At 43.6% G+C, this 72,089-nt stretch overlaps 1 long non-coding RNA gene across 2 annotated transcripts; it reads left to right on the top strand.

Moving 5' to 3' along the window:
• Positions 1-17,828: 17,828 nt before the first annotated feature.
• On the top strand, positions 17,829-26,680 carry LOC121133650. Of its 2 annotated transcripts, none has more exons than XR_005870587.1 (3): positions 17,829-18,049; positions 18,419-18,556; positions 26,452-26,680. It is a non-coding gene; the product is annotated as an uncharacterized LOC121133650 (long non-coding RNA). The 2 variants fall into 2 exon arrangements; XR_005870586.1 differs by lacking the exon at positions 26,452-26,680 and adding an exon at positions 20,605-20,803.
• The last annotated feature ends 45,409 nt before the right edge of the window (positions 26,681-72,089 follow it).

The raw sequence follows: 72,089 nt of genomic DNA, 5'->3' as shown, positions 1-72,089 counted from the left end.
AATCTCTGGGATGAAGCCTACTTGATTATGGCTCTTTTTGATGTATTCTTGGGTTTGGTTTGCAAGAACTTTACTGAGAATTTTGCATCTGTGTTCATAAGGGAAATTGGTCTGCAATTCTCTTTGATGGGTTTTTATGTGGTTTAGGTTTCAGGGTAACTATGGTCTCATACAAAGAATGTTCCTTCTGTTTCTGTTTTGTGGAATAATTTGAGAAGTGTTAGCACTAATTCTTTGAAATCTGATAGAATCCTTTGCTAGAACCACCTAGGTATGTTTTGTTTGTTGGTTTGTTTTGTTGCTTCTGTTTCACTAGGAGTTATGGGCATGTTTAAATTGCTTTTAGATTTTCCAATTTGGTGGAGTACAGGTCAAAGTATATTCTTCTGATTATCTTGATTTCCTCGGTGCCTGTTTTTATGTCACCATTTTTCTTTCTAGTTTTGTTTATTTGTATCTGTTCTCTCTGCCTCTTAGTTAATTTGGTTAAGGGTTTGTCAATCATACTGATTTTCTCAAAAAAAAACCCTCTTGGTTTCATTGATATTTGTGGGTTTATTTTATTTGTTTATTTCTATTCTATTGTTTTCAGCCCTGAGTTTGATTATTTCTTGTGGTATACTCCTTTTGGGTGTGATTTAATCTTTCTCTTCTAGAGCTTTCAGGTGTGTTACTAATATGATCTCTAAATTTGTTTCTTAACAAGTTAAAATGTAAGATTCATTTTTTCAAAGGAGAGGGCATAGAAAGTGGTTATGTTCAAAGTACATGATAAAATTAAACAAAACAAGTATCTTTATGAAACCCATCATCATAAACAATGAATATATGCCAGTTAAAACTATTTTCTGCATTTAGTTTATTTTCTTCCTTTCTCGAAAAGAGATGCTCGTCTGACCCAGTCTGTTTGGTGTCCTATATGCTTCTTGTACCTTGATAAGCATCTCCTTCATTATGTTAGGAAATTTTCTCTTATGATTTTTTTAGAGCATTTTCTATGCCTGTGACCTGGATTTCTTCTCCTTTGCCTATTTCTACTGTTCATAGATTTGTTATTTTCATAATAACCGAGATTTCCTAGATGTTTTGCCTCTGATTTTTTTTTTAGATTTAACATTTCCTTTGCCTGAGGTATTCATTTCTTCCATCATGTCTTCAGCATCTGAGATTCCCTCTTCCATCTTTTGAACTGTGTTGGTGAGGCTTGCCTCTGAGGCTCCTGTTTGAGATCCTAAACTTATGGGTCACAAAGAAAACAGTGCTAAGAGGAAGGTGGTTTGCTACAGAGCTGTGGGGGGACATGAAACTGAGGTAATATATTTGGAGAACAGAAGAGAGAGTGAACATTTGAAGGATCCCAACCTTCTTCACTGGCCTACCTGTTTCTCTTACATCTGCAACTTTTAATGTGCACACGTATAACCACAAACTTCTCTTTCAGAATTGCTTTTATCGTATCCCATGGGTTTGGGTATGTTGGGTTTTCATTATCATTTTTCTTCCTGGAATGTTTAATTTCCTTTTTGATTTATTTAATGACCAATTCATAGTTCAATGGTGTGTTGATTAGTATCCTGGAGTTTGAAGATTTTCCTGAGTTCCCCTTCCTCTTGATTTCTAGTTTTATTTCATTGCTTTCAGGTAGAATGTAAAATTATTTAAATTTTCTTGTGTTTGTGAAGGTGTTCCCTGTGTCCTCCATTGTGCTCTATGTTACAATCTTTTGAAAAGAATGAGTATTTGGAATTTGGAGGCTATATTATGTGTATGTCTGCCAATTTCATTTTATCTATCATGCCATTTCACTATGATGTCGATTTTTGATGTTTATTTTGTCTCCTTACCTATTGGTAAGGTCAGGATATTGAAGCCACCCATACACCTATTGTGTATATGTTTAAAATTATTATATCCTTCTAATGTGTTGATTGTTGAACAAATCAATATGAGGCAATCATCTTTATTTCTTCTGACAAATTATTGTTCAAAGCACAATTTGCCATATATTAGTATACCCACATTTACTTGTATTCTAGTTCTATTTGCTTATAAAACAATTTTTCATTCTTTCACCCTAATTTGGTGTCTTCCCAAGCAAAGCTTATCTCTTGAGGGCAAGAACTATTTGGGTCCGGTTTCTAATACAATTCGATACACTGTGGCTTTTTGCCTGGAGAACTGAAGCATTTGACAAGGTCCAACATCTTACTATGAAAACCTTGATGAAACTAGGAATAATAGAAAAGAACATACCTCAAGATTGTAAAGGATAAACAACCCAGCAAGTCTATAGCCAGCTCTGTGCTTAGTGGAGGAAAAACGAAAGCATTTCCTTGAAATATGGGTCCAGAAAAGAGTACCCACGGTCCCCACTGCTTTTCAACACAGTGTTCAAAATCTTAGCTAGAATAACAAGATGAGAGAGAAGATAAAATGATACCATGAGCAGGTGAGAGTCGACTTTTTTCTATTTGCAGATGGCGTCATCATATACTTAAAAGACCCTCAGGATCTCACAAGGAAAGCTCCTATTTAATATATGGAAGGATATATGATCATCTATAATAATTAGGAGCTGTTCTCTTTTTTAATTTTTAAATTGAAATTAGAAACAAGGTTGCTTCACATGTCAATCCCAGGTCCCTCTCCCTTCCCCTCCCCTCCTCCCGCGCCCTCCCCCCAAACCCCCCCATTATCCCCTCATTTCCCAGGGAGGGTGAGGCCCTCCATGGGGGTCACCATAGTCTGTCATTTCATCCAGGGCAAGGCCTAGACCCACCCCCAAGAGTGCAGGGTGAGAGTGCATCTCTCACTGTGGGATGGGAGTCCAAAGTCCATTTGTATACTTAGGATAAATACTGATCTACTGCCCAAGGCCCAATAGATTGCCTAGGCCTCCTGACTGACACACACATTCAGGGAGTCTTGATCAGTCCCATGCTGGATTCCCAGCCATCAGTCTGGGATTCAAGAGTTAACCCTTGTCAGGTCAGCTGTTTCTGGGGGTTAAACCAGCCCAGTCTTAACCCCTTTGCTCATCAGTCCTCCCTCACTGTCATTGGGTAAGAAGTAGGAGCTTTTCTATGTACCAATAAGAACATGTTGAGGAAATAAATGAAAACTACTACATTCTTTATCACTTTGAAACAAACTTTGAAATAAATACTTCTAGGGCATTGAAAAACATGTGTAATGAAGAAAAATTTTAAATTGAGGAAAGAAATTGAAAAGTAACACTAAAATAAAAAGACACTGGTGTTCATGAGTTATCAGAGTAAATATTGTGGAAAATTTCTATATGCAGACTCAACCTACAAATGCAGCACACACCCTATAAAAATTCTAATGCCATTCTTCACAGAAACTGAAGATAAGTCCTGAAATTCATGGAGAAGCATGAGAGACCCTGGTGACAAAAGGTGGCAAAGCAATTCTGAGGACTGAGGACGCTGGTCGTATCAGTCCACCTGATCTCAACACATTTTACAGAGCCACGGCACAGTGCTGGCACGGAACCAGACACTGACAGAATGAAATGAAGGGCACAGACACCAACACACAAGGACAGATGTAAGGTACAAGAAACAGCTGCAGGGGGGCGTTAGAAAAAACATTGTTTTCAACAATTGTTCTGGAAAGACTGTAAATTAACCTGTGGAAGCATTGAAAGGTCCTTATTTCTCAGTTCAAAGTAAAACAAAGACCTTTCACGTAAGACCAGAAACCCTGATGTGGCTAGAGTGAAATGTGGGAAAGATGCTTCAAGATGCAGGCGAAAACAAGGACCTGTGAGGGGCCTGACGAGGACCCTCTTAGTTTAGAAAACAAAGTCAAGGATTTATCATTTATCCCATGGGGTTGTGTGAAACAAAAACGCCTCTGCACAGCAAAGGATCAGGCAGCTTAAGCGATGTTAGCTGTATGTCTATCTGACTAATAGCTAGAACCCATGAAGATCTTAGCAGACTAAAAAGGAAGCAGTCTCCTGTATCAGTTCGTTCAAGGGTACCTCCCACTTTCTCTTCTAACAGGTTCAGTGTGGCTGGATTTATGTTGAGATCTTTGATCCATTTTGACTTAAGTTTTGTGCATGGCGATAGACATGGATCTATCTGCAGTCTTCTACATGCCAGCATCCAGTTATGCCAGCACATTTGCTGAAGATGCTTTCTTTTTCCAGTGTATAATTTTAGCTTCTTTGTCAAAAATCAAGTGTCTGTCGGTGTGCGGGTCCACATCAGGGTTTTCATTAGATTCCATTGGTCCACCTGTCTATTTTTGTGCCAGTACCAAGCTGTTTTCAGGACTATAACTCTATAATAGAGCTTGAAGTCAGGGATGCCGATGCCTCCTGAAGTTCCTTTATTGTACAGGGTTGTTTTAGCTATCCTGGGTCTTTTGTTTTTGTATATAAAGTTGATTATTGTTCTTGCAAGGTCTGTGAAGAATTGTGCTGGGATTTTGATGGGGATTGCATTGAATATGTAGATTGCTTTTGGCAAGTTTGCCATTTTTACTACATTGATCACAGAATGGGAAAAGATATTCACCAACCCCACATCTGACAGAGGGCTGATTTCCAAAATATACAAAGAACTCAAGAAGCTAGTCACCAAAAACCAAATAACCCAATTAAAAAGTGGGGTTACAGAACTACATAGAGAATTCTCAATAGAGGAATCTAAAATGGACAATAGACACTTAAGAAAGTGCTCAACATCCTTAGCCATCAGGGAAATGCAAATCAAAACAACTCTGAGATTCCATCTTACTCCTGTCAGAATGGCTAAAATAAAAAAAACATCAGTGACAGTTTATGCTGGAGAGGATGTGGAGAAAGGAGAACACTCCTCTGTTGCTGATGGGAGTGCAAACTCCTTCAGCCACTTTAGAAATCAGTATGGTAGTTCCTCAGGAAAATGGGAATCAGTTTACCATAAGATCCAGCAATTCCACCCTTAGGCATATACGCAAAAGATACCAATTCATACAACAAGGATAGCAGCATTATTTGTAATAGCCAGAACCTGGAGGCAACCTAGATGCCCCTCAACTGAAGAATGACTGGAGAAAATGTGGTACATTTACACAATGGAGTACTACTCTACGGGAAAAAAAACCAATGGAATCTTGAAATTCGCAGACAAATGCATGAAACTAGAAGAAATCATCCTGAGTGAGGTAATCCAGTCACAAAAAGATGAATATGGTATGTACTCACTCATATGTGGATTTTAGATATAGAGCAAAGGATTACCAGCCCACAATCTACACTGACAGACCAGCCAGGAAACAAGGAGGAGGACCCTAAAAGAGACATACATGGTCCCCCAGAGAAGGGGAAAGGGACAAGATCTCCTGAGCTAATTGGGAGCATGGGTAGGTGAGAGGGAGCTAGGAGAAAGATAAGGGAGAAAAGGAGGACATGAGGGAGCAAGAAGATTGAGTCGTGGGAAGAATAGAGGAGAGCAAGAAAAGAGATACCATAATAGAGGGAGTCATTATAGGTTTAAAGAGAAATCTGGCACTAGGGAAATGTCCAGAGATCTACAAAGGATGACCCCAACTAACAATCTAAGCTACCTTAAAAGTCCCCAATAATGAGACTGATGACTACCTTATATGCCATCCTAGAGCCTTCATCCAGCAGCTGATGGAAGCAGAAGCAGACACTCACAGCTAAGCATTGAGCTGAACTCCTGGAATCCAGTTGCAAAGAGGGAGGAGTGATGAGCAAAGGGGTCAAGACCAGGCTAGAGAAATCCACAGAAACACCTGACCTGAACAAGGGGGAACTCATGGACCCCAGCTGGGAAACCAGCATAGGACTGATCCAGATCCCCTGAAAGTGGGTGTCAGTTTGGAGGTCTGAGCAATCTATGGGGCCTCTGGTAGTGGATCAGTATTTGTCCCTAGTGTATGAATGTCCTTTGGGGCCCACTCCACATACAGGGATATTCTCTCAGCCTAGACACACAGGGGGAGGGTCTAGACCCTGCTCCAAATGATGTGACAGACTTTGAAAATCCCCCATGGAAGGCCTCACCCTCCCTGGGGAGCAGAGCAGAGATGGGATGGGGGAGCTAGTAGGGGGCAGGGGAGGAGGGGAGGGAGAGGGAACTGGGATTGACATGTAAAACAAGCTTGTTTCTGATTTAAATTTTTAAAAAGAATAGAAAAAAAAGACTAAAAAGGTAATGATCCAAGCGATTTGGTCAGTAAATGGGCTAGTGAAATGAACAGGAGGCTCTTAGAAAGATGAGGTACAGATGTCAATGGGCAAATGCAAAGATGTTGAAAATTCTTCAAGGTTATTAAAACAATGGTGTTCTACCTCACTCCAGTCCTAAGAGCCTTGGCTAAGAAAACTAAAGGTGGCAAGGAAAAGAGGGAAAAAGAATTCCTTGCACCTTGCTGGTTGGAATGTAGACTGTTCTAGCCACAGTGGAAGACTATGTGGAGGTTTTTTGGGTTTTTGTTTTTTGTTTTTTTTTTTAAAGTGAAAATAGAGTCCACCACATGAGGCAGCTGTATCAACCCTGCTACATTCCTGATGGGCTGTAGATGAACATCCCTTAGAGGCATTAGCAACCTGTTTATTGCAGCCCTATTCACAATAGCCAAGTTGTGGAATGAGTCTAGGGAATCTGTCAACACATGAATAGATAAAGACCACATAGAATACATGCAGGATGGACTTTTTTCCATTTTTTTCCTTTTAACGTAAAAAGATTCTTTTCTCAAACAATATATCCTGATTATAGCTTCCCTTCCCTTTACTCTTTCTAATTTCCTCCTCACCTCACCTCCAGATCCACTCACTTTCTGCCTCTCATCAGAAAAAAAAACAGGCTTCTAAGAGATACAACCAAATATGATAAAACAAAGTATAATAAGATGAAGCAAAAGCTATCATATCACAGTTGGACACAGCAACCCAACAGGAGGAAAAGAATCCCAGGAATAGGCACAAGAGTCAGAGACCCACTTGTTCTCACAATCACATGTCCCACAAAAATACTAAGACAATAACTGTAATATATACAAAGAGTGCCTGGTGCAGGTTCTTGTAGGCCCCATGCTTGCTTCTTCAGTCTCTGTGAGTTCTTATTGATTCAGGGGACCTCGTTCTCCTGGTGTCCTCCATCTCCTCTGATTCCTGAAAACTTTCCCTGGGGTTTCCTGGGCTCCTATGGGAAGGATCTGATGGAGCCCTCCCACTTAGACTCTCTCTCCATGTAGTGTCTGGCTGTGGGTCTCTGCATGCGTTTATGTCTGCTGCCAAATAAGCTTGCCTGACGATGACCGCATAAGGCATTGATCTATGGGCATAGCAGAATAACATGATAGAATTCTATTCAGCCATGAAGTAAAACAAAATTACACTATCTGTAGGAAAATGGATGCCAGTGGGAGACCATCGTATTGAACTCAATAAGTGAGACCTAGAGAGACAAATGTCATGTGCTAGCTCAGTTTTCACCCCTAGATTTCATATAGATACATAAAATCATTTGAACATAAGACATGAAGGAAAGAAGTAAGACCATCTGGCAGGATAGATGAAAATAACGGCATCAGGGAGAACAGAGTGGGGAGAAAAATTGAGGGTGAGTGTGAATTCGGTAAAAGGACGTGACATGAAGTCCATTGCTATGTGTAATTAATAGACTACAGTTTCAAAAGAAAAGAACTAACCATATCTTTGAGTCATCTAAAAATTATGATGATGAGTACATATGTGTTTGTGTGCACATGAGCACAGGTGCATCCTGAGGCCAGAAGATGGTGTTGGATCTCCTGGAGTTAACAAAAGACATTAAAAAATTGAATTACAGCTTTGATTACTTATTTTACAAGACATTTATTCTTTACCAGTTGTGAGATGTTGCAAATTACTGTCAAATAACTGCATCAGAGAGAGAGAGACAATTACCACTAAAGGTCTTCTGAAAAGCTGTGTGGAAACCTACTGTCATAGAAGCTTCCTAAAATCTGTACATATTTAAATCAAATCATATAATGGGGTGACATTGTCCTAAACTAAACATCTTCTGCCACCAAGTAAAACCTTAAATGCCAGGAATGAGCTACATCTTGTTGAGTTGTTGGTCAAAGAAGACCCATAGAACCTCTTTCTCTAACATCCCAGCCTGGTGGGAAGGCCCTATTGGTGAAGACGTTGCTTTCTGATACCACCTTCTTCTATCATCAAATTTGGAGACATCAAACTAATGCCCAACCAGAAGCTTCACCCTAGCATTCACAGTGCTGGAAGGGATTTTGCATGATCCTAGAGAGGAGAAATTATCACTCTCACCATGCCACGAATACTTCAAGCTACAACAGTGACCTGCCTGTGAGATATATCCATTGAGCAGAGCGTTTCTTAGCCTTCATCAAAGATACTACTTTCATAATTAGCCAAGAGATTCACCACTGTCCAATGGGTAAAGAGTGAGAGACTTTGGAGCACTCAGTCCTAAACAGGATGCCATTGTCAACAACCACCCCCAAGGCTAAAGGATCTACAAAGAAGAGGAGATAACAAGATTCTAGCAGCTGGAGGTGGGGAATGACTCCAAAGAAACAGTGTCTTTCAGGCACAACAGGCTGGTAAACAGAAACCGGGACAGTATGCACAAATTCAAGTTCAACCAACACAAAACTTTCTGTGTGGAGAAGGGGAAGTGGACACAAAATCTCACACCTAACCCAATAGTTATTTACCATTGCTAGTTAGCTGGTACCTGCTAGTAAAAGGGAAATCAGTTTTTTCATTGGGTTGTCACACTCCGGAGTTCAGGAATGGTAGACCAACACAAAATGAACTCCTTTTTTTTTTTTTTGCTCCATTTTTTTATTTGTTTTGCTATTTTTTTGTCTTAGTGATTTATCTTTATCTTGGTTTTTGTCTTGTTTCTTTATTTTGGGGAGAGAGAAAGCAAAGAAAACATGAAGTTGGATAGGTAGGGAGATGGGGAAGATCTGGGAAGATATTAAAAAAAAATGTTAACAATTGTCCCAGGACAGATACCACCTTCGCCCCCTGAGAACTTGTTAGAAATGAGGATTCCTAGCCCCTACCCTAGATGTGTTGGCTCTATACTCCAAGGACTGAGCCCAATGTCCTATGATTTAATTAGCTCCCTAGGTAGTTCTCAGACCCAATAAAATTTTGGGGGGGGGATTACTGACCTTATGAAACACTATCATTTGAATTTCTAAAGACTTCATAGCTAACAGATGGTTATTTTTGTAATGTGTATCAATATATAATAAGAACCTTGTTATTCCCTATCAGCTGGCTGCAGACTCTTACAATATGTTAACTTAATTCCTTCAAATGATCTCTATACTCTCTGGCTCTCCAACATTTTATTTCTGCCGGGAAAGCATCAAACGTGTCCTCTTCTTCTTCGTGTATGTTTAATTACTCATTTAGGAAATGTTTCTTGACAGCCACCATGTGCCAATGACAAGGCTGCTTTAGTGGAAGCAGTGGGCACCTTGGTTCCAGTTATTGCTGTTCATGATGAATTCTCATCTCTCAAATATTGGTGCTCCTAAGTGGTAGTTCTCCTTTCTAGAAGTATGTATTGACCGTTTTCCTGTCAGTGGATATGGCCACCGTCTCTGGTGGCTTTTATGAGGTAGAACTCCACAGCGTTTCACAGTGATCACTGTATTCAGAGTGACCCACAGCTCTTCTTTCTGCTGTCATTTCTATGTGCCTTTTCCCTCTTAATCCTCAAACTGATCATCACTTAACTCATTTCATTTCTCTATAACGTTATTTCCCATCTCCAGTATTTATGTATTTATTTTGTGTGCGTACACATGGGGCTGGCTGTGTACGCCTATGTGTTCTTTTGTGTGTGTGTGTGTGTGTGTGTGTGTGTGTGTGTGTCTGTCCGTCCTTCCTCAGAAGCCATCCATATTGCTTATGGAATTTGGAAATCACTGGTCAGGCTAGGCTGGCTGATGAGTCTGTCTGTATCAGCCTCCTCAGTGCTGGGCTTACACTGCATGCCATGATTCCTGACTCTTTACATGGATGCATGGTATAGAATTAACATCCCCATGCAAGCATTTTACGGATTGGGCTAGCTCCAAAAGCCCACATTTCTGTCGCACCTGCTGTGCGGCCTGCATCCGAGAATGTAGTGAGGTGGTCGGGATAGATGACACAGAGACCGGTCGGTTGCTTTAAGAAAACTTTATGCTTCCCAAGTCAGCTTAGGAGGAGACCCCAGTCCGCTTAGGAGAGAGAAGTCTCAGGAGAAGTCTCTCTAAGAAAAAGGAGCTTCCCTTTTTAAGGACTTCTGCCATTCATCTACATACCATTCTTTCCTCCTGGCTGGTGGTTTAATCTCCGGCCCCAGAATCGGGGAGACGCCACAGGGAAACAGGAAGAGGCATCTAGCCGTAGGGGGTGTGAAAGGCCTGGTATTTCAGTGAGCAAGCCCTTATCTGAGCCCTATCAAGAGCTTTAAAGCACTGAATTGTTTTCAGTAAACATTACACAGATGCCTGCTCCCAGGCCGAAGGGGAAGTGGGTTGCTGCTCAAGGTCTGGTGTCCCCACAATTCACCCCTTTTTATTTTTAAATGAGGCACTCCTGTCTTAGGTCAAGTAGGGTCACCCTCCCTGGCCCGTCTTTGGGGGACCTTGAACCCCTGTCTTAGGTGGGAGTGGGTCTTCCCCACAGGTTGCCCGTCAAAAGAGCGCCCCAACCTTAAAATCATTTGTAATAAGGCTTTATGGCTATCGGGATTGCCATGGGCTAAGGCACTTTGAACTCAGCATGAAGCCAGAATGCCTACTGCGTATGGATTATGGACAGCCTCTTGTTCTGGTTGTACTTTCATCTAGCTTTTCGCCCACTGATGTGTTTTGGCAGACTGGCCCCATTTATTGGATACATTTGTCAGCCTCCCCTAAGAAGGTAGTGGCCCCCTACTATAATCTGATTTTACAATTGTTATGGAAGGCACACAAGTTTAGCATCCAAACCTTTGGAAAGAGTCCTGATAAAATTATTCTTCCTTATGATAAAGAGAAGATGGAATATCTACAGACCTTCCATGATGGGTGGACCCTGTTTATTACATCTACAGGTGCCAAGTTTGATAACCTTTATCCCAATAGCCCCTTGATGTCTTTTTTTAAACAACATCCTGTGATTTTTCCCAAAGTTTTAAAGGAGAGCCCCCTAGTTGGAGCTTGCTCAGTCTTTACAGATGGTTCCTCCAAAGGTTTCGCGGTGGTGGTTTCTTCTCAGGTGCAGAAGAGGGTACCCATAGGGAAAATGTCAGCACAAGCTGCAGAGTTGTTTGCCTGTTTGATGGCCTTCCAAATGTTTGAGGGGGAGCCCTTTAATTTATATACTGATAGTGTCTATGTTGCCAACATTGTCAGACCTTTAGAAACCTCTCCATATGTTCTTCCAACCTCTCAGATCCGTTCCTTCTTAGTTCAGCTCCAACATCTTATTTGGCAGCGCATCCACCCTGCTTATGTGGGATTTATTCGTGCACATACTAACCTTCCAGGACCCCTTGCCCAGGGCAATCAAATTGCTGACTCCTTGACCCGCCCTAGGGTCTTATTTACTCAGGAGCAGCTTGCCCACCAGCTCCATGAGCGGTATCATCTAAATGCCCGCTCCATTAAATTTCATACTGGGTGCCCCCTATCCATGGCTACACAGATTACCTCTCAGTGCCTTGACTGTGCCCCTTATCATAATTCTCCCAATGAGGGGGGTAAATCCCCGGGGCCTCAGGGCCAACCATCTTTGGCAAATGAATATAATTCACCTGCCACAGGCAGGGAAATTAAAATACATGCATGTTTCGGTGGATACATATTCTAAACTGATTTTTGCCTCTCTCCACTCAGGAGAGAAGATTAAAGATGTTATTTCCCATTGCCTGCAGGCCTTTGCCTACATGGGCGTTCCTGATGCCCTAAAAACGGACAATGGCCCTGCCTATGCCAGCAATCGCTTTGCTGCCTTTTGCCGGGAACATCACATTGTCCATTCTTTTGGTATTCCTCACAACCCCACCAGACAGGCCATTGTGGAGCGCACCCATGCCACTCTCAAACAGTATTTTAAAAAAATAAAAAAGGGGAAATATGTCACCTCCCCCCAATATTCAGTAAACATTACACAGATGCCTGCTCCCAGGCCAAAGGGGAAGTGGGTTTCTGCTCAAGGTCTGGTGTCCCCACACATTTCTAATATTTTTGTATTTACAGTATAATTAGTGATTCCATGTGAGTCCAATTAGACCATTTTTGTAGCACTGAAAACTTAGTTCTATGGGTTATTTCCAGTTACGTGCGTTTATGCATAGGTCTGCTCTTCCGTTGAACACAATACGAGTGGCTATGCTCAGGCTGTCTCCTATTTTCATTGTCAGAATCCCTCGGACTTTCCTCTAGATAACTTCTGTGCTAACGTAGTCTGCGCTGTCTAGCATGCATTATTACAGTATTTGGTCTTATGGGCGTATGATCCAATGTATAATCCATTTGGTTTTGCTCTAATAGTGCATCTGTGTAAAGAATAGAAAACTCAGATATTTGCTAGATCTTTCCTAAAAAGATACCCAGGGACAATGTGACACTCAGATTGTTTTTTCTTCCAGTCAAAATCAGTCCCTATGGGTACCATCACAGTAACTTGTCTGTTGAAATCTGTCTTAACATTAGAGGGATAAACACACTAACAACATCTGCGTCTCCAAATGTCTTGGTAACCAAGTGCTTTTCTCTTCCAAAAACTCTTTTGTCTGGCCCTCTAAACAAAGGGACAAAGACCAGGAAGCCCGGGGAGTTTCCACTACCAGGGATAATTTGACAGGGAGTGGGAAAAAAATCGTTCGGTGAGGAGCAGTGATGTGCGAGCCCTTGCTCTCCATCTCTGCTGGCCACAGAGTGAGACCCGGAACATTCCATTCGTTATTCTGTGCTGAGGGTTCTTCCACTGTCATTAACCAGAATGCCAGTGCAGACCACAGGGTTTACCTTCACTGTGAGGTTAGATGTGCCGGAATCAGGTCCCTGGCAAACACCCCGTAAATATTTGCTGAACCCAGATGGAAATGATGCTGCAAAGAGAAAAATCTCAGATCTGAGTTTAAATAACAAACGCTCTCAGCTTGTGTTTGCTGCATCCGCGAGTCTATTTTCATACTTATAAAACAGGGAAATATTACCCTGCATGTAGCTACATAGGACGTTATTGAAACAATCACCTAAAATCAAAAGGCCTGAGGGCTGGAGAGCTAACTCAGTCATCAAGAGCGTACTGTCCCAGAGGGCCCCGGGTTCGATCCCCAGTACCTACATGACTGCTAGCAGTCATCCCTGACTTCAGCTCCAGGGACCCTGGTGCCTCTTCTAGCCCGAGGGTACCGTTCTAGCACATGGTATAGACATACATGCAGATAAAATGCCCAGATACATAAAATAAAAATAAATTGGATCCTGGCAGTGGCGGCGCACACCTTTAATCCCAGAACTCAGGAGACAGAGGCAGGCAAATCTCGGTGAGTTTGAGGCCAGCTCGGTCTACACAGTGAATTCCAGGACAGCCAGGACTGTGACACAGAGAATCCCTGTCTCGGAAAAATAAATAAATAAATAAATAAATAAATAAATAAATAAATAAATAATGTGTCAAAACCTGAGTCTTCTGTGTAGATTTTATTCAAACGTGTCACAAAACGCTAATTATTTTTGATATGTGTTGTCATACATGTTCTAGTTGTTTGGATATTTAGAGCAAAAAAATAAAATAAAAGGCTCACATCGCTTCCTTCCCTGTAAGACTTTTCCTTTCTGCTCTAGGTTCAAGTGGAGTAGCTGCTCCCATGCCTTAGGGACTTAGATGAACCCTCACACAGAATCTCAGAGCAGATGAACCTCGCTCATTAGAATACTCACTGTCCCAGCGCTGGGGCACGTTTAGAGGTGAGAAAGATAAAAAGTATTTCTTGCTTAAGCCGAGGATTTCCCAGAAGGTAATGGGAAAGGACTCTAAATCAAGGTTAAAGAATGAATACATTACCTGTTTGATGTTTGCCTATTGGCGGGTCTTACACGTTAGGAAGAAAGCAATATGTTTGGGGAGGTTCGCATTTAAAATCAGTTATGAACAAAATCTGATGGCACGGGTGTTTGTATTAGATAAGCTCCCCCAAAGCCCAATTCTCAAAGTCAAAAGTTTTACATTTTCATTACTTTTCTACCAATATTTAAAAATAAGTAAACAATAAATAAAGCCAGGCTCGGCAGTGGCTGCCTGTTGACCTGGGCATCTTGGTCAATTGCCATAAACGCGGTGGGTGTCCTCTTCACACTAAACCAACAGAAAACACACTACTCAGGAGGAAAACTGCCTCTCCGGACCCACTTTCTACCCTCTTGCAGATCCCCAATACTGATTCCCAAAGCAATTTCACTAAACCTACTACATCTAGTATCGCCCCCTTCTGGCCAATCCTCCGCATAGCCTCTGCAAGTGCAGTAATTTTTAAAAACCTTAGGTCTTGGACAGTGGAAGAGATCTTAGACTACCATCTCTCTGCTGAGGCCGACTGTGACGCACAGGCCCTTGTATTACCTTTAAATGGGCTTTTACAATGAGTTGCGGTTTCAGACAAGTGTGTGCTTATGGAATCCCATTGTGTACTGTGACCCTTCTCAGTCCTCCCTTAATTAGGCTGAGGGCAAGGGCTTCATCCCAACCAATGGGTGCCCGAGTCAGTGCTTTTCGGAGACAATGGGTGCCCCCGAGGTAGGTTTAATGACCCTAGTGGCCACAAGTCCCCCTGACATAATGACATGAAAGCAAGCTGTTCCACACACATAGATCTGAGTGGAACATAAATAAGCCTGTTTCCTATTACATCATGAATATTGGAATTTCTTTGTAGTCAGGGCCCTCAAGTTAAGAGGTTTCACATCCAATGTCTGGTCGCTCTCTTCTCTTTAGGGGCTCCTGGATATCGGAAGCTGTGGTGGGGCATTAGAACGGAGACCCTGGGCTGTGACTGATTCCTGTGACAACTGCATACAAGGGGACTTGTTTCCTTTCCTCCCCATAGTTCTGTCCTTCTGCCTCGGCTTCTGTGCATTCGAGTTTGCGCCCTCTGGTCTATCAGTGATAACGCAGTCTCTTGAAAGGTTCATGACATATAAACCCGTCTTGATTTCTCCCCAAGGTCTTACACCTCACCACCAACTCCACCACTATTGCCCAGCCTGTGCTAGCTCAACAACGTCACAGAACCCCAGCTTCCATATATATACCTGTGGGCACTCCCATCTCTGCCTCTAGAACCCTTGCGGTCCCATATCCTATAGATGCTCAATTTTTCAGTATTGTCTACTGCTTTGCTGCCTTGGGAAATCTCCCAAGTCCTTCTTTTTTTCCTCAGTCAGGAAAAATCCCCCCATTGTGGTTACTCAACGCTTTGCCCTGTCTTATTCAGCTGACCCTCAGGCCATAGCCTACACAGGTGCATCCCCTAATGAGTTTGCTGCTGGATTATGGTTCTTTTTCCGACTTCAGAGTGATATGTGTGCATGACAAGGATCTGATGGCACAGAAATGCTCAAGTTGTAATGGCAGCAGCATCTATTCATGCAACTTGTGATTTTATTCTGATGTTGGCTCCCACTGGTCTAGGTCTGGGCTTAAAACTTTTTTTTCTTGGTTTCTTGTTTGCTTCCCTTCTCTCTGTATCTCCCTGCTTTTGACAGCACCATTGTTATGCTCTAAGTTCTGTCGGCTGCTGGAACTCTAAAAATAAGCTTAAAATCACTATTCCTTTGGATGGTGGTTATTACACGCATCTCTCCTCCGTGTCTTCCTCTCCACCTCCATGGCTTCACTGTGCAAGTGACATCTTATTGTTGCTAAAAATGTTCGTATCTGCATTATATTCCTCATCTTAATATAGTCATATGTGACCTATTCAATCTCAGTTTCTTGGTTACAATTGAAAAAAAAAGATACCCATCCCCCCCCTCAAACACTCTTATTTCTATCTCCTGATAGAAATGCCTTCCTTTCGGCCCTTTGATGTCTGGCTTCTCCTGTATCTGGAAGGCTCTCAGCCAACCCCTCTCCTTTCTCTCAAGCTTCCTTTCCTATTTCCTAAATCATCATGAAAGAAGGGTAGCAGAGAGCTGACTCAGGGACTGTCCCAGCAGTCTGTGTGTGAAAAGAAATATAGTCTTGCAAGCTAAGTAAATCAAGAGGCAGCATTTTTCTTTATGGACACAGATTAAACTTAATGAGCTGAATTAGTAAATCCAGAAATGGGCCTGTCTTGGAGCCAAGACTATCATTTTTGCAACAAAGAGATATTTTTAAAGCATCATTCTTTAGATTTTACAATCAAAACCTCCAAGCTTTCAGAAAAAAACTGCCTCTGCACAGGAAGCACACAAAAACAGAATCCCCCTGATTTTCTGAAATAGCATCAGATCAACACAGAAAGGTAAGAGTCTTGCGTTCCATTCAGATTTTAAAAATCTTATCATTTTTGACTGTACAACCTCAAGTAAATTAGTCTAATACTGCTAAGCTTCTCTAATAACCAGAGAAGTTTGTGTGAGATAATTTTCCAAGTGACTTCCAGCTCTAGTAGGCAATGTGTCACTCTCTAGCAATCACTCATTCATGCCCTCATGGATAAAGGGACTCTTTGGTGGCTTCTTAGTGAACACGTGTTGAGTATTTGGAAGGATGAGTATACGGATGGGGAGAAATCAGGTATATTTCACTAGGCCTTCTTATTAGAAAAAGAATTATCAGGGGCAGATAGGTGTGTATGGCAGTTGTCTAACAGGTCCCGGGGATAGATCAAGGATTATGGCTGCTGTATGTAATGACAGAGAAATAAAAAGATAGGGTACAACCCTGAAGGCAGTTGTAGAGGGTTGTATAGTCTTAATGAAAACTTAAGCAGACAAGGACATGGTCTTGTTGGGTTTTCTCCAGACATACCTACCAAGCAGAACATGTCTTAGAAATAGAATCTAAATGGAAGTAGCTGTGGTTTCTGTCACAAGACCTACACAAGATCAAGCCAGTCAACATTACAGCATGAACTCCAAAGCCCCTACCCTCTTAGCTGAAGAGCTATTGGCAGTTTATGGTTGCTGGGTGAAGGAGACTTAGTTTTCTTCAGTAGTATAGGTAGGCAGGTTGCCCATTCTCCAGTGGATGTCTTCCTACACTTATGCGCATAGAGGACACACAAAGTAGGCTCAGTGGGTTAGGAAGAAGGAGGAGAAAGAAGAGGGGAGAAGGGGGAAAGAGGAGAGGAAATTGCACGGGGGATGAGAGGTTATCCAGAGGTTACAGAGAGAAAGGAAGGAGTAGATATGACCTAGATACATTGTGTTCGTGTATGAAATTAGCACCTAATGATAATTTTTAAAAACGAAAGTAAAAAGTCCTATGCAAGCTGCCTTATTTTTCTTCCTTTTTTAAATTTAAGTTAGAAACAAGCTATCTTATTTTCATTGGATCCATGGTATACAGAGCCTGGTGTAGAAGAAGCTTTCAAAAATAGTTGTAGAATTCATAAGCAATTGACTGGATGGATCATTTCTAGATGGAGAAACTCAGATTGAGGAAGAGAAAAGATGTGTGATAAAGGGGTTAGAAGCAAGAGCTTGGAAAAGAGTCCCAGGTCTCAGGTTCAGCTCACACTGAGAACCCAGACAACTCTAAAGGTGATCCTGAGAAAACTCCTTGACATGCCTGAATCTCAGTTTCCTTTGTCATGCAGAGTCAATGACAATAACATCTGCCTCACAGAGCTGATATGATGCATAGAGAAGATTTTACACAAGGCCCTGCTAAAGTGATCAATAAAAACCCCACCATAACTCATTAGGATTAGAAGAATGTCACAGTGGGAAAGGAAGTATGACGAAGTCTCAATGCCCAGTTGTGGAGTCTGGGCTGTACACTGAGAGAAAACACGGCCATTTTCTAGGATGCAAGGGGTGTCAGGTGAGCTCCCTTAAAAAGCTGTCTTCAATGTTTTTTTAAGGATTAGGAAGAGTAGCAAAGCTCAGAGCATGAAAATTGGGAGGACAGAAAAGAGAGATCCTCCTGAGAGGCACTTAGGCAGAAATCTCGGGGTATTGAGAAAGAAGACTGTGTAGGGCTCTTACTACGTATTGTCAGATAAATGGAATGAACAAGCATCTGTGTGGTGGGTCACATTATGCATAATAGATGCAGCCTCTGTCCTGGTCAATGGGTTAAGAATGGGAATCTTTCAGCCAAAAGAAAACTGACGATATCTATTGAGAGACTCTTCACTTTTGAGAAGATAATGCTGCAGCGTTTGTTAATTTTGCATGGTCTGTCTTATAGATATCAGTGCCTGGAATTGTTGCGAGAGACATGTGGGAAGAAAGCTGACTGAGGAAAGATGGAGACAACTAAGAAGCTAAGAAAATGACAGAGCTTCAGGAGTTTTACACCCAGAGTCTGCTCCATTCTGGATGCCATGTGAGCCGATAGCATCAGCCTTTTAAAGCTCATTTGTGCTGAGGGTTTTATGTCTCCCCATTACCCAAAACATATTTGTGTAAGACTTTTTTTTAATTTTTAATTATGTGTATGTTGGTGGGGGACACGGGTGTATGCCAGGTGTGCAGGTTCCTGCCATTGCCAGAGGAGGGCACTGTACCCCTGGATTTGGCTTTACAGGAAGTTGTAAGTCACCCAGTGTGGTTGTTGGGAACTGAATCAGGTCCTCTAGAAGGACTCTTATCCAATGAGCCATATCATCAGTCTAAGATTGAAAGTTTTCTTTTCATTATTTATGTGTTGTATGTGCTTATGTTACATGTGTGTATGCTCTGTCAGTGTTGGAAGTGGGCATTGGATCCCCTAGAGCTACAATGTCCTCCAAAAGAGTAACAAGGGCTTAAACCCTGAACCATCTCTCCAATCCCCTAAATACCTTTACTGATGACATTGTTATTGATGAATGGATTAGGATGAGGGAATGGATGGATCTAATGTAGTTCTGCGGTGTTTTACTTTTGTAGTTGGGTGTGCGTGAAGCCCTTTGTTGAGATAAGCAACTGAGGAAAAGGTTAAGACTTAGGGAATGGGGACTACTTAGTGCTTAGTGCATCAAGGACAGCCTGGAACCCATTTATAGTCATCTGATGCACAGTGATCAATTTCTACGGTAGCCTATACACATCTTTACATATATGAGGTGGAGGTGGAAAACTTGCAGTGAGTGAATCCACCCAGGGAGAGATGGCCTAGTAAGCACACCAGGCCATGGGCCAACAGTATCGTTTTAGAAGATTTTTTGCAGTGTTAAATGCCAAGGAGATTCACCTAGCCCTAGGAAATGAGATCTAACTCACGTTTCCTTCCCTGAAGAATCTACTGTATGAACTATACATCCAAGTAGCCCCTGAAAAGGGTAATCAGACAAAGAAGCCAGTCAAGCTGAAGTCCCCCTCAACTGGGTTTAAAGAGTTGTGTTGGTTAATTTTTCTCGTGGCTCCCACAAAATACCTGACAAACAACTTAAGGGGCTATGAGTTTATCAGACTTACAGTTTGGGGGTCTGGGGTGGGGATACAGTCCACCATGGTGGAGAACCTAGGGTAACTGGAGACTGAACCAGCCAATCACATCGTATCCACAGCCAGGAAGCAGAGCGGTGAATGTGTTCAGCTGGTTTTCTTCATTTTTTTTAATGCAGTCCTGGACCTCAGCCAGAGAGAAATGTCACCCTCATTTAGAGTAGTTCTTCTCACCCCAATTAACCTCGTCTAGAAGATCCCTTGGGGGCCTGCCCAAAGATTTGTCTCCAAGGTGATTCAAGATCATGTCAAGTTGCCAATCTACGTAAACCAGCACAGATACAAATAAAGTGTGCCTATGACTAGCACAAAGACTATGTGCCTTTTTACCTTACAACCACCCTGTGAGGCAGATACTGTTATCATACCCAATTATCACAGGGGCCAAAGTAGACTTGCAGAGTTTAAACACCTATCCCAATCATACGGCTAACAAGTGACAACATCCACGTCTGCCCAACTTTAGAATCCTTTCTGTCTCCAGAGTGACACATAGGGTTTCCTTGGAAAATCATTTGTGTACATGCTTTACTTTCTTTGAATGTTGTCAGTGTGTCAGGTGCTATGACTCACTTTACAAATAAGGAGTTTCATAAGCAGCACAGCCTAGGGCATCAAAGGTGAAATTTGTTTAATATATTTCCTATGAGGAAAAGAGCACATCCATGAGTTCAATGTTAACTAGACCAGTGTTGGTTGACCCTATGTTTACGCTTGAATAATAGATGCCTGATCTTACCCACTACTTCTGAGTAGAGTGTAATTCTTACCCACTAAAGTTGGACTTGGCCACGTGTAAGATATATATATATATATATATATATATATATGAATACTAATGGACTTGAAAAACAAAGGCTTTAAATATCTTGAATTGCATTGCCTTTGCATGATTGACCTCTTGTCTCTTGCATTTCTGCCATTATTATTTTAATTTCTGCACAGGTGACCTGCTAATCCCAGGTGAAGAGGAAGGTAGATCAGAGATTTTCTGCCTGCCCTTTGACACAGAGATGGGTGGAAGCCACCTATAAAGACACAAGTGTGAGGATGAAAACATACTGTTTTATGAGACTATTCTAGAGAGCGTGTTATGGAGCAAGATCTGACTGACACAATTATTCTTAATAAAAATTTAATTGATGATTTTGATTTGTACACTAATTCAGCAACCACTTACATGGCAATTAATTGCTGGGCTTGTGATTAAACTTGTGAACATGACAACTTTGTCAAAGACTTCTCAGCATAGTGGAGACAGGGATTATTTTTAAGTAAAACTTTGTAGTTACATAGTGTTAGTACTCTGATGGAGTAAAAGGGGAGGACATGGGAACCACAGTGCTGTAGGGCTAAGGGAGATTCTAGTCAATACAGGATCTCTGCAAGAAATTCCATCTTATCTGGAGTAAGTGATGTTAGACAGCGTAGGAGGACGTGTGGGAGGGGGGTGAGTGGTGATGGAGGAACAAAGTAACAATGTGTTGTCCTAGGGCAGAGAGAGAGAGAATGAAGACTATGCGAGGTGATGGGTGCTTTCCAGTGAGAGGAGTGTTAACGAGAAAGGCTGAGAAGACGGGTGAGCCTAGTCACGTAAACACTTGCACACTTCCCTGATTAATTGGAACATCATTCTGAGAGAGCTAGAGGGCAGAACATTGTTTTAGTAAACTTTTTAAAAATTCATGTATTTTCCAATCCCAAACTCATAAATAGCTTGGTCTATGTAAATAACAGATTTTTCAAACATCTAGGGCAAAATAAAAAAAATTTTAAATACCCCTTCCAAAATCAACACACCCACTCTAACAATGCATGCCAGAGAATTTCTAATCAACCAGCTCCTAATGTTATGTTCCTGATGAGCACGCTCCAAGAGTCCTGTGGATAATTTGATGTTAGGGTGTGAGCACGTGCTTTTCTCGGCTCTATATTAGTTACTTGAGTTGTTGCTATGGGAAACGAAATCCTGCTCCAGAAATTGACAGTATTTACAGAAAGGTAGGCAATAGGAACAGAAAACAAATCTTTCATAACCTCATATTTCCCCTCGACTCCCTGCTCTGGAAGTCTTCCAAGACACTACCATCCTGTGAGCTTTTCTATGTGAAGAGTGTTACCCTATCGGCGTTGCCAATCTTCTTCAATTAATGCTTTCAATAGCGATGATTCATTAATTAAGGAGAATTGTCTTTTATTTTTCCTTAAGAGGAAACTAATGAGAGGGTAAGTATTGACAGGAAATGACTTTGTATTCATAGGATCCCAGATCCTGGCACATAGTAGGTTTTAAAATTTTTTTTCAAATATGGTTATTTTGCCTGCATGTATTCTTTGTACCATATATGTACCTTACCTGTGGAGAACAGAAGAGGCTGTCAGATTCCCTGAAGCTGCAGTTACAGATGGTGATGAGCCTGGATAATATTAATATAATATTAATTGCTTATAAAGATGATGATGATAATGTTGATGATCCTGGGATTAATATCTAGATCAAATTACCTTTTTCCTTCAAAGGCAGACAAGGAGGGGCCAAAGATAAGCTCTGTCTCTTCGTTCTTGAGAAACGACAAGGTCTTTTAAGGAGTTGATCTTAGATGATCAGAAGTTACTGATGGCATTCGTCCTGATGGCGGACTCCATTCAGTCCCCACAGGGCCTTCCAGACCTTCCCACTGAGCAGCCAGTGAGTCATACACCAGCTCACTTAGTGTTTGAGAGGTAACCAAAATATCCACCTATTGCACCTTGGTCTTACAAGCCAATGAGGAAGGTAGTGTTCAAACTCATCCTGGATAACAAGACTTCTGGAGGGATGCTCTCCAGCAAGCCTCATAGTAAATGCTTCCCTTCACTTCTGGTAAGGTCACAGGAAGGAAAGAGGAGTCACTGGTTCAGAGAAATCCCTGTCATGTCTAGTCTGTGAGTTTTCCTCAGGTGTGTGAGCTCTTTCACAATAAAGGAAATGAGGAAATGTCTCTAGTTTTATTTATAGTGTGACCTGTGTGCTTATTCATCCCGTTTAATTCAACTAAGAGACATTGCCTCAGCTACAGACAATGTCATCTGCCTTCCACTCATTGTGAGTGCCTTTGTGTGATGAAGGTAGGTCAATTCTGGACAACGATAGCCCCATGGGGTGTTTAATGACTCTCCCAACTGAGATCTAGAGTCCCTGAGAGCAGAATGGATGCTGAGAGAATCCCACCTGCATTTCCTCCTCCCTCTGTGCTCTTCCCTATTGTGGGATAACTCTTAGCATGGATAACAGCATTGGGCTAGTGACAAGGGGCAGGAAGAAGGGGGATGGAAAACAGTGAGTGCCTGCAGTGTGACCAACATGCTCCTAATTCACTCATGTGTGCTTCTCTAACAGATAAGATGTTACAGATGCACATTGTTATGGCCTGTTCTTCTTATTAAGAAATAACCACTGTCTATTAACTCCCTCAAGTTCACAGTTCCTCAAGCTGGGGGTAGGAGAAATCATACTGGGTTTTACTGACTCTCATAATGTAAAAAAATGGCCTGTGAGAGAAAGATGCCATTCAACAGAGCTTGGGTGGAGGGTTTATTTTTTTAAGTGGGGAAAGTGAATGGGAAAAGTGGGAAGGGGAGAGGGGAGACCAGCCTCTAGGGACAGGAGGGGCAGAAGAGAAGAGAGAAGTAGAGTGAGACAGAGAGACAGGCAGAGAAGCAGAGAGACAGAAAGCGAGAGAGAGAGAGAGAGAGAGAGAGAGAGAGAGAGAGAGAGAGAGGAAAATCAAGAGAGAGAGAGAGGTGGAGGGAGGTGGTTGGACCCTTTTAAAAGGGAACATAGTGAATGTGCACAGGTGGTGCTCTTAGTGGCTACAGCTGAGGACGTATCCTATCAGAACCCCAAGGGCAGTCCGGTACAGAAGCCTGAACACTAACAGTCATAGCTGGCTCACTGCAGAGCTGGTCCTATGGTCTAAAGAGAACCGCTCTCCCAAGCTCACAACTTTGGTGCTGGCTCATCCACACCTTCGCCAACAGGACTGGGTCTCTTGTGCTTCCCAAGCAAGGCGCAGGGCCCATTCTCCTGAGTGTTGCTGGTGAGGTGTAGGAACAACTCTTCCATTGTTATGACCTCAGGGCCAGCTCCCCCATCTTCCTGAGGCATTGGTGGGGACAGAGCGGGAATCTCTCCCCCACCCATGCCGTCATATGGCAGATAAGGGGTGGGGCCGGGTCTTCCATGCTCACGTTCTCCAGGTTGGCTCACCTGTGCCCTGGTCAACAGGGTCAGCCCTGCTGTACTGCCCAGACAGATACAGGGCCCGCTATCCTGAGTGTTGCAGCCGGCAAAGTGGTCAGCTTCCTCGCCAGCTGGTCATGGGAGGGACAAGGGGGAGGCCATGTTTCCCTTGTCCCCACCACCACACCTCAGGTGAAGGGGGCGGTTCAAGCTATGCCCCTCTCACTCCTCAGGGCTGGCTCATCTGTGACCCTGTCTATTCTACTATGCTGCCCAAGTAAGGCAGAAGGCCCATTCTCCTGAGTACTACTACTGGTGGGGGGTTGGGTCAAGTCCCCCACATGCTGAAGGTGTTGAGGGGTGAGGAGAAGAGGGCATCTTTTCCTCATCCATGTTATCACACATCAGGTGAGAGGGGCTTGACCTGCTCTCCCGCTCTCACACCCTCAGGGCCAGCTCACCCTTGCCCCTGTGAACAGGGTCAGCTCTATTGTACTGTAGAGGTGTGATGTAGATCCCTCTCGCCTGAGTGCTTCCGCTAGTGAGGGGTGGGTCCAACTCTGAACAGACATGGCCTCTCTGCCTACATCAGGGTCACAGGCCAAGTCATGTCCCTTGGCAGCAGTAGAGACTTGGACATCCGGCCCTAGGTGGCAATAGGACATCTGTGTCAGCCCATTCTTCACCTCCCTTACCTCTTCATATCTGCCTCTCTCCCATGCACATGACTCTATCTATCTATCTATCTATCTATCTATCTATCTATCTATCTATCTATCTTCTATCATTTTCTATCTATCTTCTATCAATCTATCTTCGATCAATCTATCTCTATTAATCTATTTATCTATCTATCTCTGTCTCCCATTTCACTATTGTGTAATCACTCCTAGTTGAGTCCTGCCCCTGACAGCCATATGGCATGGAGAGGTGTTTTTGCTATGTGGTGGCCTGGAACTAAAGCCCCTGGGCATCCCCTGGTTGAGTCCTGCCCCTGCCTGCTACATGGCGTGGCAGAGAGCTGTTCCTGTGTGGCGCCTCGGGGCTAGAGTACCCAGGAGGCTCTTAGTCCAGTGTTGTCCCTGCTAGCCACGTGGCATTGTGGGGAACTTGTTAATCACTTTACATACACAGTTATTATGGCCATGAAATCTACGTAAACGTTAACTCTATTGAAGCTTTGCTGTAACTGCTTTACCTATTTCTAACCATTAAAATAGGTCTATTGATCTACCATGGTGAAACAAGAGATCTCTCAATTTTTTTATTATACTTTGATGTGCATTGTCAATAGCAAAGGCTACTCGGGAGAAGGAAGAAGCCAAGGATGGGAGACTTGGAAGTGAGGACATTTACCTGACTTGGGATATTGTCAAGGAATGGGTGATACCAACAGTAGAGTTTCAGGGAATTTGTGTAGGAAGATAAACGTAATGGATCTGACCTGGCTACAGGAGATTCCAGGCAACTGGGGATCTGTATTCTGAGTAAGGATGGAAGCAAAATCATTTCACCTGGTAGGGAACAGAAGAAACAAGAGGACAAAGAGCAGTGGATGGCCAATGACCAAGTTGGAAACTCAGTCACAGTGTTCAAGCATCCCAGCTCTGCTGCAGGAACCTTGGGTTAAGAGAAATTCAATAGCTCAGCCTGAGGCGACTTGTCTGATTCTGTGGAACCCATCCATCATAGGGTGAGGATCACTTCTATGCTTAAACACCCTTTATTACATATTGACACAAGAAGCACTCAGGATAGCAACTGGCAAGGACAGATGTTAGCTAGCTATGAAGAGGGGAGAGAGGGGAGAGGACATGATGCCTAGATGACTCACCAGATCTGAGCATCAGCACCTGGAGCATTGTTCTGGGCTGTGCGGCCCACCTGTCTAGCAGCACCTTCACTTTGGCAATAAGTCCAGTGACGTCACACATGTTATAAACCAAGTAATCTGCTCATCTCCCTGGTTCAGAAAGGAGGCTATGATGCGGTGGCCAAGAAGCTTTCTTTCATCGAGGCATGATCCAGGCTTAAGAATAGGAGACCCCAGTGTTTCCTTTGAGCTTCTAAACTGACCCAGGAGACCTTGAGCCTGAAACAGCTTACACAGCACTCATCTTAGAAGGAACCCTTTCCTTTTTTCTGCCATTGAACTCATCAGTAATACAACATAGAAGGAAAACTGTGGGTAGCAAAGACTTGAATAGACAGCACAGTCCTACCACTCATTGTGTGTGTGTGTGTGTGTGTGACTCTGACAGTTGGTCTCTGCATGCCCTTATCTGCAAGGTATCACAATGACATCTGTATCCCATGCATGAAGATTACCAAAATGACACCACCCGTGTTCACTGAGCTCAGACAGGACCTGTAAATCGACAGGTGACTAGCCCACACCAAGGCAGTAAAGCTGAAGATACTGTCCTTACTGTCCACTGTAGCTCTCTCATGGAGTCAGCCGCAAGGCTTGGGTGAAGCTCAGCGGTTAAGGCAGTGGGAAAGGGAGCAGCAGGGCTGGAGCCATTACCTGTGTAAGATTCTGACCCTTCTTCATCTCTGTGTTCCCACAGCAACGGGCACCAATGCCTTCACCTATGGCCTCAGCAGGATCTGACCATACTCCACACTCTCCAGTGGAGAAGGAGCGTCCCTTGATCAACTCAGCTTTCTGAGCTTAGCATCTCCTTCCTCTTTGACTTGGGCCAATTGTCTCACCCTGTTAAGTGGTTGCCAGTATGCCTGTAAGTCTCTTATTGTTTACTAGAGTCAGTGGGAGAGCTTCTGCTAACCACGGACTCCTAGGTCCACCCCCCTGAGATTCCCAACCAGGAGGTCTAGAATGGGGCTTAGGAGTGAGCATCCCTACCTAGCTTCACAGACACTAATGTTCCTGGGCCATGGTCTAGGTTAAACAACACTGCCCAAGGCTAGTCTGCTGTAGGTGGTTTGGAGACCACTCTAGAAGGTGATCTCTGTAACTGTGTGCTGCTTAGTAGTGGCAATGACATTGGTATGCTTGCCTGTTCTACACACACACACACACACACACACACACACACACACACACACACACACACGATGTCACCACCACTCACACCAGCCCAATTGCTGACTCAAGCATGCTGGAAGAGCTTGCACAGTGAAAGAACTTTCTCTCATCTGAGCCCTTACCTTAGCATGTTTCCTCCAAAACCAGAGCCAAGCCCTGTGGCTGGTCTACTGTCTTCCTACTAGGATCCTTCCTGTGCTAACAAAGAACTATGAGGTTGAGATCTATAGAAGTTTATTCTCCTGCAGTTCTGACCACAAACATTTGGAAGTCAAGTGTCCACAGTGTTGTGTGCTCTCTGAAGGCTTTATGGGAGACTCCTTCCTGATCCCTTCTGGGCTTTCCATGGCTCTAGGGAATCTTCGCTGTCCCATAACTTGAGGTTAAGTCACTTCTGCCTCCATCTTCCCATAGCCTCTTTCTGTGGTGTCTGCATCCTCTTCTCTTCCCACAAGTGCATCAGCACATCTGTCCTTGGAGTAGGGTGCAGCTTCATCCGGTGTGTGCTCACCTTAGCTAAGACACCTGAAAAGACCCTATTTCCAGGTAAAGTCACAGCCCAGCATTTTAGTGGAACACAAACTTGGGTGGGGCGATGGAATATCATTCAAGGCCCTAGAGTCTTGGGAAGAAGAGCTGACCATTCCTTGTGATCAGCCAGGAGTCCTCTCATTATCACCCCCCCTCACCACCCCTGCTGCTCCGCTAAGTTTCTGACCTGGATCCTAAGGGTCTTGCTTTCTGTTTTACCTCTGTCCCTTCTACGCATCATCTTTTGACTCTTCGAATCCTTCCTTTGCCTCTACTGGAACGTCCCTGGAAGCAGGAGTCCAAAAATAGGAACATCAAGAGGATGACAGTGGGTCAAGGTACTCAGAGCTGAATGAAGAGAGAGCACATCTTCTTGGACTACACATGTTACCAGGAGATTTTGAAACATATCCAATTTTAATTAAAAGAAACACAGTTACGGCGAAGAAATAAATGTTCGAGTTCAATGGCTTCTTATGAATAAGTACAACGCACTTCAGATCCACTTAAACTCCTACCAAGCTACTTATGTTTCTTCTGCCCAAGGCTTCTCTTGCATGACCCTGGTCCTCTGATATGGCCCTGCCTACCCCTCTAGACTCCTGTCCCCCGTTTTACCCACCCAGCACTCTATGCTTCTGCAATCCCATGTTCCTTAAGAAGTCAACACTCTTCCATGCTTTTCTGCCCCTCTTCCGAGCCCTCCTGCTCCCAGGTACCTTTGATCCTCCCCCACTGACTGACACATCCCCACCCTTCTAGGCCTTCCCCTCGGTTCACCTCTCCCACTCTCTTCTCTGCATTGCAGGCGATACAATCAAGTTCCTCCATTGATCCCCTTCCATGTCAGCCTGTGGCCCTGGGCACCCCACTATTCCAGCATACGCTGATCGTCCTTTGCTACTATCCTGTCAACATTCCTTAAAGCCTGTGGACACTGTAAAGCATAAAACACACTGCCACCCCCCCATCTCTCAGGGGCCCTTATGCGGGCTTTGCTTTATAGTTCACTTGTCAAGTGGGTCAACGAATAAATAAGGACCCACTTTTACCATAAGACCCCTCTATTAATTTCCTGCAGTTCCCATAACACATTCTCACGACTGTAAGGGGCTCAAGACAACATAGACTTTATTGCCTTACTGTCCTTCAGAGAAAATGTGTGACACAGCTCTCGATGATGTGTCAGCAAGGTTGCCTCCCTTCTGAAAACTGCAGGAAGACCGGGTAAGTCTTTTCCAGGTTTCTTGATTCAGGGCCTTGGCCTCTGCTTTGAAAGTCACCTTCCCAGCGCATTCAAGTTTTCTCTCTCTGCTCAACTGACTTCCGCTTCCATTCATAAAGCCCCTTGATTGCAGTGGGAACACCTGGATAATACAGGACCCGTCACTCATCTTAATCATACCTGCAAGGTCCCTTCTGCCATGCAAGAAAATATTCACAGGTTTGGGGGCATCAAGATTTGGATATATCTTGTAGGGGGAAGACTTTGATCTCCCTCTTCTAACTCATGTAGCCCAGTGCTCTCTCCTGAGGCTCCCCAGCCAATGACATAAAGGCATCAGCCTCTCTTCCCCTGGGTAAAGAAGCCCCAACCATGTACAAAGCTGTCATACTGGCTGTGCTTCTGAGACCCACCCTGCGTCTGACTGTGTGGCGACCTCCTTCTCAGCCTCCCTAACTGTACAAATGAATGCGTCCCAGGAGAAGCCATTAAGCTGCTCACCAAATGTGCGAGTAAATGAGGTGCCAGCTCAAAATAGCTCTTCAGGTAGGAGAGTGAAATGTGTGGAGGCAGTATTCTGCTTGGAAGACTGGGGTTGGGAAATGAATTAGTGTGGCAGCTGTGCACTCCCAAGGAGGAGGGAAATGGAATGCGGGGAGGGACCTGGGAATGGCCTGGGTGCTTCGTGGCTTCTCACATGGCTGTCCAGGCAGAGAACACTCTCTTGAGAATGTACACTAGTACATTTGTATCTTGAATGTGACCCAAAGGCTCATGGGCTAAGGGTTTGGGTCCCTAACCCATGGTAATGGTGTCATGGAGCCCATAGGAGGATGGACCTTTCAGGAGACTAGCAGACATAAGTGATAATACTGAAGTGCTAACTTTGAAAGGGCTACCGGAATTTCACAACACACACACCTATATTCTCTCTCTCTCTCTCTCTCTCTCTCTCTCTCTCTCTCTCTCTCTCTCTCTCTCTCTCTGTCTCTGTCTCTGTCTCTGTCTCTCTCTCTCTCTATCTATCTATCTCTATCTCTGTCTCTCTCTCTGTCTCTCTGTCTCTCTGTCTCTGTGTCTCTCTGTCTCTGTGTCTCTCTGTCTCTGTCTCTGTGTCTCTCTGTCTCTGTCTCTGTCTCTGTCTCTGTCTCTCTCTCTCTCTCTGCTTCTTTGCCTCCATGAGGTTTCCAGTGTGGTGATACATTGTCTATGATCTAATAAACCTTGTCTGGAGATCAAAATGCAAAACTAGTCACAGCCATAGAGGCCAGGCAGTGGTGGCACACACATTTAACCCCAGGACTCAGGAGACTGACTGGACTTTGTGAGTTCAAGGCCACGCAGGGATAAGTGAGAGTGAATCAGTCTAAAAGAGAAACAGAACCCAAGCCTTTCTTTAACCCCAGCACTAGAGAGGTATATTAAACAGGAGCAGGGTCTCAGTGCTGATAATTAGCCCCCAGCCACATTGAGGACAGGGTTGGCCCAACCTTGGTAGAGGTGAGAGCTCTCTGGTGGCTTGGCTGCTTTACTTCTGGGATCTTCAGCTTGAGCCCCAATATCTGTCTCTGGGTGTATATTATTCGTGTTACGTATCAGCCCTCTCTTCACCATGAACTCCTGACATGATAATCTTTGCCTCTACAAGTCCAAGGCAACTGGTCAATTCTTGCTTTATTTTCCAAGATGTCCTGGACATCAGCCACACGGCAGGCTCTGAACTTGGAGTTTAGGAAGGTACCGGGTTCGAGGTCATGCAGGGATGATGAATGCTCACAATAGAACATGGGGGGGGGTGGAGGATGGAAGTTAACAGAGCTGAGGGGTCTGGAGAATAGGAATGCTGAAGCGGTGCTGAGGGCAGAAAGAGTATCTCCAAGTTCCAAGTTGGAGTGTTACTTCGACTGAAGGACTTGGAAACCGAGTCACTTGGCGTGAAGTCGTTCAGTGTTAGAATTCAAGAGCAGAGAAGGAAGCCAGGGGGAGCGTTGAGTTTTAAATGGTGCTCCCATTCATCAGCATAGCTCAGCTGAGATCCCCAGAATGTCCTCCAAAAATGTGTAAGACCCAAGAAGCCTATGTCACCTTGGAGACAGTGTGAAAGTTGATGTAAGGATTAGAGATGTCAGAAGGACAAGGGTCACACTGTGTAGTTGCAGCTCTTACCTCACCATCATGGGGGACTCACCCATACTGTTCTTGAGACACAGGGACTTTCCATGGCCTTTGCTCTCATCCTGGGGTTGACTTATGACAGTCCCCTTTCTCAAAGAGATGATAGGAAGCCATGTTGCAAAACAGGCCATCTTCCATGTGCTCTCCTGTGCCCTTCAGAGCATCTTCCCTTGCTATCAAAATGGGGCAATGTCTGACTTCTCCACTGTGGAGGCAATACTGTCTGGGGACCCCAAAACAGATGCTGAATGAATGAGTAAATGAGTTCTGTGTCTGCCTAGGCCATTTTTTAAAAATGCTTTCTCTCGTTGGTAAGAAGTGTCAGTCAAACAAACGTCTTTAAATCAGATATATGGAACACATGGTTAAAATGAAAGCTGATACCTAGGGCCTGTGAGGCCAACGACAGTCAGAGACCAGAGGCCTTAGAATGTGAGGTGGCAACACCCCGTGTGAATCCTGACCTCTGTCCCAAGACCAGGACAACAGGCTTGTTGAGAACAGACAGCAAGAGAAACCAGCATTCAGGGCTTGAAGAATACATACTGGAGCATATTTGTTTTTCTCTTCTTATTCGTTTCTTGCTTCTACTACAACTCTCCTTCTCCGAGACAAAGGAAGCCCTGGTGCTTTTACAGCCCCTCCTTGTCTTTGTCTTCCTGTTTCTATCCATTTTCTTTGGGGGAGATGTTGGGGGGGGATAAGAGGTAGAAGCCTTGACTCTAATTCGAGGGGCATTTTTCTTGGCATCCAGAACAAGAATTTTCCTAGGTCCCTGGCTGCTCTGACTAAATGGATGCTGGGAAGCTATTTTGAGATACCCTGTCCCTGCTTCCTGCAGATTTCTTTGCTAGCATGCAGAAGAAAAAAAAAGTCCCAAAGCACTGGCGGCTTGCAAAGTCTTTTGAATTTGCAGAAGGTGGTCCCTGCTAACAAATTGGCCCACCAGGCTGGCATTCTTCATCCTTATTAGCAAGAAGGAACCTCCAGCCAGTCTCACTTCTAATTGCAGTTTTACTTTCTGGGGCGGAAAGTTAAGCTTAGAACAATTAAAAGTGTCGATGTGCTTATGCCCGTTTGACTGTGATAGAAAAGCCTCTAATTTTCCCACAATGAAGCCCCCTTCCAGTCAGTCTTTGGAATTTCTCTGCCTTTTCTTTCACCTTCTCCTCCTCTCCTCTAAGCCTTATTGTTCCAGTTTCTTAAGGAGTGACCCTGGTTATTCCCCCTGCTTTTGCTCCTTTCCCCCTCTGTAAAGCTGTGTCCCACCTTATGGTTCTGCTCTTAATAATAAATGAGAAAATGTGTGTGAGGCCTTAACAAGGTACATAAGGCATACCTAGTAACGGAGGCTCTATTCTTTCTTCTCTCTCTTTCTCTCTCTCTCTCTCTGCCCGCCCTCACCTTCCCTTCCTCTCCAACCCTTCCTTCTGTGGCCTGACTTCCTCCTCAGCTAGATGCCCTGTTGTAGTTCAGCTGAGACACACAGCTGTGTTCCAGGGCCCTTGGCCTAGTACAACCAGAGAGACTCTGGCTAGGACAGTTTAGTATTTACGGTTTCAGGACATTGCTGCCTGTCTCCTCTCCAACAGCCCTTAGGTTACAGAGATAATCGCAAAGGGTTTGTGTTTTCCTAATCGGGATGTAAGTGCTCCAAGGACCTCACTTCTTAGTCGAGGAGAAGGTTTTTCTCTGGACACAGCCAGTAAGAAATATGGCCATTGTGCCAGGGCTTGCGTCCTCTTCACTGCTGAATGAAGCGAAGGTTCGTGAATCATTCTCTGGTGTTCTGGGCCAGCTGCTAACTGTGTTTACTGACTCTCTGAATTATTGGCCGATGCGCTGGCACCTTGTTAATCACAGGAACAGTCCTGTTACTTGTTTTGGCTAGGAACTCACTTTCTAAAGGGATATGCCATTCAACCATTCAGCTGAAAACCAAGTAAATGCTCGCTGGTCAGTGTCCTCCCTCTGCCTTCCTGGGGGGGCTGTCACATTTGTCCTCCAACTTACAGCAGTGCTTGTTAACATTTTCTGAATTTGAGAAAGCAGGGGAGTTTTTCAGAGGGACTTTTCCATTTCTATGCAGGAAGAGTTCCATCTTTTTTCTTGCTCTTCTTTTGAAGTCTGTGCATGTATCCATGTATATAAATAGGGGTACTACAGGGTATTCCAGTCAACATCCAAAAGCAAGAATCACTATCTACCAGTCACAGGACAATTACTGCCATGTCAACTTATGACAAATCTTGTCCTGCCTGTCATTGAGCATTGGGCCCGACACAGCCCTGACTGGTTGCATATCCAATCAATCTGCACAGGAGCTCTGCCAGGTGGAGGAGAGTTGCCACCCTGCACGTGGGGAAGCAGGACCTCAGAAAGGTGAGGATGTCACTGTGAACAGTGGATGTGAGTGGCAAGCCATGGGTTCTAGAAACAGCCTATGCTGTCCCTTTGTGCTGTGAAGCCGCGAGTAAGAATTTCATGTCTTTGTTCCGTAAGATGCGCTCTCTCTCTCTCTCTCTCTCTCTCTCTCTCTCTCTCTCTCTCCCTCCCTCCCTCCCTCCCTCCCTCCCTCCCTCCCTCCCTCTCTCTCTCTGTCTCTGTGTGTGTGTCTGTCTCCCCCTCCCATGTGTGTGTGTGTGTGTGAGAGAGAGGCAGAGAGAGAGAGAGAGAGAGGTGTGTGTGTGTGTGTGACCAAGTCTTGTTGTCCACAAAAGTTTGGGGTAAAAGCTGGGAGAAATAACAGCACAGAAGGACAATGAGTGACTTTATAAATCAATGGGGGAATTTTAGTGGTTGTTTTCATAGTCCAAAACTTGAAAGAGTTCCAGGAAATCATTCATGGGACATTTCCTGTGATCTGAGAGAGTTCCAGGAAATCATTCATGGGTGTTTCCTGTGATCTGAGAGAGTTCGAGGAAATCATTCATGGGTGTTTCCTGTGATCTGAGAGAGTCAGGGAAATCATTCATGGCTGTTTCCTGTGGTCTGAGAAGGTACAGGAAATCATTCATGGGTGTTTCCTGTTATCTGAGAAGGACCGGGTAACTGTTCATGGGTGTTTCCTGTTATTTGAGAGGGTTCCGGGAAGCTTTACCACATTTGAAATCCTACAGAAATGAGAAATGCAGGTTGAGAGAGACCCTCTTCTCTTTCAGAGGCAGAGCCTCAGGATGAAGAGTTGGTTAAACTCCTCCAGTGTGCAGAGGATTAACAGTAACAATGGGGTCTGAATACCTTTCCCATGCCAAAGCTCCATCCTTTCCACTCTACCAAACTTAAAAAGTCAAACACATGTCTCCCCTTCTTTACAGAAAGCAAGAACAAAGCAAGCCACTCAGCAAGGGATATCTTCATCAGTTAGACACAGACACAGTTTGTCTCTCTTGGTCTAGCTTACCCTACTCAACATAATTTTTCCAGTTTTCATTCATCTATATGCAAATTTCATCCATTTGTAAGTGTGTAGCACTAATTGGATTAAGTGTTATACATATATATGTGTATACATACAATATGTATAATTTATGTATATATAATTTAAAAGGACATGGAGGTGACAGGAATGTGTGAGGATCTGAGAGGAGTAGGAAGGAGGAATGTGGGGGTGCATATCTTTGAAAAGTATGACATGAAATGTATACAATCAAACACTAAGAAAATTATTGTATTTTTTAAAAAAGTAATTTGAAAGGATATTTTCACCCTTGCAAAGCTTTTCTAGACATCAGTAGCTTGTCATTCGCTTATGACACTTCCTACAGGCTCCAGTGACCCCTCGGTTTCTCCTGACATTTCCAAGTTGTGAGGTTCCCTCCGTCTTCCTCTCAGTTCTGTACAAACCACACGGACACCCACAGATTCTGATATCTGCCTGTGACTCCTGGAACTGAAATGTTTGCCATATAACGTGCTTGATGAGGCTCCTTTCAACAATCTTTTTGCTGTTGTTGTTTTGACCATGCTCTTTGTTAAACGTGTATTGACAAACAGCTTATGTGGAGATTGCAGGTGTTGAGTTGTGCTTTGTTGAGTGACGTACCTCCACTCAGTCCTGTGAACAGCTCAAATAAACAAGAAGTTGGGGACTCTGTCCCACCGAGAGGCTTCAGAAAATTCACAGTTATTCATCCGTCTTAAGGTACTGCCTTTAAAGTTCTAACAGCCCGGTAAATGGTCTACTTGGCAGGTTGGAAGCCAACAGGACACTGTGCGTGGTTGTTGGGAAGTCCTGTGTATATGTTGTCTTATTGGTTGATAAATAAAGCACTTTTGGCCAATAGGGAAACAAGATAGGTGAGACTAGGAGTAGAGGAGGATTCTAGAAAATATAGTCAAGAGTGAAGAGTCACCATGTGATCCCAGGAGGAGAGTGTGCAAGTCTGGCATTGTTGGTAAGATAAGACCTTATAAAAATATGTATTAGTAATTATGGGTTAATAATTAACTCAGAGCTAGCCATTAAGAAACCATAGAAAATGGCCAACAGCTTCATTATTAATATAGCATTCTGAGTGTTCATTTGGGACTGACGAGACTCTGGGACCAGGCTGGCCGGAAGAGTACACGTTACAGGTGGTGACATCCAGGCTGCAGGTATCAAGAAATGGAACGTCCACTCGCTGGATAACTATAGTCCTGGAGTTGGCTCTCACGTTTGTAATCTCAGCTCTTTCATAATGAGCTCTATTGCTTGAGGTCCTAACTTACACCAGGCTCAATTCCCTTACCTGAAGGATGAAGACAATGGAAGTACCTTGCATAGGGACAGTGATATGGACAGATATAGCAAGTCCAGGGACACCACTGGAGGGTTTAGATTCCAAAGTTCCCGAAAGAAGAATTGCCAAAGTAGAGACTGTTTGTTGAAAGACTGTAAGCCCCCAAGGGGGAAGGAGACTGAAACCAAGAGAGTCCAGTAGTTCCATTATCACCAGAACGTGAAAGATGGAGTTGTGGCCTCATGGCTCTGACTTTCTCCTGCATATCCGTTACCTGCAACCTCACGTGTCACAGGTTTCAGTAGCATATTAAATGTGTGTGTAGTGTTCTAACGGACCATGGGTCGGTCAACTGCAGACATCCCAGAGTGCTCTTGGCTCCATCAGCGACACCAGCGGTCTTTGTTGGGGGGGAAAGGTACAAAGAGGCCACCCTTCCACTTTGCCAAGTGATTTTTTAATGTGATACCTGAGTACCACTTCGTGCAGAGCCTTCTAGACCTGGGTCTCCTACCTCAGCCCCCAGCTGTTTGTGGTCCTCAGACATTGGGTTCCCTCACACCAGTGCTGCTCTCACCACAGTTGGAGGAGGCTCTCGGTGGGACTCAGGAAGCGTCCTGCTTTTGCTCATTCCTGTTGCTGCGATAAAACACGCCCAACAAAAGCAATTTAGGCAAGAAAGGGGTACTGTCCATCACAGCAGGGAGGTCAAGGCAGCAGGGACTGAAAACAGCTGCTCACATAGCACCCACATTCGAAACAGAAAGGATGGATGCCTGTGTGTTTGCTCTTCATCTCAGGCTCAGCTGTCAAGTAGTTCAGGACCCACACTCGGAACAGTGAGGCTCACAGTGGACTGGATCTTCCCGTATCCGTTAGAGAAATCAAGACAACCCCATCGACAGCCCACGGGCCATTCTGATCCAGGCAGTCCCTCACTGAAACTCCCTCCCCAGGTGACTCTACATTAACAACACAGGAGGCATTTGGTTCACCTGTCCCAGGGCAGTCTTCCCCCATAGTGGAAGGAGGCTTCTCATGGGACTCTGGGGGGTTGGTGTTGTTAATTAGGGAGCCAGAACCGGCCTGATGGACGGAGCACAAGCCATGGAGAACATGTTAACCATAGTTTATTTTAGCCAGACTGAAAGAGGGGAGACAGACATAACAGAGAGAGAGAGAGGAAGATGAGAGAGAAGAGATGATGAGATGATGAAAGAGAGGAAGACGAGAGAGTAAGTGGGCGGGGTCTGTCCTTTTAAAGGGGTCCTTTGCACCCAAGTGCAGACTGGCTGTCATGGAACTCTGGGCTGGCCAGAGTGCTGCCTGAGTGTATTCTGCCAGGCAACAGGGCAGACCAGCATAATTCCTGAGCCTTTCAGTTGGCATCTCATTTTTGCTCATGGATGCCCCAAGGGAGTTTTTTTTTTTTTATGATTTTCCTCCACCTCTTTCTGCAACGAAGTGACAAAAGTTTCTTTCCGGTTGTTTTGTTTCTCCTTTTCATAAAGTAGCCAAGATAACAACCCTCGTGCAGAATTGGCTCCTGTAACACATTTCCATGCTAATTAATAGCAGCCTCAACGGGGTGAGGTTTTGAGCAAAATAAATCACATATATTCAGGTGTCTGGATTTTTACCACCATTAAACTTAACTGCCCTGTTTGTATCTCTTTATTGTTCTTCTTTGGTAAAGACTACTAAAAAAAAAAAAGAGTTACAATACTTGATCCAGGGGCTGGGAGGAAGCCCTCTTTTCATATTTCTAATAGCTTCAAATAAAATATGTTCAAGCACTTCTTCAGTCATCTGCCTGGCAAAGGTTGTTTGGAGAGGTCTCCCCACTCCTGCCCCGATTCTTACAAGCATCGATTCTATTTCCTAACTCTTTTGCTGGATTAAATTTATGAACTGCTCGGCCCTTTGGGTGATAAATCTGTTGATTGTGACCACTTCCTCCTTCCAGTTTCCAATTAACACGATTGGTACAGAATCCTCGGAGACAGCCTGGGGTCTCTTCTGTCATCTTGCAGCTCAGAGCTGAGTCAGCAAAAATGTCAACTAGAACCTCCCCCTCGTTAGTCATTTCTCAGCTCACGCACCTTGGAGCATTTAACAACAGTTCAATACTATTTCCATCTATGTGAAGGGGGGGGGACTGTCCTAAATTTAACACCTGCAAAGCAACTTGTAATTTTCCTGTAAAAACGGTATGGGTCATCTTCTGTAACATTTCCATACTGTGGGCAGCTTCTTCATGTTTAAACAGGGAAATGGATCCAGCTTCTAATCAGACAGTGTTACCAGCAGACAGGATGCATTATACAAACCCAAAGTGGCATTCAGAAGGTAAGAGCACTAAGAAAACTGGAATTTGCTCCAGGGTGTTCATGCAGAGCTGTCTTTCAAGTCTACACTATTCTGCCAGTCTGAGTCCCAAGGAGAAGGAAAGTCTTGGGAAAGCCTGCGTCTTTCCTCTTCCTTCTCCTCCTCTTCTTACTCCTTTTTTGCTTGTTCATCCATCACCCTCCTTCTCTCTCGACTCCATCCCATGGAGATGGGCACCAGGATAAGAAACTGGGAATGGGGGTGCTATAGCTGGCATATGAAATGTCCTCCTCCTAAGGCCCGCGGCTGGGTCCTGTTTTGGAAGCCTCTGCGATCTGAGGAGGTGTGGAGTGCTGGAGAAAGCAGCTTAGTGTCCTACATGGGTGTTCCAGCCGTTACCTATGTATCCGTGTGCACACGTGGATATGGAATGAAACACCGGAGGTCGCTGCTCCTTTTAGCTTGCCTCTCATGCTGACGGGGAGCGAGCTGCAAGAGAGGCTAGAAAATAACGTCTTGGGTGGATAAACATGTATTCCTACAGATTTTAGTGACTACAAAGGGATTATAAACGAACATTTAGGTGGTATCTTTTTTTCTTTTGTATTCTCTCATACAGTACATCCCAATCAGAGTTTCCCCTTCCTCCACACCACACAGTGAAACAACAGGCCTCCCAAGGATACCAACTGAACACAGCATAACAAGTTGCAATAAGGCTAGGAACAAACCCTCACATTAAGGTTGGGCAGGGAAACCCAGGAGGAGGCAAAAGGTCCCAAGAGCAGGCAAAAGAGTCAGAGACACCCCCATTCCCCTGTCAGGAGTCTCAGAAAACATCAAGCCAATAACCATAACATATGCAGAGGATCTAGTGTAGACCCATGCAGGCTCTGCAATTGCCACTTCCAGTTTCTGTGGAAGCCCATGAGGCTTTCTTAGCTGATTCCACTGGTTGTGGCCCCCTGCTCTCCATAACACCTCTGGTTCCCACATTCTTCCTCTCCCTCTTCCATGGGATTCCCAAGTTCTGAGGGAAGGAACCCATTGGAGATATTCTACCTGGACTCCCTCTCATTCTCATATTTGGCTGTTGGTCCCTGTATCTGCTCCCATCAGCTGCCAGAGACAGCCTCTCTCATGACAACTGGACTAGGCATTGATCTATAAGTATAGCAGAAGATCATTAAGAATCGTTTCATTGATTCTTCTTTTTCTTTTTTGCCAGTCATGTTTGGTTTAACCCTAGGTCTCTGGACTATCTGACCTCTTCTGGTTCCTGATAATATTTCAACACCCCTGTTTCAGCAATGTCTGTGCACAGTCAGGGAACCATTGAGGTGGTAAGCTTTTGGTATTAGGTACATGGGTATGAAATTTGAAACAGTTGACCTTCTAGGAGGAGCTCAGCTTTGTGGCAGAGTTAGAGGTAGATTGTCACACTATAGGAATCTCATGGACAGGTTTGAAATGATGGGAACTGACCCAGGACAAAGAAAAGCCCCAGAAAGCATGGAGAACCAAAATATGAGCCCTGGCAATAGATCCCCAAGTTTTCCTGGAGCTTCCAGCAAGCAAGAACCAGAAAATCAAATAAGGCAAATGGTGAAAACAAGTGTCATAAGAAGTTCAAAAAAGAAAGGAAGGGAGGCAGACAAGAGGGAGCGACTTGAGCCTTCCTGGCTACTTGTCCAGCCTAACTGGGAAGCTCCAGGTTCAAGGAGAGGCTCTTCTAAAAAATAAAGCTGACGATGACTATGACTAAGGAAGACACTTGAAAATTTTTGTCTTCCACCTGCACCTGTCAATAGACACATGGGGAGGAGGAAGGAGAAGAGGAGGGAAGGGAAGGAGAGTAAAATGGGGAGGCTATTAATCCCAGCTAAAGCTAAGCAATAATTCAGTATTGTTACATGGCGGTGGGAGGTGTTCAATAACTGTAAACTGCTTCTTGATAGTTATGAAGTGTCTCTTTGTTTCCGTTGTCAAGCATAGCAGCATCTCAGGTCCTTACAACAAGAAAATGGCTGAAAAGTGTTCTGTAGAGAACCGCTCACATTTCACAGCCACAGGATCACTCATAGGTGAGGCTTTTTTTTTTAATTTTACATATCAATTCCAGTCCCCCTCCCATGTCTTCCACCTTCCCCCACTCCACCCCCATCCACCCCTCAGATGGGGTGAGGCCTCCCATGGGGATTCTTTGAAGTCTGTCACATCACAATGAGGTAGGACCAACGCCCTCCCTCCTGTATCTAGGCTAAGCAAGGTATCTCTCCATAGGGAATGGGCTCCAAAAGGCTGCCTAGTGCACCAGGGATAAATCCCTACAGTAGCCCCATAAGCTGCCTAAGCCACACAATTGTAACCCACATTCAGAGGACCTCTTTGGTCTTATGCAGGTTCCCAGCTGTCAGTCTGGAGTCAGTGAGCTGCTACTAACTCAGATCAGCTGTCTTTGTGTGGGGATTTTCCCATGGCCTTGTCTCCTTGGCTCATGTAGCCACTCCTCCCTGTCTTCACCTGGACTCCAGGAGCTCTGTTCAGTGCTGGGCTGTGGGTGTCCATCTGTTTCCATCAGGTACTGGTGAAGGCTGTATGATGACGATTAAGGTAGTCACTAATCTGATTACAGGGGAAGGCCAGCTCAGGCACCGTCTCCACTAATGCTTAGTCATAGCTGGGGTCATCCTGAATTCCCTAGTGCCAGGTTTCTAGCTAACCCCATAATGGCTCTCTCTCTATCAAGATATCCTTCCTTGCTCTCCCTATCTGTCCTTCCCCTGACTGAACCATCCTGTTCCTTCATGTTTTCATCTCCCTCCCTTCCTCTCCTTCTCCCCTCCCCCTCCCCCATCCCCCCTCTCCTCATGCTCCTGATTTACTCAGGAGACCTTGTCTATTTCCCCTTAAAGGCAGAGTGTGTGACTCAACTCAGAGTGCCTGGTTCAACAGGTCTGTCCCAGTCTGAGAATTTGAGGATGCAACAAGTTATCACAAGAAGCTGATGCCACATGCTGACAGACACCACTGAGTACACTACAATGCACTTAAGTATTCCTTAAGCAGATTAGAAAACTAAGGTACACAGCCGAGGAAGCCTGCTTGAGAACCACAGCAGGAAATGAGCCATACCCCCCCATGCGATCCAGAAAGGCTTCCTCCAATGTGGTGGCATCAATCCACATCATGTGTCCTCCTTAGAATGCATCCCGCAACAAGCATCCTCCCAGTCTGCATCTCCCTCAGTCTGCATGTATCTCCCTGCCATGTATCTCTCCTAAATCATGCATCTTCCCCATCTACTCCAGCATGCACCTCCCAGGATGCATCCCTCCAGCAGGCATCTTCCAAGCAGGATGCTCCCCAACATGCACCCCCCACACAGAATTACTTGGAAGAGGGTGTCAACTATATGGCCCAGTGGATAAAACCGCTTAACACTCAAGCTTAATGACCTGAATTCCAGCCTCAGAGCCTAGATACAAGTAAAAGGAGAGAACTAACTCTACAAAGCTACCCTCTAAGCAAGAAGCAATGTAGTATGAACACACACACACACACACACACACACACTCACACACACACACACACACTCACACACACACACACACATACACACTCTGGGATATAATGAGCGCTCTCTGATACTCCTAGACTGTGCTAATAAAGTTAACGTTGAATCAGGGGGTGGAGCCGTGACTAGCAGACTTAAATTAGTCATAGAGAAGTCAGGAACACAGAAGGGAGAGACTTGGAATTCACATGCTCTCTTCATCTGGGACTTGGGGAGAGAAGAGGCTCTGTCTGGGTCTTGGAAAACAGTATGGTGGTTTCTCAGAAAATGGAAATCAATCTACCTCAAGACCCATGATACCACTCTTGGGCATACACCCAAAAGACACACACTCATACCACAAGGACACTTGCTCAACTATGTTCATAACAGCATTATTTGTAATAGCCAGAACTCGGAAACAACCTAGATGCCCCTCAACCGAAGAATGGGTAAAGGAAATGTGGTACATTTACACAATAGAGTACTACTCAGCAGGAAAAAAAAAAAAAAAAAAACAGTGACATCATAAAATTTGCAGGCAAATGGATGGAACTAGAAAAAAAATCATCCTAAGTGAAGTAACCCAGACCCAGAAAGACAAACACAGTATGAACTCACTCATAAATGGATAGTAGATGTAAACAATGGATAATCAGGCTACGGTCCCCAGTCCCAGAGAAGCCAGATAACAAGGAGGACCCTAAGAGGGAAACATGGATCTTCCTGGGAAGAGGAAGTAGATGGGTGTCCTGAGTAAGCTGGGGGTAAGGGGGAGTAGAGAGGAGGGGAGGGGTGAAGGGAACATGAGGGATCAGGAAGGTCGAGTTGTGGGCAGTAAGGAGGGGGAGAGTGGGGGGGAGAGACACCTTGATAGAGGGGAACATTGTGGAGTTAGGGGGCAACCTGGTGCCGGTGAGGCTCTCAGGAACCCAAAAGGATGATCCCAGCTAAGAACCCTAGCAATAGTGGAGAGGGTGCCTGAACTGGCCTTCCCCTGTGTTCAGATTAGTGACTGCCCTAGTAGTCATTGTAGAGCCTTCATTCAGTACCTGATGGAAGCAGATGCAGAGATCTGCAGCCAAGCTCTGGGCTGAGCTCTTGGAGTCCAGTTGAAGAGAGGGTGGAGGGATTGTATGAGCAATTGGGGGGTGGGTTCAGTCAAGATTGTGATGGGGAAAGCCACAGAGACAGCTGACGTAAGCTCACAGACTCTGGAAAGAAAGCTAGGGAGCCTGCATGGGACCGACCTGGCCCTCTGCGTCTGGGTGACAATTGTGAAGCTTGGTCCTTTGTGGGGCCCCTAGCAGTGGGATCAGGACCTGTTCTGTTACATGAAAGTATGAAAGGAAATGCATTGTATTTGTGTATCATAGTTTGGGTGATTTTTATTTACATAATTTCCAACTGCACCTTGCTTTGCATTTGAATAAAATTCCATTGGGCGTATTCAAGTTTATCCATTGATCTGTTGACCGATCTCTAGGGCTAGTCCATTCCCTAGCTACGGTGAATAGTGTAGGAACAACCCAACAACCTCAATGTACAACAGTCTCTGTGTGGTGGGATTCAGAATCCTTTGGTCAGGGCGAGGGAAGGGAGGAGGAAGAGAAGAGATGCAGGATGGGAAGAGGGAAGGTCATATTGTAGTTCTACTTTTAGCGTCTTTGAAAATGCCATGCTGCTTTCTATACATTTTATGCCCCTTTACAATCCTACCACCTGTGAGTCACTCCTCTTTCCCAATGCTCTCCCCAGAAGTTGAGACATTTGTATTGTTAACTCAGCCTTTCTGACTGACGTGACATGGGATCTCCAAGACAGTTTTTCATTTCCACTTTCGTTGTGGCTAAGGATGCTAAATAACTTTTAAAATATAGTTGTTCATTTGCGTTTCTTCTTTTGAAGATTAAATGGATAGTTCTCAATAGAAATGATTTGGTATTTTTTAAAGGAAAACTACCTTTGCAAATAACCAAAAGCAAGATTGAATGTAAGGTTCAAATATCTCACCAGAAGCCGAAGTGAATGGATGGTGTCTCTCCAGAAAATGAAGAGAATCATACAGGAAAACAATTCTAGTGGAGAGAGATATGAGAGATGATTTATGGGTAGCAGAGAAATACCCTACAAAGAGCAGCTTGAGTTTTGCTCCTGGAGAACCAAATGACCCCAGGAGATAAGAGACAGTCTGGGGAGAAGAGACAGAGAGAGGTCCTCCAGCTCTTCACAAAGACCAGCAGCTGCTCTCAGTAACAACATTACTAGTTAGTGGTGCACATCTCAGGCTGGTAAAAGACGGTACACAAATGCCAATCCCTCATTCCAGAGAGAGGACCCACCCCGCAGATGTAAATTCCCTAAAGCAGTTATATGATTAGGCTTTCACACAATAACTTCAAGACCTTATCAGTTAAAGGCCAGCACCGTGCAGAAGATGAAGCACATAAAGGAATTGTCTGGAATGCCAAATCACTGAGAAGGAGGCAGGTCTAGCTCGGAGACGTGGGATATCCATGTTTCAAGACATGTAATATGAACCACACACTACAACAGCAGTGTTCTGCTCCTTGTTTGAAGATCTTGCTATCGAGACAATCTCAACCTGCAGCAATTTCCTCTTCCTCCTGGAAAAAGAGCCAAGTTAACTCTTATTCCTAAATCCACTTGTCTTTCCAGACTAAGAAGACATTGGACTCAAATGAAGCGAATGGCCCACCCCACTATCTTCTGGAAGGCTGGTAATGGCTCCTTGCTATTTTGAGGTCTCTTGATATGTGTCTCACACCTGAATTTGATTAATTTTATCCAGGATTAATATCCCCAGTCATGTGAGCCAATCAGAGACAAGCTTGAGAGCTGAACAATCCCCAGAATTGTCCATGGGAGAATGACTTCTTACTTTTTCTGGCCCCAAGAAGATCCTGTGGAATCTCTTTGTTACTCAGCTTGAGTTGCTGTTACTAAATATTACAGATTATGGGGTTTAACCCACAATAACTAGGTTTACTTGGAGTGAGTGCTGATAGCCTGGCATCCAGTAACCAAGAGCATTAGTGTCTAAAGAAATCTATAAAGCATAGATGGATGTCCTCTCTTTATTTCCCCAACACCTCTGTTTTGAGGGAAAGAGGGGAGTATAGGAGCGAGGAGAGGAAAAGAAAAGGAATCAATGAATCTCGTGAACTGTTCTTTTGTATTTTAACTTTTACATATGTTTATGATGGGTATCTGGCATGTGCAAGTATGCATGTGTGTGTATGTGTGAACATACGTGCCATGGTGTCTGTGTGGAGGTCAGATGACAATCTTGGATGTCAGTTCTCATTTTCTTCCTTTTTAGAGATGAGATGTCTTCATGGTTCACTGCTGCAAACCCCCATGCTAGCTGCCTTTCCAGTTTTCAGGCCTTCTCTCGCCTCCACCGCCCATCTCAGCACACAAGCACCAGGATTACAAGTGCATGCTACTGCCTTCAGCTTGATGTGGCCTAAGATCCAACCCAAGTGCCCACTCTTGGACAGCACATACCGTATGCCTGAGCTGAGCCGTCTTCCCCTCCCTGCCCACATCTTCGTTTCTTACAGGTCCTCGTTCACAGCAGAATTAAGATCCTACTCTATGACTTTATTCTTACCTCTTAAAAGCCCCCACCTTCCGGTGTTGTCATAGAGGCTTTAACGTATGAGTCTGGAGATGAGAGGACATAATTCAGTCTAACAGAGCCTGAAGTTTGCTTTCCAACCAAGGTCTTCACTGAGCCATTTCAGTCTTCCTGGAGCAATGAGGAGCTACAAAGGCATAGCTGCATCATCCTTCCCCATACCCTGCGTATGATCCCGGCCACTGAGTCGTGAGAGAAGAAGGAGCAGACGCCTGAAAGTCTATAACTACAGCATTATTCAAGTCATTTTTAATTGTCTTCCTTTTAGTTAAACTCCTGGTGCTTAAGAGACTGTACAATTACTCAAATTGATCCCTAATAGTGATCTAATTCATGAGGCTGTAATTTACAGAAGAGATGCTATGTAAAGAGTCCTATAAATTATTTGCATTTTATGATACTCTAGATAGTACACACATTGTTTGTTTTGCATTTTGATTTCATTGCTTAGTCTTCCATAAACCACTGTAACGGGGCTTTCACACAAAGCTCTACAGCAATTACACTCATTTGAAATTTTAAAGACCACATTGAGCTGCCAGTAAGTGTACTTCATATTATATTGTTAAAAGTCAATTGTGGAAGAACTTGTAGTTTACTTAAACAAACTTGCATTGGTTGAAAAGATTCAGTTTCACATACATGAGTCAGCTTTAAGACCTGTCTTGGTCATGGTGTTTTATTGTAGCAATAGAAAAGTAATAAAGACACTATGGATCAGGAATATGCCAAAATTGTCCTGGTTTGCTATTGCTATTCAGAAGAGAAATCAGAGAGCACAAGCAAACAAACCCCACAGAAATTAAAAGTTCCCAAAGTAAGAAGGAAGACATACATTTATTTATATATTGCAGAGAGCATATTATTTGAAGAAAACGCAAAGCATTATGTACAAGAGAGAGAGAGAGAGAGAGAGAGAGAGAGAGAGAGAGAGAGAGAGAGGAGAATAAAAATAAGCAGAATTGCAGAATATCAAACCAACAGATACAAACCAGTCATTTTTAGGCCCTAAAAATAAATAGCATACAGAAATAAAATTAAGAAAGCAATTATGTTTTAAATAGCAGCAAATAGAAGAAATACCCAGGAATATGTTAACCAAAGAAATGAAATACTTCTTGCATGCTGAAAACTCTAAAAAGTTGGCAGGAGACATTAAAGACAACAACAGATAAAACAATGTACAGCGTGCAAGAGTTGGAAAACTTAACAATGTTATGAGATCAATAATATCGCAGGGCAACCTAGAGACTCGTTGCAATCTCTGTCGAAAGCTCCCAAAACTTTGCATTGAGATTAAAAATAAATGCTTTCCAGAATTCAGATGGACTCTAGAAGGACTCAAATTGGCAAGAATAATCTTAAAAGGGAAGTAGTTGTAAATCTCTTATTCCCTGATTTAAACTTCCTAGAAACCTCCTTGCAGAACTGTAGAAACCTAAAGGATCAGTTGGTCAGTAAGTAGCATAGAATAATGATTCCAGGAACGAGCTATTTCACATAGTTTATTGCTGGTAGAATGGACAAAACATCATTGACTGGAGAAAACACATTCCTTTGTACCAGTGGTATTGAGAACCTCATAATCAAAAGAGTTTTTGATTTAGGCCCTCATGCTACATACAGAATTTATTTTGGTTGCCGCTTTGTGTGCATGGGTGTTTGCCCTGTAGGTGTGTATAGTATGCATATGATACACACTCCTGACATATCTGATTAGAAGACAGTGTTAGATACTCTGGAACTGGATCTAAGGTTGGTTGTGCATTCTGGGAATGAAACCTGAGTGCTCTCCAGGAACGGCGAGTGCTCTTAACCTTTGAGCCATCTCTCCAGCTCTACAAATTTAATTTAAAATATTTTGAAAAATCTAAATGTGAGAACTAAGACTATTTTTAAAAGAAAGGGGGAAGTTTTATGATAGCGCAGACAACACAGACAGGCAAAAGTAAAACACAGACAGCAAAGTAAAGAATATTTGGTCTCATTAAAATTTAAATATTATCATGCACTAGAGGACATATATAGAGTAAAGCATAAACTATTTAAATGATGTGACTCTTTGATATAAATTTTTGGAAACTGTATCTAACACAAGATTAAAACCCAAATATATAAAGAACACCTATAACTCAATGACAACACACATACATATCTAGAATCCAGTCTAAACATAGGCAAACAGATGTTTCTATAAAGATGTATGGAAGACCAACCAGTGCGTGAAATCATATTCAACAGCACTAATAATTACTATAAAATGAAAGTCATAATGAAGCTGCATCTTCTCACTAGTGTAGTAAAGAAGAAAAAAAATGCGAAGTGTTGGTGAGGATGTGTGCGGCTGATTGGACTGCCAAATGGTATAGTCACCGTGGGAAAACAATGTGGTTGATCTTCAAGCTAGAACAGAATTACACATGGCCCAGTTCCACCTTAGATAATGTATCCAGACATTTGAAGTAGGCGACAGGACTGTCAGGTGTCTTATAGCACGGACCACAAAACCAAGCCATGGTGGCAGCTTGAGTATTTACCCACAGGTGAGTGGACAGAAGCAATGACATATACATAAAATGAAATGTTTTTCCACCTTAAAAATGAGAGAAATCCTAACATCCGCTGCCACGTGGATGAACTGGGGGGCCCAACGCTAGATCAAATACGTTAATGCCAGCAAGGCAAGGAGTGCTCAGTGCATAGTTCTCAGTTGCTCGGAGACACCGAAGAAAGCAGAGGGGAGACAGGAGTGTGCGGGCGGTTACTGGACTGAAGGAGACGCCACAGAAGGAGTTGCTTGGCAGGTAGACAATTTCAAGTTGAGGACGCCACCCAAGTCAGGGTGCTACACCATAGCAGTTAGCACACAGAAATCTTCTGGCCACTGGGATGCACATTTAGAGTCAGTAACAGTCATAAATTTTGCTTTTTGCATTTTACCACAATAGAATCATTCTAAAAGTAAAAATCATTCTCCTCGTAAAACTGCCTCATGAATCCTTTGTCTGTCTGTCTGTCCGAAAAGAATCTATTTTGAGTGACTGCTGCGAAGACTTGCAATCAGTTCTTACCCTTTCAAGGCTTACATGAGCCACAGCTCTGAGAAGCAGCTTCATTTCCTTGGTCCCTCTCTGCAGAAGCCCCCATCCCTCCTCCTCCCTCCTCCAGAATGTGCAGTAATAGGAAAAGGGGGCAGCTTCCCGCGTTTTCATCTCTGGATCTGGCGAGCGGGGGTGAAGTGGGACTAATCAAGCCGCAGATTAATTTGCAGCCCTCCCTTCAACCTCTTTGATTGCAGACTCGGAACGCAGCTCTGCTCAGTGACATAGATAGCGGGAGAGCTGCTCAGGCTGCAGGGAAAATGGGCTTACCCGGACTGTGTCACTCTGGCTCTTTGCTCTGCTACGAGGGTCAATCACTGGATCACTCTCACCTGGACCTGGCTTCCTCCTGCACACAGTCCAGAGCCAGCCTCAGCAAGCTGGAAGCTGGAAGTTAAATCTACTCGTGACAGATGCCTGGAGAGCAGTCCTGCTTTTGCCAGCCTGTCTTAACCCTGCTACTTCTAGGCATACAAAGCTGCAGGCATGAGTGGTGGGGTCTGGGGTCAGAGGAGGAGAGTGGTACACAGAAAACCCTTCTGTCTGGTACCAGACTTAGTGCACCTCTTAACTCTGAAAGCTGAAGGGTTTAAGTCTGCTTTGCTGAGACAGCCTGTGGGTTTCGCTTTATGCCTGACTGTCTGTAAAGACACAATCATTCAGACACACGCTTGGCGCCCAGTAGACTTCAATCTTCTCTGTCTCTCCCTCTCCCGTTTAACATGATGATCTGAATAGAGAATTTGGGTTCCACCTGGCCCTTCAAGTCAGCTGCTCTTCTTTTCCAGAACATCCTCTCCACACTTTGCAAACAATTGTGAATCCTTTACTATGCTACTTGGATGTCATGTCCCATCAGGAAGCCCACCACTCCCCTTTCTCTATAGAGATGAAGGAATGCTGCTGACTCCCTTTCTCTTGCCTGCCCTGCTCGTCCTGCACTTGGTGGCGTTCATGTCCAGTCTTTCTTTACTGAGTTGCATTGTTGCTTCCTGTTCCTCTGTTTTGCCAGCCATAGCTCTTTGGAGTTGGTGTGTGTGCTAGTGTATGTGTGTGTATGTGTGTCGTGTGTGTTTGTGTTTGTGTGTGTGTGTGTGTGCCTATGTGTGCAGGAATGGCTGTGAATACTTTCAACTTTGTGGGCTGGCCTTTTGGCAACTACTGCTATATTTGCAGAATAGTAATAGACAATAAGCAAATGCATGATTGTGGTGGTATTCCTAATGAAACTTACTTTTTAAAAGTACCCAGTGAGCTAGGTTTGGCTTCATTCTGCTGGTGTAATAAACACTGAAAAATTATTTGTATCAAGCTGGTTTCATTTGCGGTGAATACATTAGACAATGAAAAATTAAGGTCCTCTATCCCTTATCCCATCTCCAGAAGCCAGATGCTGTGTTTTCTTACTTAGGCCAAAACAGCAAATACTTGTAACAGTGGAAAACAGGATGCCATCCATGCAATCAGAGGCCTGTAATGAGTTCTTACTTTAGTATCTATTGTGATATCCTGAGCTGCTCACCTGACCCAGAGTCTCTGACCTCTTTGTTAGCATAATGGGTTGGGTGCCTGCAGGGGAGGACTATGGTGAAGGACCACGTGCTATCCACACCTTCTGAAGCTCTATGAGCTGAGCTGTTACGTTGTTCTGGTATGCTTTGTATTGCTGTGATACACAGAACAACCAAAAGCAACCAGGAGCAAAGGGTTATTCATTGTACACCCCAACATCACAGCCCTCATTGAAGGGAGTCTGGGCAGGAACCTGAGCCAGGAGCTGAAGCAGGGACCACGGGAGAAGGCTGCACACTGTCTGGCTCCCTAAGACTTGCTCAGCTTGCTTTCTTATGGAACCTGCAGCCACCTGCCCAGGCTTGGCACTGCCCATGGTGGCCTGATCCCTCCCACATCAATCATTGATCAAGAAAATTCCCCAAGGACATCGTTATGGGCCAACCTGACGGAGGCACTCACTTTCTCAGTTGAGATTACCTCTTCCCGGATGTCCCTAGTTTGTGCCAAGTTGACAATGTTCTAATCAGCACACTAGTCAAGTATGTGATATACCTTGGGCTGTACTGCGTGGCTATCTTGGGGTTATTGCACTGTGGTGTGCTGTATTGCGTTATGCTGGGCTGGGCTGTGTTATTGGGCCATGTTGCTGTGTTGTGTTGAGTGACGACATGATTTCAGTCACTAAATTTTCAAACCTGTTCACCAGAACATTTTCTTACCAAAACACTGCAAGAAGATATTTACCTTATTTCCTTCCTGTGGTGTCCATGTTTGACTCAGTTTCCATCTGGAGTCTATTCTGAATTAGATAGAGTTCAAGCTTACTTGCTCCGGTCTCCTTGAGAGCCGTGAGAAAGTTCTGACTAAGCCCACGGGACAGAGTGTATTCTCTCTCTAATGAGCTACTGATGCCAGCTGTAGGCACACAGACAGACAATGCAGCTGCTGTTAGGAGGACCCACATGGCAGATAGTGAGCCTGGCTGCTCCTCGGGCAAGGACAGTGCAGGGAGCTGGTGAGCTGCTCTTTGTTCTGCTCTTTAGACTAAGCAGGTTCAAAAGCAAACCAGGGGCTGTCTGGTGTGCTGAAAGGCATTGACGGGGCAGTCCTCACGGCTCTATCCTGTGTTTATTTTATCTGTCTTTTCTCAATCCTCACGCCCCTACCCAGGTAACCCAGCAGGCTCCTCCTAGCCTTTCTTTCCTTCTATCTTCTTACTTCCTTTTACTGACCAAATTTCATGAATCCATTATACTCAAGACAAGTTGGGCTTTGAATCCAAGACTTAAAAATTCAGGAAGTTTGGGTGCTGTAGTAAGACTGATATCTGGCAAGGCTTGAAGCTTAGACAATTTTGGGATCTTCTTCAAATAAAGGATTATAAAACTTCTACAGAAATTGGGTTCTATAGCTATGGAGGTTAAACTTAGTCTTCTTCATAATATTTTCCAGCAGGTAGTTTCTTCTGGTCCACAGCCTCCTAGTTAAATGTCTCAATATACCTGGGCAAAGCAAGGTACACATTCTTCCCAAGCTTAGAGACACTATGCGTTGCCCTCATAATTTACATGAAATTTCCTCCCTAAATTTGTAAAAAAAGGCAGGTTTGGTCTTGTTGTCAAATGCATTTTTAGAAATATAGGCCTTGGAGTTTGGAGGTTGGGAAGCTATGAATATGAAATTGAATAACAAATACCCAGTCCCTTACTAAGTGATGTTTGGGGAGGAGACTGCCTCGTGTATAATCTAAATAACTTCCTTTAAGGATTCTGGAATATGTCACTGGTAAACAGGACATAAAGGAACACAGCTGCCATGGGATTAATGTGGAAGAATAAGGTTACCTTGAATGAACACAAGGCTTGTGTGGCCAGCATGAGCCTCTTGTTAATGACACAAGGTTGTTCTCAACCCCAGTGCTGTCCCCAGTGCTCACCAACAGGACAGGCTCAGTTGCTCCAATGGTGAGCTGGTTATAAGCAAACTAACGGGAGGAATGACAGCCATAAACATTGACACTAATGCTTCCAGTCACTGTGGTCACAGGGAAGTTACCACACTCTTTTATTTACAATTATAGTAATTGAATTATAATTCATGGGTTATTATGTTTCAGACGCTGCGGTTGGTGCTGGATCAAAATCGTGTCATGACATAGTCTCCAGGAGCCATGGAAAGACTGATCATGATTTTAAAGAGGTTTTTTTCAAGCCATCTCTAAGATTCACGTCTGTCAGACCTCAAAGCTCAAACAAGAAGGCAGCCTTATTCTGTCCTTTCTCGAGATAAGAAAAAAATATGAAAACAACCCGGAAAGTCACAAACATGCAACGGCTCTTCGTACTGATGTTTCTCTAAATCCTCAAGATTGTACCACTTCCTGTGCTTGTGAGCCACACGCCTGACATCCTCTCTCAGCCTGGCCTTAAACTCCAAGATAACACGAGTCTAAATTTTTAAAAATAGGAAAGGAGAAAAACAAATCACAACCAGATGAGGAGCAATGTTGTTACTCTTTGAAATGCCTTGAGTTTTCTAGTACTGCAATTTATTTATCGTGTGTGAGTTTGTCAGTCTTTCTTGAGACACCAAGGCATAACTGAAATCACATTGTCTGTCAGTGACAGCCTCCAGGACCTCAAGCAGTTCCTTCTTACACATTCCCACAGCACCTTATCTTCTCTTTCTATGCAAAGTTAGAGCTTACTAAGAAAGAGTTGTGGCTTATATTAAAGCACAGACATCAAGTGGGGGGAGAGGATGAGAGATGGAAGCAGACACGCAGAGAGAGGACTGGATTTAAGAACGACACACCCAAACATGGACCCTCAAGAGAAACGCTCAACCATGCGTCTACATGTGACTTGGGTGGTCTCTACTCTCCTCACACACTTAAAAGATTAAGCAAAATCATTTTGCCATCTTATCTTTCTATAAAGTGCTTTCTTTAGAAAGTGAGATATAAGGTAGTTTATGTCACGAAGTGGCTAATAGTCATTGTCACCTTGACGGGATCTACAATCAACATGGGCAACAGACACCGGTGAGGTTATTTAGACGAAAGTGGCCACTGGGCATGCCTGGGAGGGACTATCTTGGTTTAGGTTAACTGAACTGGGAAGACCCTTGCTGCAGGCACCATTCCCTGGGGATGTGCACTGGACTGAGAGAAAAGGAGGAGGCTAGCTGCACACAGGCAGTCACTACTCATTGCCTTTGGACTGTGAGGTAAGGCGACCAGATGCGTCAAGCTCCTGCAGCCTTGACTGTCCCACTCTGAGGGATTGTACCTTTAAACTGAGCTGGCATTAACCTTCTGGGTTTACATTGCCTTTGCCACGTGTTTTATCACAGGAACAGGGAAACACAACAGATCTCAGGGGCACTGTTTATAAAAAGGCTGATAAGATAAACCTCAGGATCAAATATCAAAGGAATCTTAGTGTGCATATGGCCAGGAGGTCAAGGTGTATGTTTTGACTGTAAACAGGGCTCATTATCATGATCTTTGGCCAGCAGGGATGAAAGGCCACTTCCCTTTGTCATGTACTTTCATTTTTCCTATCTTTCCCACACCAGTTGCCCCCTATGAGATTTCGATTCCTTAATATTAGGAGCCGATGGAGGCCGAAGTTTGACTCTCTGAACTTCTTACTCTGAAAGGGGAAAATAAACCATTCTGGAGTAAAAATGTCCCATTCTGACTAACCTAAGGAGGACAAGAAAAGAGCCAAGCTTGGACACCTGAGGAATATGGTCTCTTGAGACATCAAACCGCATGCACAATAATGAACAGTTATAATTGTTGAGTCTAACCCTGGCAGAGGAGTAATTTTCCTATCATAAGTTGCTTGAGAAGTGTCTTACTTTTAAAAAAAATCATAAAGCCTCATGGAAGAATCTGAGGCAAACCATATGTGTGAGGGAACACACATTACTCAGTTATCAATACACAGCATTCTCTTTCAATAATGATACAGGCTCCTATTTGTATTTGGGTCCAGGTATCTAACGTCATTTGGTTTGTAGGATGACTTCATCTCAACATTTGAGCTTAAGAGTGAGACACCTTAGGTTGTTAAAAAAAAAAAAGGTGAACAAAAAGCACGTCCCTTATTATATAGCTGAAATATAAGAACACACAAAATAGACTTCATGCTTTCCTGATTTCATTTAATTGAGTTGATAGTTTTGTGGAAATTCCTATGACACATTGGCTTCTTGTTCTATAGATTAAGAAGTCCCATGTCTGACTTGTTCATAGACCTCCTCAGTGGCTAACACAAAATCCAAAACCTAGCAGCGTTGGTTAAGACATAAACCACTAGGCTAATAAGGAAGGAAGGTCATGTGTAAGTAACATGCTCATAGTCCCATTCTGAAAACTGTTCCTACGATCATTTGTCAAGCCTAGCCCTTCAAGCACAGAACTCGGTCTTTTTGAAGAATGGAACTACACCAACCGAGGACAACTAACCGTTGCTGGGTCTGAATGTTGGAAGCATAATGACTTTGAAGTTGTGTCTTTCTTCCACTTAATGGCCCTAAACATTAAAGAAATTGGAATTGGCAGGGTCTGTGGGGTTACTAGTCTGTAACGTACTGGGGCTTCCAAATGGTGGCTTTCTGCTGCCAGCTAGTATAATATTAAAGATTTATAGGCAATAAAACAGAGGCAGGTGGCCAGCCACAAGTTGCCATGAACTGCACATGGGAAACAATCTCCAGTTTATGTTGCTTGATAAGACAGTGATTGGTCATAATTGCTCCTTGGTTTCACAGGTTTACTTCTTCAAGAGACCAGAGGTCCTTGAGCTTACGACTTATGGTCTTACTAACAAGCATCGGTCATGACATATCGATGATAAGAAAAGTCCCATGTAGACCCCTCTGTAGAGAGTTTTGCATATCGGTCCCCCACTGTTTTAGGCCACTGCCACTTGAATGAGTCCATTAATCAAACAGATTGAGCAAGTGTCAAGTCCTACGCTGTACACACGCATAGCAAAAGCCACAGTCTTATGAAACTCTTTCTGCAGCTGACACAGTATACATTTCCCAAAACAATCATGTCACCTCCCAGTGGATCTCAAGCATCTTCCTCCAGTAGAGCCCAGGAGTCCTCTCTCAGTGGAGTCCAGGCATCTCCCTGAAGTGGACCTCATGCATATCTTCCCAATGGAGCTCAGGTATCTTCCCTAGAGAAACCCAGGAATCTTCCCATCTCCCGGAGAGTCCAGGCATCTTCCCCAATGGACCTCATGCATATCTTCCCAATGGAGCTCAGGTATCTTTCTTAGGGAAACCCAGGCATCTTCCCATCTCCCGGAGAGTCCAGGCATCTTCCCCAATGGATCTCATGCATATCTTCCCAATGGAGCTCAGGTATCTTCTCTAGAGAAACCCAGGCATCTTCCCCTGAGAGTCCAGGCATCTCCCCCAACTGATTTCATGCATCTCTTGCCAATGAAACCCAGGCTTTCCCAGTGGAACCCAAGTATCTTCCTGAGTGGAAACTAAGTATTTTCCTCTAGCGGACCTTAGACACTTTCTCTTATTGGAGCCCAGGCATCTTTCTCTCAGTGGAACCCAGCTTTCTGCCTCCAATGGATCCAATTTCCTAGCATCTTACTAATCTGTCATTCAGTTGACCTCATGTAAGAACAAAGTAGTCCTACCCCATTGGAGAGAAACGGGTATTCTGAAAAGATACACATGTCTATCTCTTCTGCGCGTCAACCTGGATGTGTGAAAGGGAATGCTAACTGATTTTTCTCCTGTTTCTATTATCATCTTTAAATTCAAAAGCACTCTGGTGAACGATAATTGGAATGTTGTATGGGAAATGCCTTGCTATAAAACCAGTATTAAATAAATAATAAATTATCTCTTGTTTAGAGTACAATGTCATGTGGTCTCCTCTGTTTCTTTTAGCTCTGGGCAGTTTGTACTGAGTGGAAGGAAGCAATAAAGAAGGAAGGGAGGCAAAGAAGACATCATTAAGTCATATGGCCATTATGTAGTAACAGAAACTGAACACATAGGAAACCCAGAAGTTGTCAACAAGAATTTGAGGACGTCAGGTTTAAAACCTATGAATGGTTATTTCTTATCAAAAGGATTCAATGGTGTTTATGACCTTCACAGAATGCTTCAATTCCAGGATTCAAAGCCTGTTCTCTTAAGGAAAAATCCACTAAACTGTTTGTGTAGTATTCTGACCATCCTTATTTTCCAAAATGAGAAAAGTTCTACAGAAAAGTTTGTCTTCTATGTTTTTTTTCCTTACTTTGTAGAAAATACAGATCCTAGGCTTATGGGGTTGTCACATCAACCAGGATGTTACTGTTTAAATCTGAAATGCCCCCAACCCCAGTTCATATTTCAAATGCTTAGACTCCTTACAGTGTCACTATTTTGGAAAATTCTAGAAACTTTGGGAAGTGGGACACAGATGGATGGAGTGGGTCACTGGACACCTCAGTCAATGTTGTTGACAAAAGGAACGGTGAAAATCACTTGGAACATTTCTGATTCTTAGAAAAGAAATCTGCTAATTGGAACATTACTGATTTTTAGAAAAGAAATCTGCTAAACTAGGCCTTTGACAAATACAGTGTGTAGAGACGCTTGAACACAGGCTTGACAAACTGAGTCCAGTGCTACGATCTTCCAAGGCAGAAGCAAAGAGCTTCTTTCAAGAGCTGTGCTCTGAGTTCCCTACGTGCACTGCGGCCTGCATGTACCTGTGCGCACATGCCCCCCTCCCCACGTGCGCGGGCGCACACACACACACACACACACACACACACACACGCACACACAGACTAATAATTTAAGAAATATATTAAATTTATTTAAGTATATTATTTAAAATGTACCCACTCTACCAAGCTTTTTTTATTCTACCATTCCAGGGGACCAATAGTAAAAATATGATCTGCATTTTTTATGTCAACAGCAGAGAAAATTGACAATACACATTAACTTTCAATATAATTCAATGAATTAGAATTTAACCCACCTGGTTTAAAATGTGTTATTGCATTAGAGTAGACATACTGACCAATTTATTGTCATGCTAAGTGAAGTAAACTTTTGAAAACCAGAATTTTAAAAAAAGGCCATATCTCTCAGAAATGAAGTATAAAAAGGGCTGGATTTAAACAGAAATGGTACCTTTCTGGACTATGATTTTAATAGCATCTATCAAAGCCTTGATGGCTTAAGCGAGTATGGCAGAGAGCACTTTGACACATAATCTTGGTTCCTCTGGGCTACGGCATCTCTCCAGATCTCAAATGTGTGGCCACCGAATCTTCTTCCCACGGAAAAGCCCACAAGAGTACGTGTAATTTTGCACTAAAAGGACCATGATTGTAGCCCACAGAAGGAAACCTTCTGTCTCCCCAGCGCAGCAATTAGTAGCAGCATTAGTTAAAGGAGAGGGGGGAGGAGGCTCCATGGACCAGCTTAGTCTGAGTGTGACAAGGACAGTCCTCAGGGAAACCTGGGCTCTTTCATGGCATAATAATGAAAAATGGGATTGCAGCTGTACACGCCCACGCCCTTCCAAGTGCCTCGGTTGGCTCTCTGCATGAATTGGAATCTGCCGTTCAGCCATTTGGAGACCCTTCTTTCAAATACAACACCCTCCTATTTTCATTAACGGCCTCAAAAAATTCCTTTATTCCCAGCTGGGTCTGCACCCAAGGCTCATAATCATTAGGATGTTAGGACAGGGAGACATGCACCCTCTCTGCTGTCATCCCTATCCTCTTAGACATGACCTGTTACCAGGGCTGATACTGAGGCACAGGATGTGGAGACCAGTCAAACAGGCAGAGCTCCTCGGATATTCATATTTTAGCAACTTGGGGGTTTGATGTTTACATGAAGGTCAAAACGGATGTAAGAGGTTTTCAAAGAAATTTGTCAAAATTATTCAGTGTCTGATTCCAAATTTTCTAAATTTTTAAGTCAGAAGTGAAAAGTGGAAGCTAGCCTCTGGGTGGTTTCTGTTGTCTCACATGCAAAGTGGGTAATAAGAAATCTGGCACTAGGGAAACGTCCAGAGGTCTACAAGGATGACCTTAACTAACAATCTAAGCAATAGTGGAGAGGCTACCTTAAATACCCTTTCCTGATAATAAGATTGATGACTACATTATATGCCATCCTAGAGTCTTCATCCAGTGGCTGATGGAAGCAGAAACAGACACCCACAGCTAAACACTGAGCTGAACTCCTGGAATCCAGTTGCAGAGAGGGAGGAGTGATGAGCAAAGGGGTCAAGACCAGGCTGGAGAAACCCACAGAACTTGCTGATCTGAACAACGGGGGAGCTCATGGACCCCAGACTGATAGCTGGGAAACCAGCATAGGACCAACCCAGACCCCCTGAACGTGGGTGTCAGTTAGGAGGCCTGGGCAATCTATGGGACCTCTGATAGTGTATCAGTATTTATCTCTAATATATGAATGGACTCCACATAAAGGGATTCTCTCTCAACCTGGACACACAGGGGAGGGCCTAGGCCCTGCTCCAAACGATATGACAGACTTTGAAGATCGCCCATGGAAGGCCTCACCCTCCCTGGGGAGCAGACAGAGGATGGGAGGGGGGAGAGGGAAGGTGGGTAGGGAGAGGGAACTGGGACTGACATGCTGAACAAATTTGTTTCTAATTTAAATACAAAAATCACAAAAAGAGATTGCATCCCCCACACCCAGGCTTTGAGGCTGAGTGGTAGAAGCAGCGATCCTCCGAAACCATTTGTTGAACAAGGCAGAAGATGGAGAGACAGACGAGAAAAGTGAATACAGGAACAGTGGGCAGACTGAGGGCCGCCCATTGGTGGTGAAGGTCTAAGCTCGGTATCCCAAGTTTGTCATTCATTAGGTCCTTAACACACAACACATATCCGTTTGCTTATTTATTTGTCAGCACAGGGGTTATCAGAATGCATCTTCTTAAGTGTGTTTCAAATTTTTAACTTTTCTGAGCTACAAATGCTGTATCTTCATGATCAATTTCCACTTTTTAAAAAGCAAGAATTTGTTTTCAAAAGAGCCATATATATTAATCATTTCTGTTGGCAATTGATTAGCACGTCATAAGCAGTTACTCAGAGCAGCTACAGAGACAAGTGTCTTGTACTTGATGCTGTAGGTACAAACAGTGCCTCCAAGGAATAGAACTGTTTGTGAGAGTCAAGAGTCAGTGGGCCTGAGTGCAAACCTGAACTTCATACTTGGAGGGAAGAACTTCCATGGATGGTTGATGTGACCAGAGTTATAAAATGTGTCATGGGCCAATCGGCCTACACAATTCTAAATTGTACCCATAAAATAATTATTTTGGTCATTTATGAACACAACCTAAATATAAACCTGTAACAAACATGACATTAATAAAGACATTTAGTTGAGTGGTGGTGGTGCCTAAAATTTACCACATACTCCCACTCTGCAGGGCAGTCAAGACTATTCGGCTCTACCCCTGGCCGTAACGCTTGCCTTGGGGAGATGGTCCAGCACAGCCGCTAAGATAGACTCTGCTGCCTCCCATGCTCCTGGGGGCTGTGAATATGGCTGTTCTACCCCACTTCCCTCCCTGGTAGGTTTCCAAACCCCCACCTGCCCACACCTCTACCAGCAGTTTCCCACCAAGCTCTCCTCAGTCACTGTGGTGGACACACCATCTGTTTTCAGCCAGTACCATGGTTACTAAGTTAAATTTAACCAGACTTAATTTACTTGGAAATTTTATACATTTTAAAGAATAATAGTGTGAATATATATATATATTCATACATATGTATATACATACATATACATTATCTGTGCATTTGTAAAGACATGTACATAATTTCTAATCAGCACTCCTTTGTTATTTATTGTTGTCAGTGTTTTCCTCGTCCTCTGACTCTTGGATGCCTTTTCTCTATAGTTTCTCAAAGAAGGAGTTTAAATAGAGTTAAAATGTTTGATCAAAGACCAATCTAATTTAGAAAAAAAATCCCAATTCTTCAATAATTTCAAAGAAGGGTTAAATAATTTAGAGGAAACATGGTTACAGGAACTAGGAAAATGGGTTAGGAAATATTTCTGGACTAGAGATAAGGCAGACATAAGCCAATGAACAGACATACTGAATGCAAACCAATACTCTGGCCTACACAGAGTTTCCTTAATTGCTTCAAGGTGCTTTCCTTTCCTAGGGAGGCTGAAATGTCTTCTTAGAGTCTGTGTTTGGCTTGCACACTATGAGTACAACTTTCTTCACGGTTTAAAATGCAAATTCATTGCTTTTCACGAGGCAGCCACTTCCTCAAGTTAAGATGTAGTTACAAGAACTTGGCAAAGTTCATAAATGTTCATAACCTCATCTACCTCTACAGTGGTAGTTCTCTTCCTGATGCTGCAACTCTCAACCACAAATTGCTAATTCATAACTGTAATTCTGCTACTGTTATGAATCATTGTGTAACTATCTGATATTCAGGATATCTGATATGCGATTCCTGAGAAAGACTCATAGGACCTTCAACAAGTCGAGACTCACAGGTCGAGAGGAGCAAAGTTCACAGAGCTGAAGGAATGAAACTAAGTCCTAAACCTGAAGAATCAACAAACTTCTCCACAGGAGAGAGATTTTTCACATGAGCCTTTGCCTTTAAATCCAGCGCTCTTGGCAAAGTATCAGATGCTTAGCAAACGGAATGCTCTTCGAAAATTCATGAATGTTTATCAAAAATCGGTTTCAGCCGGTGTGTACTGATGCTTCTGAAATGTTCAAATCCAACAGAGAAGTTTAAAAGATACTTGATGTTGAAGTAAGAGCGTAAGAGCCAAATACAGTTAATTGGATGAGAGTTCATAGGAGTAATGACTTACAAGTGCCATGTTTAAATGAAACAAGCATTTTGAAAAATCCTTCATGGATAAAAATAAGCCTCATAAGAACTATATGGAGGAGCAGCGACCAGGTGCCTCACACTAACATCAGTTAAAACTAAGAGAGCCGAAGGACTGAAAAATGGTTCTGGGGGACTGCTGGAAGTGGGTACCCTAAATGGAAGAATATGTAGCATCAGCAAGTCTATTGATTTTTGGAGAACTAACAAGAGTTAATGGAGCAGAAAATGTGTCTTCATTTCCCTCATTCTGAGAATAATAGACTGTACAATAATAGAAGTGTTTTCTCAAATGCAATATGAAAACTCATGGGTGAGCCTCATCTGAAGCAGTGTTGGAAAAACATATGGTATTTATGGAAATTCCTCCCTATGAATGCTCATAATTACAGAGTTCAGCTGCTTCCATGTGATACAAGCAAGTCGCCAATAAATAAAAAAGAGATAAACCAATCTGCCCACAATGTTATGCACGGCAGTGTTAGAAGCAACAGCCATTGCAAGAAGGACGTCTCCTGTGACAACATCTGGACTACAAAAGATGTGCTGGAATTTAATTCAAGTTCAGTGCTTCCAAATAATTTGTTCAGGGAGAATAACAGAGTTCATCAAATATAATGACATTTATGGATGCATAATATACTTCAGAATCTAATTCTAGAAAAATGGAAACATTATACTATATCCAAGACCTCTGCTCAACCATGAAAGGCCAGCTGTTTCTGTCAACTTAACAGCAGATACTCAAGGCTTGGTAAGGGCAAGAAAATCATCACAACACAAAGAAATCTCTGTAAAACAAAATTATTCTAAAGGATTTCTCCTGCCCAAGTTCCATAAAAAGAATCAGGAATGGATGGGCAAACGCCAAGATTATAGAATATAGAGACTAGGAACTATGGAGATCTAGGGAGCCTAGAAAGTTCAGAGACTAAAAGGTGAATCTATAGAGAAACCTGATGATCAGCTGGTCTCACAACAGCTTTGAAGGAACTGCAGGCATGGGCTGGTTCCTCATCTTAGCTGATTGCAGTGGTTTACATGAAAGCCTGCAAGAAAGCAAAGAGCTTGGTACTAATTCCGCCCGCCGTAAAGGAGGCCTACATTTGTGGAGAAACACTTAAACAAGATGGCAGAGAACGGCGCTGTTTCCTCCCATCTGGAGACACTAAATGCTTTCTTCATTCTGTACGTGTCACATGCTTTCATTTTCTTAACTTACAAATAAATCTCAGTTAACAAAAAATTCAGAAATGTAGAATTTACGAGTAAGGAAACTAAAGTTTGTATAGGAATAATTTTTCTCTTTTGTTTGACTTTTAGAATTTCTTGTTGTTGTTTTTTGTTTTTGTTTGTTTGTTTTTTACAAGTCAAGGTTTCACTAAGTTGTGCAGCTCTGGCTGTCCTGTATTACACTCTGTAGACCAGGCTGTCCTCGAACCCACAGAGATTCCCCCTCCCCCTGCCTCCTGAGTGCTGGGATTAAAGGAGTGTGCCACCACCGCCTGGCTAGGAATATCTTTTTAAATGAAGAGAAATGATTCCTGAAGTAGAATGTAGTTGTTGCTAAGGACCCGGAAGATGAAGTATAAGATCTGATACCAGTATAAAAAGATACAGAAATCCAGTTGTAACAAAAAAGTTAAGAATGAGGATGGGGTTAACTCACAAATGTTACTACTATGAACAGAGGAATAAGAGAGGGACACAGTGCATTCAGAAGAAGAAGAAGAAAAGACTCGACACAAAGCCCAAAATCTATGCATGACTGATAATACAATCAGCATTTATATACCAAGCCCAAATTCTGGCACTGTTCTTTGTTTTTTAACTTCAAAGACAAAGAGAAAGCATTTCAAGTTTCCATATAAAAAGGGAAGCATAAAAATAAAATCCTTAAACTGGAAGACTAAACCTCAGAGCACAAAGTTGCAGATAATGAAATGGCTTTGTGAGGCTGTTGAGAGAATGGACTTTCACCCAGCCATGAGGAAGAAGATTTAGTTGTTGGTGTGAAAGAAAGAAAGATACCTATAGACACACACAGGTTCCTAGAGAGTGTTGTTCACACACTCAGCTGGAGGAAATGCTAAAGTAGATACTACAATCAATTAGTAAATGAAACAGGTGGGAGACCTCAAGGCAGAGGAAAGCTAAAAATGAGACTAAGAAATAAAGACAGAGGTAGAGAGAAAAGTATGTAATTCCCTAAAGTCTTGGCACACACGCCAAAGATGTTCTGAAATAGAAGTCACATGTTGCAATGGAGAATGCATTAGCCAACGAGGGGGAAACTCCTTCTATGAAACTCCAAAACATGAAATAAATAGACCAGAAAGGGGTAGTAAAATGGCTCTTAATTCTTAGCATCGAGGTAAAGGAAATCTGTAGGGAACTCCATTGAAGAACCTTAATGATCTTAAATCAATTACTGATGCCTTACATCAGTATTATGGTAGAGGAGGAGAGGTCTTGAACTTCAAGAACAAAAGTTGGTCCTGGCATCAATGGTGGCAGCGTGTGCTCTAAATAGGAAGAGGCAGAGTAACAGCATCAGAACAACACAAACGGACAAGAGAAGGCTTTGGAAACAAAGCCCAGCAAATATTTAAGTGGTAAACATAATAGGTGGTTGTTCTGGATTGAAACATTCTGTCCTGTAAGAGAGATGAGGGTTTTGAAGACTCTGGGAGGTAAGAGAACCGTAAAGGCTTAGGAAGCTCATAGAACGTGTAACGTGAAGAAAGAGGTGAGCAGCACAAGGTTCCTTCTAAGGTTGTATTAACTGTAAACAGTTGCTGGGAGATGACGGCTCTCCTCCCAGTGCCTGCATTTGGAACAGGAGCTTCATGGATGCAGTCTTTGTGGGCCACCACCCGTGCTGGATGAATCTCTCAGTTCTGCAGTTGCCTTTGAGTCACACATGATCGTTTAAATCATCCCTCCCACTCCCTGTAGGTAAGCTGACACTGACTCACCAAACTAACTCACCAAACTAGAAAGGGTAGAATTGTTTCCTGGATCTCTCCTCACCGCCTTATCTGAGATGAAAGACACTTGTTTACCTCTTTCTAGGAAAGGTCACACTGTGCAAAGGATGCAGGAACACTGTCTTAACCAAAATGAATTGGGGAAGCCCAGCCATGTGGTCTCTGTAGTGCGTGATATGACATGCAGCTGAGACTTACCAATCTAAGGCGATTCTTTCACTCTGTGGTACGGGATAATGGGCCTCCTTGATGTGGAGGAAGTTAACATGTTCCTTGTTGTGAGTGATAAGACATGCAACCAAGGATGAGCTCTCTAAAGACAAGGCATCCTTGGAGGCATGGAGAAAATCCCAGAGTGGTTATCTTCCTCTACATTGCGTGGAGTGACATGCTTCCTTAAGAAAGGGATCTTGCACATAACTATTGGGTCCCCCAAAAGCAGTTAATAGGTAAGAGAAGGTGTGGCAGCAGTTGTGTGGTCTTTGCTGGGGACAATAAGGCGTGAAATGGAGATTAAGGTATTTATCAAGAAAGAACTTGCCTACATAAAGGAGGAACTGCAGTGGGGGGAAACACATGTCTTTCTCACCAGTACCCAATTTGGCAGGAAAAGGAGGCTGAGATGGGTTGGCTTTCTAGGTTTTGCAATTGACAGAATGCAAGGAAAGCAGTAAGCTTTAGATTATATATATATACACACTGAAGATTCTTTCCTGGGACACGAAGACTTAAAAATTGAAATCACTAGACAATAAGGAGGAAGAGAAAGATGGGAGTTAGATGATTAAGAAATCCTCAAATCCAACTTTGATACAAAAGAAAGGAAAACAATGATCTTCACATTAATAAAGGCCAAGTACTGGAAACATTATAGGAACACCATGTGTTTTCACTGATTGAGTTGGGAAAGACTTTTAAACAAGACATGAAAGTAAACAGGATAAGCCGGAGTCCTGCAGAAGTAGAGAAACTGAAAATTAAGAGTACTATTCAGCAGAAAAAAACAACGGAATCCTGAATTTTGCAGGCAAATGGCTGGCACTAGAAGAAACCATCCTGAGTGAGGTAACCCAGTCACAAAAAGAGAAACATGGCATGTACTCTCTCATATATGGATTTTAGACATAGATCTGGAGAGTGCCAGCCTACAATCCCATGGCCAGAGAGTCTGGGAAACAGAACCTTCATTCAATGGCTGATGGAAGCAGAGGCAGACTCCCACGGCTAGGCACTGAGCTGAACTCAAGAAATCCAGTGACAGAGAGGGAGGACTGATGAGCAAAGGGGTTAAGACTGGGCTGGTTTAACTCCCAGAAACAGCTGACCTGACAAGGGTTAGCTCTGGAATCCCAGACTGATGGCTCAGAATCCAGCATGGGACTGATCAAGACCCCCTGAATGTGGGTGTCAGTGAGGAGGCCTAGGTAATCTATTGAGCCTTGGGCAGTAGATCAGTATTTATCCCGGGTATACAAATGGACTTTGGGCTCCCATCCAACAATGGGAGATGCACTCTCACCCTGAACTCTTGGGGGGAGGGTCTAGGCCCTGCCCTGGATGAAATGACAGACTATAGACACCCCCATGGAGGGCCTCACCCTCCCTGGGGAAATGAGGGGATATTGGAGGGGTTGATGGGAGGGCGTGGGAGGAGGGGAGGGAAAGAGAGAGGGACCTGGAATTGACATGTGAAGCAACCTTGTTTCTAATTTAAATTTAAATTTTAAAAAAAATCTGTAAAAAAAAAAGAGTGCTTATCTCATACTGACACAAATGCTGCACCATCTTAGATTATATGAACATTGATCACTGATGGTCTGGCTCATTTGCATTAGATCTTGGTTATCATCTTTTGAGGTCCCCGTGAAGATTTGAAGGCTGAAAAATAACAGTAGAAGTAGGCACTAATCAGGTATGTGTAGAGCTGTGATTGATGTCCATTTCACTGGGCCTGGAGAGTTAAGAGAAAAATCTAATTCAATGGGGCCCTAAGGACTGTTATCTTGGCTGAACCTCACAGTGGGGTGTGAACTTCGTGATGCTAAAAAGGCTCTGTGAACTCCGAAGTCCTAGGACTGACATGTGCGTAGCATTCGTAAAATGCTAAGACAAGAGAGGAAGCAAGAGAACAAAGCAAAGGGGCCTATCTAGGTCACTCAAAGGCAAACGTGGAATGGTTTTTCCTAGCTAGAGTTCTTGGGGAAAAACATTAACAGAAATACAGTTGCTGTGCTACTGAGCCTCTGAAAGATTTTAAAGTCTAGCAGGGGTTCACTGAAGAGTGAAATCAAGATCAGTACAAGTGAAAATAATGAAGATGGTCCAAGGGGAGGCAAATATGTTCCCTAACCCCACCTCCAGAGGATGCTGTGTACATTTCTCCCTTGCAAGAACCTGGGGCCCCTTTAGGAACCAGATGTGGCCAATGGAGAATCACTAGGCATGGGGCCTGCTAGAATCAGGGGTCCAGTTCCAGCAATAGTCCAGCCTTCTGTATATATGTTTCTCATATTGGTTGATGAACAAACACTGATTGACCAGTAGCCAGGCAGGCAGTATGGACTGGGCTATCAGACGAGGAGAATTCTGGGGAGAGGACAGGAGAGGAAGAGCTGCCAGGGAGATGCCATGTAGCTGCCAAAGGAGTAACATGCTGGAACAGTCTCCAGTAAACCAAGACAACATGGAGATACACAGATTTATAGAAATGAGTTTATAATTAAGAGAGAGCTAGCCAATAAGAAGCCTGAGCCATTTGGCCAAACAGTTTATAATTAATACAAGTCTCTGTGTTTATTTAGGACTGAATATCAGTGGGACTAGGCAGAACAGAAAATTCAATCTACATATAGTAGCATCCAAGAATGGCTGTGGGTTACCCAGGTCTGGGTATGGTAGTGGCTTTTGCCCATTTTGATTACTGCATATCACATTGCTTTATTGTGTGAAGAAACAGTTGATGTAAATGATAGTACCCTTTTGTGCTATACTGGACCTTGCTAACATTGTTTTCTTTACTACTCCATTATCTGTTGACTCTGCAAGTCCTACTGATATTTTCTTAACATACATGTCAGTGACCCCCTCAGAAATCTTGTTCACACCTTTAAAAAAAGTTTCATTATATAATGAAAACTCTTATGTGATTTGTAGATCTAGCTGGAAGAACAGAAAAAAAAAACAACAGTAAAAGTCTGGCTACAGGTACCATTGTGGTGGGAAAACACCCCCAAGAACTATAGGATGGTAGATGAAAACATCCCAGTGCTGAGATGAGTTACCTCCCTATGGGCTGTTTCTCCAGGTAGGGCTTGGAGAGCCTTCACACAATGAAAGCTCTTGCCAGTACTATCGATTGGGTTTCATGTAGACAGTAGCTCCCCACTGCTGAAGAGACCACACACTTTGGTCATAGGACATGAAGGAATCAAACTTAGACTGATATATAAGCACTCTTTCACAGTGCCAGAGGCTGCAATGTAGCCTACTTGGAGAGAATTGTCCACCAATGGTCCTGGTTGGTTGTAGACTATCCTGCATTGGTACAATAGTGACACAGTTGTGGCACAGCCTATTTCACAAAATGACACATGCTTGATACTATAAATCAGGGCAAAAATATGGGGACGTCTTGAGCCCTAGCGTAGATGCAATTGCTATCTTTTGGTAAGTGGATATGATATGCCTATCAGATTGATCTCTAAATATTTGTGTTTATACCCATTGGTTTTTGCCACTGTTAGCCTCAATCACAGAGGGACAAACTTCTTTTTGTAGGGAGCAGTGATTAGTATTGAAACTCATAATGGATTACAGTTCTAACTCGTGTGTAGCACGAGTTCTAATTGGTCTGATTGATAAAATCCTGGACTCAGATATTAGGGGGTGAAAGCTGAAAGATCAGAGAATCAGAGCAGTCAGCCACTAGCGCTCTTACCTCTGCGAAATCTTCAGATTGAAAAGAGAGTGAGCTCCTGTCTCCTCCTGCCCCTCCCCCGCCCAAGCCATATCACTTCCTGTCTTGTCTGTACACACATTCAGACCTCTATGGTTAACTCGTGGCTAGCTCCACCCCCTGATCTTTAGGCAGGCTTTATCGATATACAAACAAGATTTCACCACAGACTTGTTGTAGCAGAGTAGCTTGATGCTCGGCTAAGAACTGATTATAATAATTAGACATCCATATGTCTCCCAAGACTTAGGCAATGTTGCAAAAGAGGGAGCAAACAAGACATAAGAGTCACCGCAAGTGAAGGCGTGGTGTGTAGCTATTTTCCTGAATTGAACCATTCTCTCTCGAAGGAAAGAGGAAGGCTTATGATAAACTCAGGAAGCTACCAAAAACCTGGAAGCTCACAAAACGTGGAAACAAGAAGCTTGAAAATTGCATCTCAAAAGGCCCTCTCCCCCCGACACCCAAGTTTCTATATCCAGGAAGTAAGTGCTAGAAGGTAAAGGAGCAGCCTACAAGTTAGGCAAGGAACTCTGGGGAGGCAGCTTGCCTGAATCATCCCCCTTGCTAGGTTGAGCCTTTTGATGACGAAGCTGTGTTTGAGGCACCAGTGCTCACATAAGTAGCTCCTCAACCCTGTTCCTGTAAGCAACCCCCGAGCCAGCTTGGGTTGAACTGTGTCCCTGGTCACCAGCGTCCTGTCCATTGTGCATACATGTCTGCCGTGTCTCCCCTGGTGTCACCGCATCACCATGCTCGTTCCTATGGCGCATGCACGTGGGCCGAGGCTCACCACCTTTCTACAGAACTAAAATTCATCTCCGTGGGATTCAGACAAAACGGCAAGTGAGTAGCTGTATATCGGGCACACAATCAGAACACAGAAGCAAGTAGGACCCTGTGATTTAAGGGATACAAAAACGACTGCTCACGACCACATATTAACTCTGGTTCCAGGGGATCTGACAACCCCCGCTGGCCTCCTCGGGCACCCGCCACTCACATGGTGCACAGACATATTAAAAAAAAAAAAAAGAAATGATAGAATCCATAGTGACATCGTTCTACAAAAATGCAAAGGAAAGTGGGTATCTTCTCAGGGAAGGCGAAGCAGGAACACTGTATGAAGTCCCACAAAGAAAGGACTTTCAGGTCAAAACTGAATTCAACAAAACAGACAATGCGCTCAAGCTAATGCATTTAATCTCTGTTTTTTTTTAATATATCACTAAAATATGTAGATGCTAGGTGATAAAAAAACTATCACTTCAAACAATGAGTGGCTTAACCACATAGAATTTTAAATAAATAATATATGTAATTCTGCAGTACATAAATAGACATGTAAATACATCCTTAAAAGCTGGTCTCCCAAACAAGATGAAAACCACCCACACTGTTCAGAAATAAGCCCAAAAAAATCTAAATGGACAAAGTAACCCTCAAAGGATTAGAAACACTGTTTGAGAGTCACAATAAAGTCCTCAGAAATAGATTATTTCACAGCTGGCTTCTTTGTACCCTGTACAGAGCATGTATTCCCAAGGCTCTTCAGAAACATCTGATGTTTTAATAAACACAAAAAGCTCAACAATGGAGGGCTCTCAAGCTGGTATAGCCTACCCAAGATACCCAGGATACCAACAAAGCTGTGAACACAGCCCAACACCAAATTGTGAACTTTAAAACACTCAGGGTTATATATATATATATGTATATATATATATATAATGTGCACTTTTTAAAATGTAGTTCACTTGGTTCTCAGGCAGGGACTTTGTAGGTGACATCACGCCGCAATGCTGAAAGGTTGGATACACTTGGAAACCTTACAAAGTCCTGCAGAAGATGCCATAAACAGTAATTGCTAAAGCTACACATCTGTCTTATACGGGACTTGGGGTACAAATTTTACAACATTAACAGATAAGATAAAGTTACATCCTGGTATTGTTTACTCCAAATGTGTTCTATGAGGGAATCTAGTGATGCAGTAATAGTAGAAGTCTTAATAATATATATATATATATATATATACATACATACACACACACACACACACACACACATATCCTATACTCACTCTGTACCAGAGACCCTGACAGTGGCTTACACATACCAGCATTTTCTCTGTCCTGTCATCCCATTTGGTTACTGCAATCACAATTACAATTGAGCTTTGAAAGCAAAAGTCTAGGATATAAGAAGACATGTTAAGTTCCCATTATCAGACAGATAACAATAGACGGGGCTGGAGCCCTGTCAAGAAATGTAACTTCTAGTTCCTGTACAGGTGCGGGAAGAAACAAAGGGCAAATCATATGAACAGCTGCTGGAGAGGAGTCAACGCATTTCTACAGTGACTGTGACTTTAAGAAAAATGCCAGCTGAAGGTAGGCAATGACTCACTTGGTAAACCCCTTCCATCTCAGAGGATGCTTAACATGATGAAACTCTGAAGGCATTGCTCTGAAAATCCTGCACGCGTTGGGAGGCCGATAATCCCATCAATATTCAACATTTTGGGTTCCCACAAATGAAGTGTGACATAAAGTGACATAGTAATTTTAAACACTGTAAAGGGATCCTCTGAGACGTTGCCTCGGCAGCTCTAAATTCACTCTGACACGTGACTACCTCTCCTGCTTCTTCCAGCATCGGCCCCATTGGGAACCTGACACAGTGCCCTTGCTCTGACCCTGCTTCCTGCTCTAGGATCATAACATGCCCTCACTCTCCTTCTCACTAAAATGCACGGAACCTGGGTGGTACCGAGGACCTCCAATCCTAACACCAGGAGCTGAGGACGGGTGGGTTCTGAGTTTGAGGCCAACCTGGAGCTATAAAGCCAATAAAACAGTGCATGAATAGGTGATACTGTGGGTTTGCTTTCTCTTCAGTCTCTACTCATTTATTCTGGATGCACTACAGGCTGGCTTTTGTCCCTACATCTCAGTCACAGAGGATTTATATAAAGATCACAGAGAACGGCAGTGCTGGTGAAGCCTCTCTCTAACAATGTTGCCACATATGAGTGCTCTGGCTGACCTGCTGTTCTCCTTTTAAAGATACAGGACTCATCTCCATAGCAGCCTAGAGTGTTGGCTGCTCACATTTGAGTCTCTTTCCCAAGGAATCTCTGGAAACAATGTTCCCTCTCTAGAGGCAACCCACATCCAGTGACTGAGCCTTGTGGGTTATGAAGACTGGGAGCTTTGCATCAACCCAGGAGGTCTCTGAATCGCCAATGATCAAATGTCCCTTGTTCTCATTTGGGTGTGGTTCCTGAGAGTGCAACTCAAAGGCCTCTTCCTGAAAAATCTGTCTTAGGATCCATTTTCCAAGGACATTGACCTGTGTTGACCCCACAGCACTGAGGGTGCTGGTCATCCCACCCTTTTGATGCCATGTGACCATCCACAGCACTGAGGGTGCTGGTCACCCCACCCTCCTGATGCCATGTGACCATCCACAGCACTGAGGGTGCTGGTCACCCCACCCTCCTGATGCCATGCTGCTTGGCTGCCATTGTCTCCTTTTCCCATGTCTCCTTGGCGGGTTCCTTTAATATCCTCCAAATCCTAATACCACATACGCTCTCCTCCAATCACATCCTGTTTTATCCTGTTTTCTCTCCGTCTGCATTTCTTCTTTGATGATTTCATTTCCTGTGTGGCTTACGAGATCATAGATATGCCAAAAACCTACAAGTGTTTGTCTTCAGTCACCCCAATTGCTCACCTCACAGCCTCCCCTCCTCAGTTAATGAAAACGCTAGTTTCTCAAGGCATGAACCTGGTTTCTTTTCTTTTCTTTCTTTTTTTTTTTTTTTTTTTTTTTTTTTTTGGTTTTACGAAACAGGGTTTCTCTGTATTGTTTTGGAGGCTGTCGGTCCAGCCTGTCCTCGAACTCAGAGATCCGCCTGCCTCTGCCTCCCGAGTGCTGGGATTAAAGGCGTGTGCCACCCCCCCGCTGGACCTGGTTTATAATCAGTCCCAATGCCTCTATGTTCCCCAGACTCATTCTCCAATGCAACAAGAAATTTGTTGTCTTCACCACCAAGGGATGATCCAGATTGCCACGCCTGCTACGCAGCCTGTGTCCGAGAATGTGCGGAGGGTGTCGGGGATTGACAACACAGAGACTCGTTCAACGGTGTAAAGAAAACTTTAAGCAGGACCCAAAAATGCTCAAGAAAACTTCCCAAGAAAGGCCTCCCTCCAGAAAAGCTTCTGCTCTCTCCTTAGGCCTGGCTGGTTCTGCTCTGACATCAGAAACTAACTTGGCTGTGTCAGAAGAGGCGGTTAGTCTTTGGAAAAGGTCAAGGTCAGGGTGGTTCCCATGGGCCAGCCCTTTCCAGGAACTTATTGCCCCAGGCATTGTATTGTTTTTAGTAAACATGTTTTTAGTAAACATTGTCTTATAGCTGCTTACTCCCAGGCTGATGGGGAAGTGGGTCTCTGCTCAAGGTCTGGT

The sequence above is a fragment of the Mesocricetus auratus genome, unplaced genomic scaffold (genome assembly GCF_017639785.1).
Source record: "Mesocricetus auratus isolate SY011 unplaced genomic scaffold, BCM_Maur_2.0 Super-Scaffold_100023, whole genome shotgun sequence".
Classification (NCBI taxonomy): Eukaryota; Metazoa; Chordata; class Mammalia; order Rodentia; family Cricetidae; genus Mesocricetus; species Mesocricetus auratus.
Note: the sequence above shows the minus strand (reverse complement) of the source record. Positions and strands in the feature narration are given on the sequence as shown.